General features: G+C 35.6%; 5 protein-coding genes across 7 annotated transcripts in view; 1 reads left to right on the forward strand and 4 right to left on the reverse strand.

The window, feature by feature from the left end:
• Positions 1-388, reverse strand: part of LOC147406536 (putative 12-oxophytodienoate reductase 11) — a 6,056-nt gene extending 5,668 nt beyond the window's left edge. Inside the window, exon 1 of one of the 2 annotated variants that reach the window (XM_086434613.1) lies at positions 91-388. In XM_086434613.1, coding sequence (XP_086290739.1) covers positions 91-179 — 89 coding nt within the window. In that variant the 5' untranslated portion in view covers positions 180-388. The remainder of the gene's footprint in view (positions 1-90) is intronic. The other variant, XM_086434611.1, reaches the window with a different exon arrangement.
• A 3,964-nt stretch (positions 389-4,352) lies between these two features.
• Positions 4,353-9,162, reverse strand: LOC147406537 (putative 12-oxophytodienoate reductase 11). Its single transcript, XM_086434610.1, has 5 exons — positions 8,848-9,162; positions 7,679-7,819; positions 7,463-7,593; positions 6,474-6,650; positions 4,353-5,233 (listed from the first exon to the last, which is right to left on the reverse strand). The coding sequence occupies exons 1-5, from the start codon at positions 8,934-8,936 to the stop codon at positions 4,605-4,607; spliced, it is 1,167 nt and encodes a 388-aa protein (XP_086290736.1). The 5' UTR covers positions 8,937-9,162; the 3' UTR covers positions 4,353-4,604.
• Positions 9,163-10,892: 1,730 nt separating this feature from the next.
• LOC147406538 (putative 12-oxophytodienoate reductase 11) lies at positions 10,893-19,668 on the reverse strand. Of its 2 annotated transcripts, none has more exons than XM_086434614.1 (5): positions 19,506-19,668; positions 16,857-16,997; positions 16,210-16,340; positions 12,815-12,970; positions 10,893-11,710 (listed from the first exon to the last, which is right to left on the reverse strand). In XM_086434614.1, the coding sequence occupies exons 1-5, from the start codon at positions 19,568-19,570 to the stop codon at positions 11,112-11,114; spliced, it is 1,092 nt and encodes a 363-aa protein (XP_086290740.1). In that variant the 5' UTR covers positions 19,571-19,668; the 3' UTR covers positions 10,893-11,111. The 2 variants fall into 2 exon arrangements, with proteins under 2 accessions (XP_086290740.1, XP_086290741.1); XM_086434615.1 differs by having other exon boundaries at positions 16,857-16,992; positions 19,506-19,661.
• Positions 19,669-23,792: 4,124 nt separating this feature from the next.
• Positions 23,793-42,094, reverse strand: LOC147406539 (uncharacterized protein At4g06598-like). Its single transcript, XM_086434616.1, has 5 exons — positions 41,938-42,094; positions 37,799-38,539; positions 26,298-26,377; positions 26,064-26,186; positions 23,793-24,390 (listed from the first exon to the last, which is right to left on the reverse strand). The coding sequence occupies exons 2-5, from the start codon at positions 38,518-38,520 to the stop codon at positions 24,194-24,196; spliced, it is 1,122 nt and encodes a 373-aa protein (XP_086290742.1). The 5' UTR covers positions 38,521-38,539; positions 41,938-42,094; the 3' UTR covers positions 23,793-24,193.
• Positions 42,095-57,047: 14,953 nt separating this feature from the next.
• Positions 57,048-69,223, forward strand: LOC147406540 (phospholipase D delta-like). Its single transcript, XM_086434617.1, has 11 exons — positions 57,048-57,393; positions 57,989-59,296; positions 59,590-59,706; positions 59,833-60,027; positions 61,697-61,963; positions 62,081-62,149; positions 62,304-62,451; positions 64,736-64,884; positions 65,558-65,725; positions 67,351-67,548; positions 68,662-69,223. The coding sequence occupies exons 2-11, from the start codon at positions 58,346-58,348 to the stop codon at positions 68,953-68,955; spliced, it is 2,556 nt and encodes an 851-aa protein (XP_086290743.1). The 5' UTR covers positions 57,048-57,393; positions 57,989-58,345; the 3' UTR covers positions 68,956-69,223.
• Positions 69,224-72,089: the final 2,866 nt, after the last annotated feature.

Below are 72,089 nucleotides of genomic sequence, written 5' to 3' on the forward strand. Positions count from 1 at the left end.
ATTTAAAGAAAATCCAATCTTATACGTGCTTTTTTTTTTTTTTTTTTGCAAGAAAAAAATTGAGGAATAAATGTAAGAAATGTTGCAAACCTGTGAGAAAGATTGAACTTCCCCATTCTGTATGGAGTCAAGAGAGGGATTTCTTCAGTGCTCATGGAATCTCCTGATTTCACCTCCATTTTTTGCTCCTCTCTCCCTCTCTCTCGATTTAATGAATCCTACAAACTACAAAGTAAAATGATAGTTAAAAGACAATATGTCACTGCAAACGTCATCATATCATTCATTCTTGCATTTGTGTCCAAAGTCTAAACTTCAAACTTATGGAAAACATTTCTAAGGTCACTGATACGGTGACACGAAGGATGAGAAATTAAAGTTTCCTTTATGGGTTTTTGTTAATATGTGCCCTAAGACACACGTTTAGTGCATTAAATACAATTTGGAAATTGAATTTCCTATGAAAATGAGGGGATTCTATTGCCACACCAACTTGTACTAGTGCCACACCAACGCATATGTAAAGCACAAACTAATTACACACATCTTGGGGTGGTGTTAGCAAAAGTTGATGTGGCAGAGTTGAAACTCTTAAAAAATGCACTCAAAAGATTTTTTTACCCTCAAATGTTTATTTCCAAAGTTTATTCAATGCACCTAAACTTATACCATTCCTTTATTTATGGATTTTATTTTTTTTCTAGTCTAACCCAGGTTTGGGACTCCCTCCCCATCAAACCAACATTTTGAGGTAGGAAGAAAAACACATATTTCATAGAGATTAGTACTTGACCTTTCCTTAGTATCTCAACCGTCTGAAGTATCCCTCAATCTCAATTGTAGAAAAAAAAAAAAAATTACTCATAGAAAAGTCAATCCTATGTGACTCATACAAACACATATGTATTGAGAGCATCTCTAATTTATGAGATTACTCTTGTTAGGTTTCATGCAATTGGTAATCCAGGATTTTGTGAAATTCCTTATTGACTTTTCTGTGAGTGAAAATTCTCCCCCAATTTTACATCAAATGTCATTTGAAGCCATTGGCAAGGTTGAAAACATTGAATTGTTTTTTTTTTTTCAATCTCTTGTCCAATTACGTAGAGATGACAAGTACTCGATTGCACTTCAATCCTTAAAAAAGTACATTATTAGTTTTTCTTTTAAGAATTAAATGAAGTAAAATTTCCCAATCCTATGGAATAGAAATGGTGTTACATGGCATGTTTTGGTTGAGTTTAAAAGACATCGGGCTCAATTTTTGTATCTCTTATGTGAATGCAATTATCATGTACTAATTACATATGAGGGTGTTCTACAAAAAATGACAGTATTTTGAAAAATAATTGTCTCATTTTCATGGGGCAGGATCCGTGGACTCGTGAAAAGTGAACTAGTATGTTCACACACAATCCCATTTGTGTATGTGTGAGATTCAACGATTGAGATAAAAGATGTATCCTGAGAATATATTACAAATCTCTAAAATAAATCTCAACCGTTGGATCCCACATGTATACGATCGGGATTATTTGTGAATGATGTATGTTTCATAAAGTATGGTTGTTTAGGTAACAAACTTGATAAAATAACGGAGATTTTTTAATAAAATTGCAACAAATAGGTATGTTTGGTAAATCTCTCTAAATATTTTGAAAAGAAATTTAGAGTTCTAATTTACATTAAAAATCAACTTGATTGTGACATGTAATCATTAGATTTGATAAATTTTCATGATTAATGATTGATTTATAATCATAGATTTAATCATTTTATTTTACTCAATCTTTCATAGTTTTTTTTTTTCTTGATTTAAAAGTTTAAATAGAAATGATTTGAATACCATGGAATTGGTGGGCTCCATTAAGTGAACCTTTTCTAATGTGTGTTTTCTTTAGAACTTCTATTGCCACACCAAGTTTAGCTAATTCCACACCCAAGATGTGTACTAAATTTTTGGTGATCCACATATGAAATGAGGTGGTGTTAGCAAAAGTTGGTGTGGCAATAGAATCTCTCTCTCTCTCTCTCCAAAAACAAGCAAATTCATGCCAATGATGACATGTTGACTTTGCGTGCTTTGCATGATTTTTTTCCCTGATGGGTAAGCTGGACTCGACCCACGGCCTCAAAGTTGTTTTGCAATGCCAAATCAATCCAAACCAAACTAAACTATGGGTCTAAGCTGGCTTTGCTTGGTTTTTCTTATGTGAGGAGTTTGCATAAAACCTGTTCTTTTTTTTTTTTTTAATTATAATGAGAAACCCTTTTCTTACTGAGATAGTGAGGAAAAAGGTCCTACTAAGCCTCATCCACCATCAAAAGACCCTGAGATGCGTAAAATAAGACTTTGAGATTTGTTTTGAATCTCAAGGACTTGTTTTACGAATCCCAAGACCTTTTTGACAGTGGATGAATCTTAATAAGGCTAGTTGGACTCTTTTTGTATTTTGGGTATTAATATTCAATATTTTTACATCATTCCCTCTTTCCCCAAAATAATGACTCATTGCAATCGAAAATATTCAAAGAAAACGTTGTAGCTATCCTATCAGAATGAGTTTGATGCAAGCTCCTCATATTAGCGAAAGTTATACAAAGATTGACAAAATCATCAAATGTGCATATTGATTGTTTTTATAACAAGCATAAACGTTTGACGTTTGTCATCCCACAAAGGTTTTATACACATTTAATTAGGCCCATTAATCCCATAAGTCTCAAATCATCTTTCTTAAAATTTTCATCATCAACAACAATAACAAATAGGCCTTAGCCCAACGATTTGTGGCCAACTAAATGAATTATGTTCTTCCATTCCACTTTAAGCAAAGACAAGTCTTTTCTCTTTCTTTTGGGTCTTCTTTTCACTCTCGTAAGATTCTTTCAACTTGAATAGGTCTGCTAGTTGGGATGGTTACCGACCTTTGTTGAATAGGCCCAAACTACTTCCATCGACTTTGTCTTAATTTATGAATATTGGAGCTACTCCTACATTTTCTCAAATGTATTTATTTTTCTTATCTTTCCAATCATCTCTCTATCATGCTTTGACCACCCAACATTTAGCTCAATAATGTATAGTTGGTCGATCTTATAAAATTTGTCTTCTAGTTTGATACGAGTCTGTCACGTAGTACTCCAAAAGCACACCTCTACTCTAACCATCCAACTTTGGTTTTATGGGTAACATTTTTGTCATTCTATCCATCCTTATGCATGATAACAATGAGATATGGTGCTCTAAGAGGCTAGTTGCCTTGCCATGCTAGTCAGGCCTATGGGTTCGGACACTCCATCATCATAAAATAAAATAAAATTAAAAATAATGATAAAGAAATTGGACACTCTGAGGTAACCCTAAATCATCAACGTCTTTATTGAGAGTATATTTTCCTCCATTCTAAGCCAGGGGTGGAGTCAAGATTTTCTTGTAGTGGGGGCAAACTGTGGTTAGTTGTATTGTTGAAGAACTTGAAGATGAATGGTTTTAGGGAGAAATTCAGATATTTTTTTATTAGAAGTTGAAGAAAATGATATTTAAGTCATTTCCAATTAGTATATGAGAATGCCCAGTCAAGAGGCAATATCATCAACAAAAAATTAAAAGGGGGGGGGGGGGGGGGGGGCAAAATTGGAGGGAGGCGAGGGTGTGGGGGCAAATGGGGAGAGAGGTGAGGGAGTGGGGACAAATGGGGCATGTAATTAATTGAAAATATAGGGATGTCTTAAAGTTTTTTGGGGACAATTGCCCCTACCAGCTCCTTACTAGCTCCGCCTCTGCTCTCAAGTGTGTCATACCCTAGTTAAGCCTCGTGATTTTCTTATATTCATAGTTTTCACCCTCTCCAACAGACCAATCTTTTAGAGTAGTTTGTTGGTTAACATGGTATCAGAGCACTAGGTTTATATAGGCCACGTTCGATTCTTTCCACCCTTATGGGTTAGGGGAAGTATTGAGTATATATTTTCCTCCACTCTTAGGTTTGTCATACCTTAGTTAAGCTTCATGACCCTCTTATATTCATAGTTCTTGCCCTCTCTGACAGATCAGTCTTTTGGAGTAGTTGGTTAGTTAACAGTCTTGTACCAAAGACTTGGGGTCCACCAAATGAATTATATTCCACTAATAATTTAATTTTGCCGAACGTCATTCTATCTAGAGCCACATCTTCTATTGTTGAAAATTTGTTCATGTCTTCTTTTACCATCCCAATCTTTATTCTTTGGCATCTTCCTCTTTACTTTTAACACCTTCAACTTGCATATTTATTCTAGCAAAAGCAATAATCAAACCACATCAAATAGGTAAAAAAGACTTCATTAAAGGAGAAAGGAGCCCCTACAAGTCATCTTGAATTAACAAATTACATAACTTATAGACTTACTCCAATACTAGACTCACACTGTTCAAATTATGGGCTCATTCTATCAAACTCTACTAAAGCATGTCCTGATGCCACTTTTTATACTACCTAAAGCCCTTTTCAATCAAGAAGAATAGTAATGCAAATCCCCCTCATTGTGCTCTTACATGTTCAACTACGAATGTCGATCATCTATAAATTCAATAAATGGGTACAGATGATGACACATAAAACTCATTTTTCCAATTCTCTAGCATTTCCAATCAGAATCTGAGAATCAGATTCAAGAAATGGGTAATCAATATAACCTACAACAGGTTCAGGGCTATAAAAGGTGCTTCTATCATACTTGTTAAGAGGAGCGTCAAGCTCGAATCTCCTTGGCAAATCAGGATTAGCTAAGAACCACCTACCATATGCAACAAGATCTGCATAATTATCAGCTATAGCTTTGTTACCATCTTCTCTATTATAACCCCCAGCAACCATGAAAGTCCCCTTGAAAGCCTTTCTCATCAGTAAAAGACTATGAGGAGTTTCGGACTTCTCTCCGACCGTTTTCATCCTTGGCTCAACCATGTGACAATATAGAATCCCATATTTGTTAAGGGATTCAACCATGTAAAGGCCAAGAGCTTCCGGGTTTGAGTCCCCTGACTCTTTATAGCCAGCGAAGGGAGAGAGTCTGATTCCTACTCTGTCAGCTCCAATCTCGTCAACAATGGCTTCCACTACTTCTAGAGGGAAGCGACAACGATTTTCTAGGTTCCCACCATATTTATCTGTTCGATCATTTACTTGATCTTTCATAAACTGTTCAAGAAGGTAGCCATGAAGCCCGTGGATCTCAATTCCATCAAAACCTGCATATCAAAGAAAATTGTTATGTAATGAAATACATAGTCCACATGAGAATCAAGCTGGATTCACCAACCATAGTTAAATCTCCATGATATCAAGGCAAGGATACAACATTTGTAACTCAAGTTCACACTCTTGAGTAGGGAGGGAATAACATCTTAAACACGGAATTTCGGGCCTTAAGTTTAAAGTCTCATGTCAATTTGCAATTAATTAATTTTCAGATTCTTGACCCGCATTCTCCAACAGTTTCTACAAAATTAGGTAACAAAAACTCCCAAGTGATTTTTTTTTTCTGGAAACACACAATATCAAGGAGTGACCTATCGAATTAAACGTCTCCAATAATTCTTATGTAGGTTAGATGTAAAACATGGCCTCAAGGGTAAAAAAGCTTTGGTTCCTTCAAGGATACACAAGTCAAATCCCTTATTTATATTTGCTTAATTCAGTTTGTGATAAATTGGTTATCTTTTTATCTTATATTTATTTAATTTCCTCTATTGAGAGGAGTGGATTATGTAAGGAGGGAACGTCTAATTGATGATGCTGTTTGATATTCCCTCATTTAAACAAATGAAAATGAATTCAGATGTTGTAAGACTTACTTAGGAACCTAAGAAATTTTAGTTTATCCCGAAGAAACAACTATCTTCCCTCCATAATAAGTTATCAAGAAGTTTATGAAGGTAATTTGAAATTCAAGCACATATAGATACACAAGATATAAAAGTGGAGGTAGTTGTTACTGTGTGTAATCAACTGAGATTTTGGAAGATTTTCTTAAGGAGCTCAAGAACGTTTGAGACCAGTATATTTATGCCATTTGCATTACATACTCATGAAATAGATGAGCTTTTCAAACGGAGGCAAGGAAAAAAGAAATATAATAGATTTCATAAAACCATAGAAATTAAATAAAGTAATAATAAACTAACAAGAAAATACAAATTAATTAACAAACTAATAAGAACTCTAAGGGAATCCAGAAAGGAATGGGAATCCATTTCACTATTTCAAAGATACAAGAGTAATATGTTCAGTTTCCATTTCTAAATACAGTCAAATATTTATTTTACTTAAAAATTTTGATGCTATGTGTCAGTATTCAAGAAACAAAACATAGTAGGATCTTCAATAGAAAGTTATATTTTACTCAATGAAATCTTACTGTACTTTTCAACAAAAATTAACCACCCTTTTGCAGATAGTGATCATTCTAAAAATTCAAAAATAATTTACCAGCTTCCATAGCATTCCTTGCAGCGATTCTAAAATCATTGACAATTTGGGGAATTTCATCGATCCTTAACCGACGTGGAGGCGAAAAATCTTTTACATCAATGCCATTGTCTTGAATTTGGGGTGACAATGGCTTGTCAGTAGAAGAGATTGGAGCTTGCGCATTTGGTTGAAAATCTGTGAAGAAGAATTAGGTAAGAAGGTCAGAGAATAATTACAGTTAATCAAGGGTACAAAATATAAATAAAGACTCATTGTTTCCAAAATCCAAAAGCAATGTACCCAGTAGATTTTAGTAGTTTTTAAAGAAATAAAAAGTGCAAGATCATTAGGTGTGGGTCTATAATATGAAATTCTTCATAAGAGTGATGATTTTCTCGCGGTTGGGAAGTTATGCCTCTTACATTCAAGTCACATATTCTAGCTTTTATAACTATGGGCCACAATTGTTTGTTTTCTTATCGATGATACATAAACATTGAATTTTCCTAGAAGGTCTGGAAATTAAATAAATTTAGACTTCACAAGAGGCCAATATTGTAGGCCTAGTGAAATCTCTCGAATCATCTTCGCCCGTGAATGTGGTTTCTAAAATAACGAACCAAGTAAAACTTTGATTCTTTGTGTTCTTTTTTCCTTTGTTTCCGTGTTGCCATCAACTGTGTCAATTTATTTTGCACAGAAACCATGTAGGGCTTCTAGATTAATGATGTCATTATTATCATCATAATTAGCTAAAAGAAGATAATAATAAAAAAGAAGGTTTTTGCTCGCAGAAAAGTCAATATGGGATTTCAGAGATCCCCAATCAACCAATCACACAACGCCTAACATGGGTAGTTTTGTAAAATGGGGATGCCCTCAATACAAGCAGCTTCGTGTGATTGGTTGATCTAGAATTCTGTGGAATCCCAAATTGACTTTTTTGTAAGCAAAATTTTTTTCTAACTTTACCAATCAGACAAAAATAATAATAACATTGGACATACCATAATTGGATACCCGTCCCACATGCCAAATCTGGCAAAAGAATATACCACCCTTGGCATGAACAGCGTCCACAATAGGTTTCCAGGCTTCCACCTGCTCCTTTGTCCAAATACCAGGTGTATTTTCATACCTACACATGAGAATAAAAGAAGAGACACAAAGACATTAAGGAAATTAATAAACACACACGCGAGCATGCACACACACAGTTTTACCCTTGAGCAGTGTCAGAAACTCCAGTGGCTTCAGCTATGAGGAGTCCTCCTTTGCTGGTTCGCTGAGAATAATACAAGATAGAGTGTGGTTGCATCACATTCTTGTAAGATCTTTGTCTAGTCAGTGGTGCCAAAACTATTCTACAAAATATAGAACACAAAGTTTTTTAGTCAAAATTTCTCAATCAAACAAATGTAATTAACAGGGGATTTGGTAGTTGGCGCATAAGATTCTTATAAAAAGGAAGGTTGATTGACCCCATTTTTATTTCCCTATAGCTTTCACACAACAATGGAAGTGTAAAACTTAAATAATCTAAGAACAAAAAGGAACTCAATTACTCAAAGTTTGACATGAGATTCAAATAGAACAACATCACATTTTAACAATGAATGATAACCGAATGTGAGGCTTCGGACTCTTCAATAAATAATAGCAATGTTGAAGTCGATGAAAGAAAAGTTCAAGAGTAGGAATTAAGTGTTGGAAACTATGAAGAAATTTGAATGTCTAATAGAGCTTCAATGCCAACACTCTTGATTCTTGATGCACATTGATGAATTCGAGGTGGGATTTTTGAACCGATGTATGCGGTTATTTGCAGACTTTACCAACTTAAAAGGGCGACGCCTCCAAATGTGTTTGCAATTTCACCATTTTAAGCTCATTTTTTTGAGAGGGGATTAACCCAACTCCAAGTGATACTATAAATGCACATCCTTTAGGATAAAGAGTGGAAGTAGGAGTTTGAACCCATGTTTGTGGTATCAAAACTCATTAAGAATCAGCAAGATTGGTGATCTCTTGACATTAGATTTGAGAAAATTCATTTACTATGGGGTTTACAAATAGTGACAGAGTGGGCTCCAACTCTGCAGAAAAAACGCTTGAATCTAATGGCTAGAATTTACCAAAGAGAGTGATTTTGGTGTGATGGGCATTTAAAAAAAAAAGAAGAAGAGCAAGATCACTCAAACAACAGACACAAATAATCATAGAACATACAAAAACAAAATTGATAATAATCAAAGCTTGGTTGGATTTTAAAAAAAAAAAGTATGGGCAAGTGTCAAATGATACTAAATTTAAAGAAAATCCAATCTTATATGTGCTTTTTTTTTTTTGGCAAGAAAAAAATTGAGGAGCAAATGTAAGAAATGGTGCAAACCTGTGAGAAAGATTGAACTTCCCCATTTTGTATGGAGTCAAGAGAGGGATTTCTTCAGTGCTCATGGAATCTCCTGATGTCACCTCCATTTTTTTGCTCCTCTCTCCCTCTCTCTCGATTTAATGAATCCTACAAACTGACATATTTGTTGTACAAACTACTAAGTAAAATGATCGGTAAAAGACAATATGTCACTGCAAACGTCATCATATCATTCATTCATTCATTTGTGTCCAAAGTCTATGGGAAACATTTCTAAGATCACTGATATGGTGACACGAAGGATGTGAAATGAAGGTTTCGTTTATGGGTTTTGTTACTATGTGCCCTTGGACACACGTTTAGTTCATTAAATACGTTCAAACACAACCGTCTGAAATATCCTTCAATCTCAACCGTAGAAAAAAAAATTGCTCATAGAGAAGTCAATCCTAGACAAATCATTCAAACACACATGTATTGAAAGCATCCCCAATTTATGAGATTATTCTTATTAGGCTTCATGCAATTGGTCATGCGGGATTCTATGAAATTCTTAATTGATTTTTCTGTGAGTGAAAATTCTCTCAAATATAATTTAAAGCCATTAGCAAGGTTGAAAACATTGAATTGCTTTTTTTCAATCTACTATTGATTACTTGGAGATGAAGTAAGATGTCCCAATCCTATGGAATAGAAACGTTGTTACGTGGCATGCTTTGGTTGGAGTTTAAAAAACATCGGACTCAATTTTTGGATATCTTATGTGAATGCAATTATCATGTATTAATTATATATAAAGGTGCTCTACAAAAAATGACAGTATTTTGAAGAAAAATTGTCTCATTTTTACGGGGGTAGGATCAGTGGACTTGTGAAAATTGAACTCATATGTTTACACACAATCCTGTTCGTGTATGTGTGAGATTCAACGATTAAGATAAAAGATGTATCCCAAGAATATATTACGGATCTCTAAAATAAATCTCAACCGTTGGATCCCACATATATACGTCGGTCGGGGATTATTTATTATTTGTGAACATTTGAGTTCACCTTTCATGAATTTACTATACTTATTTACCCTTGATGTGTGAATGTACATTCAACTCAAAAGGCATAAAAATAAATTCATCAAATTGTTTATACAACAACTATTTTCCTAAGTGTCAAATACACATTGCTTAATAATTTTGACAAAAAACAAAATTGTTTTAGTAATTTAGTGGTTTCTTGTGAGGGTTCGACCCCATGAACCACTCTTTAATCATGTTTTTTCATGATTTATAGTTTTGTTTTGCAGCGATGAGTGGGACCTGTTAGACTCCACTTTTCAATGGATTGTACATCCCTCTTCTTCAATCAAAGGGATGATTCAAATCTATGCAACATGGTCTTGAGATCATATATCCCCATTGTTTGATAAACTACTCCAATGGAAAATTTTGTGTTATTTTCTCATGTTTTGTTTAGTCTCAACCAAGTATAAAGCAAAGGTCAGGTTTATACTCTATAATAAAAGGCGCTTGCAACTGATGAACAATGTTCTTTGTTTTGCTGTCTGTTTTTTTGCCACATGTCAGGATTGTAAGAATAAACGGTTGCAGCGTAAAGATTAATATTTAAATGGGTGATTTAGACATGCCCCCTGTTGTGGTTTGTGGAACTTGATAGTACTACTCAATAAGAAAGTACAGTTAATCAAGAGTATTGTCATAATTTTACTAATATTATGCAAAATCCTAGATATGTTTGCAAGGGTATATATATTTCTTGTTTTTGGTGAAAGAGTGTAATCTGTAACTTCAAGTTTTCTCTTTATAGTGAAAACGATGTGATCAGTGGACGTCCCTCAATCTTGAGGGAAGCGGTAAAATCTTTATGTGATTGTATCCTATTTTTCTTTCTTCCGATTCGTTTTCTTGAAAAAGTTGGACAGATTTTTTTTATTTTTTATTTTGTCATTATCTTTATCCTCCCTTAACTAATAACATTTATATTACAAAAGGATCCTTAGTGGTTTACAAATTTCCCTTACCTCTATCGAAGGTAGAGCAAGAAGTATAGAATTTCAAAACTATGAGTACAAAGATTTCATTAAAAGAGAGAGGAGCAAACAATTACAAGACATCTCCAAATATCAAATTACATCTCTTATTATTGTTTAATTTATGGCGTTTAATCTAAATCTAGTACTAAATCAAGTCCTGAAGCCCCTTTATTCAACAATAATTAATAGTAATGCAACTCCCCATAAGCACTCTTACATTAATTTTCATTAAGAATCAATTATGAGAACCAGATTCAAGAAATGGGTAATCAACATAACCGACAACAGGATCAGGGATATAGAAAGTATCTCTATTGTACTTGTTAAGAGGTGCATCGAGTTCGAACCTCCTCGGCAAATCAGGATTGGCTAAGAACAACCTACCATATGCAACAAGATCTGCATAATTATCAGCTATAGCTTTGTCACCATCTTCTCTATTATAACCCCCAGCAACCATGAAAGTCCCCTTGAAAGCCTTTCTCATCGGTAGAAGACTATGCGGAGTTTCAAACTTCTCTCCCACCGTCTTCATCCTTGGCTCGACCATATGACAATATAGAATCCCATATTTGTTCAGGGATTCAACCATGTAGAGCCCAAGAGATTCCGGGTTTGAGTCCCCCGACTCCATATAGTTAGCGAAGGGAGAGAGTCGGATCCCTACTCTATCAGCTCCAATCTCATCGACAATGGCTTCTACTATTTCTAGAGGGAAGCGGACACGATTTTCTAGAGTCCCACCGTATTCATCTGTTCGGTCATTTACGTGATCTTTCATGAACTGGTCAAGGAGGTAGCCGTGAGCCCCGTGGATCTCAATTCCATCAAAACCTGCACATCAAAGAACATTAATTGTGCAAGAGTTGGAACTGAAGTTGTAATTCGCTCTTTGAAATTCTTTTATGGTCGAGGCCTATGCCATCTATTATAATTAATTGTTATAGCGAGATGTACTACAGGACCTAAATCTTACAATAAGATGTATAATAGAAGAAATAGAAACATTGGTCTAAGGCATAGTTACATACATGAATTACTCAATGATGCAACAAATGGGAGAAACTTTATTGGGCCTGTGATAACATAGCCAATCTATTAATCAAAGATCCTCTGCAAACTTAGTAAAGAAGACATCTAAGGGAAGAGGACTAAAAGGCAGAAAGCTTTTTAGCTCCTTTTAGGATACATGAGTCAAATCCCTCATTTGTTTGTTTAATTTGGTTTGTGCTTAGTTCGTTAAGTTAAGTCTGTGAGTGTTGATACCACGACCTGGGTTCATGACCTGCCTTCACCTGTTAATAATTAACTAAGAATCTCACTTGTCTGGCAAACAAAAGGATTAATTGGTAAAATATATTTTTATATTTTATTTCTTTAATTTCTTATATTAAGATGAAATTTCTTTTTATATTGAAGAAAAACCTATCTTCCATCTGTATGTGATAAATTGTCGAAAAGTATATGGCAGGTAAGTTGAAATTCAAGCATTGATACAACATATATAAAGTGTAGGTAGCAAAGAACATATGAAACCATGACATTTCAAGAAAAAGAAATACAATAATTTCATAAAACAAAAGAAATTAAAATAAACGAATTTCGATTAACAAACTAATAAGAATTCTAATAGAATCCAGAAATGTATAGAAATTAATCCATTTCTCTATTCAAATTCAAAGATACAAGAGCAACATGTTAATTAGTTTCCATTTATATTTATAATATAATGTCTGTTTTACTGAATTAAGTTGGTGCTGTGTCCATTAATTTTGAAAAAGTATTCAAGAAATAAAAAATGGCAAGCTTTTCTAAGTAAAGTTCTCTTTTAATTTCCTCATTGATATCTTATACTTCTTTTCATGTAAAACCTACATCTAGTCATCATGCTTAACCTTTAAAAACATTTTTTCAGCAAAAAAAATCAGACAGATATACCAGCTTCTATAGCATTCCTTGCAGCAATTCTAAAATCATTGACAATTTGGGGAATTTCATCTGTCCTTAATCGGCGTGGAGGCGAGAAATCTGCTCCAGCTGCTTGCAATGGCTTGTCCGTAGGAGAGATTGGAGCTTGCCCATTTGGTTGAAAACCTGCGAGAAGAATCAGGTAAGAAGATTTGGGTGTCAAAGAAATAATAACACTTGAAAAAACAAGTTATATTTTTTAATCAAATGATTCATCGGATTAGAGAAGGGTATTTTAGCCATTTTATACCTTTTTGCCTCGATCTTTATCCCAATAAAGAGCGGTTGGGATTTAATATCTCTACGAATCTCAAGGACAACTTTTGACGTTATTGCCTTTGGTCTTCTCCCGTTTTCAAGAATATCCTTCCTCTTTTATTATCTTTCCTCTCATCCCCTTCTTCCAATAATACCCCTCCAACTTTATTGTCTTTTCTCTTCTATCTCTTAACCCCAAAGAAGATGACCGTGCCGACAACAAAGTAAAGGAGGAGCTCATGTTTTAACCACAACAACACTTTTTCCCATACATGTGCTGTGTGTGTCATGGGACCTCTCCTCCTCCTAGGTGGGTTTATCTAACAAAAATTTTCATAAGAGTGACAATTTTCTATAATGAAACCTCTCAGATCATCTTTGCCCATGAATGTGGTTACTAACATGGTGAACTGCGGAAAAATTCTTTGTATTCTTTTCTCTATGTTTCAGTGTTGCCATCGATTATGTTGAATTTTTTGCACATAAACTGTGTAGGGTTGGTGATGGTTGAAGGTTTTAGAAACAAAATTTAAGGTAGAGGGAGAATGGTTTTAGCTTATAACAAGTCAATGTTTGAGACTTGATGATTAATGTTTTCAAATGACTTGAAAGAGAATGGCTAGAAGTTTGGAGATGTGAGAATATTTACATTTGAGTATTTTGAGGATTAGGCTTTTACTTGAGTACTCAGTGCAGAGAATAAGGTTAAGGGGTGTGTTATATTAAATCTGACATTGTACTTCATAGATAATGAAAGCACTATTATAATCATAATTGAAAGAAGATAATAAATTTACCTATAAACAAAAGATAATAACTTCGGATCATGCCATAGTTGGATACCCGTCCCGCATGCCAAATTTAGCAAAAGAAATATACCACCCTTTTCATGAACGAAAAGAGATTTGCAGTTAAAAAAAATTGTGCTAAGCTGATGAACCAATGGCATGATGCCACATGTATTGAAAAAAAGGGTAAAATTGAACCATTTAAAATGCCAATAATATTTTCTCTCCTCTAACCAATCACTGTTTCCATTTTCAATACACGTGGCATCATGCCATTGGTTCATCAGCTTAGTGAAGAATTTTTATAACAAATCTTTTTGTAGGCAAAGACTTAAAGAAAGTCCTATGGGTAGGAATATTCCTTTAGTAATCTTAACCAATTTCTTGCCTAGAACTACAATTTTTTTTATGGGAGGTAACTGGCCTCTTAGAGAACACCATATCTCACCCAAATCCCCAAGGTATTGTCTAGAACTACATGAATGCATGGAATGCATCATATGTCTAAGTGAGTGTTTGTAAGTGTATGATTGCAAAATGCTCCGAAAAGCTTATTTTGGCCTCCTCGTGGTGGGGATCACCTCATGAAGAGGGTATACTCCCTAACCATACTTTGCCATCTTGATGTCCAAACCAGTATAAATGATGTCAATGTAATGATTATATTTACATAGATTAAGAAATTACAATGCTTCTAATTATGAATGCAATTGCTCCCATGGAGCTTGCCATGGAATTAATGAGAGTGAGGATCATCGCATGAAGGGAGTGTACTCTCTCATCTCATCTTTCCATTAATGAAACTACACTACATGAACATGGATGCCCTTTATCATATGAATGTCATGGTTTACACAACATGCTTGGGTTCTAAAAAATTCCTAGAGGGTCCTATTCACCCTTCCTTCTAATTCCCAATCCAACTTTGAATTTCCGGATGGGTTTACCAGTTTACTAGGTGAGATAGGGGTTGAGTAGCTAGGCTCTAATGTAAAGGAGAAAATAGAGTGAGGGAAGTAGAAGTGGGAAGGGGTAAATGAAAGTAAACAAAAAGTACTCCTCCCTTAGTCTTCTTCTTCTTTTGAGAAGAAAATTGGACAAAATTTTGGGAGGAAAGAACTCGGTTCTCAAGACCTTTGGGTATAAAATGGTCCAAAGATAACAAGTCCAGGTTAATTGTATAGAATTTTAAAGGTTGGACCTTGATTGCCCTTCATCAAAGAGGTCTTGATGACCATTCACACCTTAATGAGCCTTACCAATCAAGATGACCAAGGTTAGGAGTATAAATTTTTCTCAAGGTCGTTAGAGAATTCTTTGAGGGATAGAATTGTTCAAAGCATCGAGAAGGAAGATAAATTCATTAAAAACCTTGGCAATGGCATGCAATTATTCAAGCTTAGAAGGTCTTAGGGGTCAAGTACCCTCTCATACACTTTAACAACTTCAGGTTAGGAGAGTAATTCTCCACTAAGAGCTCTAAGAATTCTTTGGTGGGCATCAATTTTCATTGAAACCATGAAGAAGGGTATGTAGATATCCACAAGGAAGGGGTCTTAATGGTCAATTATCTTTCCTTGAGTCTCAAAAAATTGGGGTTAGGAAGGTAGTTGACCCTCGAGATTTTCTAGAAAGGCCTTAATAGAACAAGGATCACAAACCTTAAGTGGTGGGTAAAGAAGGAAGTTCACATTAAGCCAAGACAAAGGGGATAATCTTTGTGATTAAGGAGGGTTAAGGTGTAAAAAAACCTTAAAATCTCTTGTGAGAGATCCTTTGAGCCTAATGGGTAGCTAAGTGGCAAAGGGGGGCCCAAAATTGTAACAGAATTCAAACTGGTCCTTGCCTAGGGAACACACTAGGAAAAATAAACCCTGTCCATACCCTAGAGCGACCAGGATTTTTCTAGCCTGGTTCTTGCCTTAGGTTGGACCTTTAATTTGGGTGTCCTTACCTCTGGGCTTTTCTCAGATTGGACCTACTTTTGGGCTTCGACGGGTTTTGGGACCAAGCCCTACCTTGCAAGCTTTCGGGTGCTCTCAGAGTTGGGCGGGATAATTTGGGTTGTCTACAACTATAATTTTAGAGAAATTTTTTGCTCACAAAAGAGTCAATACAAGCTTCAAAAATTCCCAATCAACCAATCGCACAATGCCTAACATGAGTACTCTTGTAAATTGGGGATGTCCTCAATACATGAGTCTTCGTATGATTGGTCGATCCAAAATTTTGTGAAATATCACAGATTGACTTTCTAGTCAGCAATTTTTTTTAATGACATTAACTATAAAAAAAAAAGGATAATAACTTTGGACATACCATAATTGGATACCCGTCCGACATGCCAAATCTGGCAAAAGAATATACCCCCCTTTGCATGAACAGCTTCCACAATAGGTTTCCAGGCTTCCACCTGCTCCTTCGACCAAATACCAGGTGTCTCTGGGTACCTGCAGATGAGGATAAAAGAAGAGAAAGAAAAACATTAAGGAAATTAATATATGTATATATATAGACACACACATAGGGTCAGATTCCTGTGACTCATGGAAAAAACACATGATCCCAATGTTTAAATACAAATCCAACGATTAAGATTTATCTTCGAGATGAGTATCCTTGAGATTGTTTTCTAAATCCCAACCATTGGATTTGACATTTACACAATCGGGACCATGTTTTTTTCTCACGAGTCATTCTTCATGAGAGATCGGAACCCGACCCATATATGGTTCCAATGACTCATGGAAAACAACACATTATCTGTAAACACTAAGTCCAACGGTTGGATCTATCACCAGGATAAGTATTATCGAGTTGTGTGTTATCAAGATATGAATAAATCTTGACCATTGAATTCTGTGTTTACATGGTTGAGAACATGTGTTTTCTCATGAGCCATTGGAACCCAACTATATACATGAAGAAGTAAAAAAGTTAAAATTTTGCTAACACTGCATTTTTACCCTTGAGCAGTGTCAGAAACCCCAGTGGCTTCAGCTATGAGGAATCCTCCTTTGGTGGTTCGCTGAGAGTAATACAAGATAGCGTGTGGTTGCGGCATATTGTTGAAAGATCTTTGTCTAGTCAGTGGTGCCAAAACTATTCTACAAAATAAAAAACACAAATAAAGGCTTTCTTAAATATCAAGTGTCAAAATTTCTCAATCAAACAAATGAAACTAACAGGGGTTAGTTGGTAGTTGGCCTATAAGATGCTTATAAAAAGGAAGGTTGTTTGACCCTATTTTTATTTTGTAACAGCTTTCACACTCCAATGGAAGTGTAAAAATTAAATAATTTAAATAAAAAGTAACTCAAAGTTTGAAATGAGATTCAAATAGAACAATATCACTTTTTAATAATGAATAATAACCAAATGTGATGCCTTCACTCTTCAATAAATAACAGCAACAGTAACAACTGTATTAGTATCTTTAACTTCTTAACCATAGAGGAAGAGTTATAGTGGATTGTGGCATTGGGTATCATGAGACAAATTGGGGGTCATGTAAATGTCCATGGTTAGAACACAAAGTGTAATTTGACCTCTTTAAAGCACCAACCCTAATTCATAAGTGTTATATTAATGTTCTTTGCAAGTCTGATCAAGTACTGGATTCCTCTGTTTGTTAGAGAAAGCTTTTATGGTGGTGTTCTATATCTCTGTTAGGGTTGACAATGGGTCGGGTTGTGTTCGTGTCCTGTTGAGATAAGGGTATTCTAAAAAAATTTCCAACCCAAAACCAACCCATTAATAATCGTGTCAAAAACTTAAATCCGAACCTGACAAATTTATTAAATAGGTAACCTGACCCGACCTGACCATGTAACCTGTTCAATAAAATTCTAATCTCAAGTGGAAAAATAATTTCCACCACCAAAAATAAAATACCATTAATAAAAAATAAAGACGCACAATCATAAACCAATATTCATCAACATAAACAAAGTTTCACTACCAAAAAATGCACCACAACCAATTAAAGGGATGGGAAAAGAAGAAAAAGAAAAATGTGTCCATAACCTTATACACAAACTACATATCTCCACCCATGACAAAAAAATAATAAAAAAAAACATTCTTCTATAATCTATCTCCATCCTTGTCACCGTCATTCCTCTAAACTCATGCCTATAAAATAGAAATAATCAATAAAAAAATAACTAGAGCAAAAAAGAAATGGAAACATAAAAGGGTCAAAACAGGTTGAGCGGGTTGTTGTCCCTTACCCAATCACAACCCATTTAAAATATAGGTTAGACATGTCGACACTATTATGACCCAAATACAATTGAGCTTAACCCAAACCCACTAACTTGTGTCGTTTTCGAGTCGTGTTCGCGGGTCGTGTTAAGATTTCCACTCCTAATCTTTGTTGAGTATGGGCTTTGGTATGATTTTCGCAGGTTGGTAAAGAAACGTTAATGACCCATGGGTTACCGATCGGGTAAATTCAGTTCTAGATTGTAAGGAAAGTTGCAGATCCAAATGCTCTTGAATGAATGAACATTCCTTTGTATGATGTAACGATGGAGCCTATATATTTTTTTTTGAAAAGTATAATATATTGATAAAGGAAAAAAACAAATACAAGGAGGCTGAGGAAGCCTCACAAAGAACAAGAAGGAAAATAAAGCATCAATGATTACAAAGATCATTCCATCTAAAGACAAAATCTTCGAAGGAAAATCCTGCAAACTCTTTAGACTGTATTTACTTATTGAACATGTAAGATTGATAGAGTTCTACAAAACCATCAACAATTTCAAGTTTCCAATGTATTAGAAGCTCTTTTTTCCTTTTCTAATCACCAGCCTTTTGGAGCACTCCCACTTATAATTCCTCCTTCAAACTTGCATCTATCAAGGTCAAAAATTGTTCTTGATGTCATTGAAGCTTGGATCTTGGGTTTTAAGGGGAATCAAATTAATATAGTAATCGGTGAAAGAAAAGCTAAAGAGTTGGAGCATTAATGCTGTTTTCAAGACTACGAAGAAATTTGAATATGTGTAATAGAGCTTTCATGTGGTACTCTTGAATCATGATGCGCAGCGATGAATTCGAGAAGGGATTTTTGAACCCATACATGTGGTAATCACCATTTGCAAACTTCACCAACTTAATAAGCTTGCACCTCTAAATTTTTGGCAATTCCGCCATTTTAAGCCCATTTTTTATTTGAGATGGGATTAACCCAACTCCAAGTGACACACCAAATGCACCTACTTTTGGATAAAATAGTGAAAGCAGGACTTTGAACCCATGTTTGTGGTATCAACACTCATTAAGAATCAGCAAGATTGGGATTTGAGAAATTTATTTACAATGGGGTTTAAAAAGAGTGAGAGAGTAGGCTCTAATGGCTACAATTTACCAAACAGGCTGATTTTGGCGTAGAGGCACCCCCCAAAAAAAGCAAGATCACTCAAACAACAGCCACAAATAATCATATAATATACTAAAAGAAAATTGATAATAATCAAAGCTTGCTTAGATTAATAAATAAAAAAAGTATGGGAAAATGTCAAAATGATACTAAATTTAAAGAAAATAGAATTTGATGCGTACTTGCAAGACAAAATTAAGAAGGAAATGTAAGAAAGTTTACAAACCTGTGAGAAAGATTGAACTTCCCCATCTTGTATGGAGTCAAGAGAGGGATTACTTTAGTGCTCATGGAATCTCCTGATTTCACCTCCTCTCTCTCTCTCTCTCTCTCTCTTACTCTCTCGATTTAATAAGACCTACCAAAGCACATATTTGTTGTCCTGCAAAGTGAAATGAGAGGTTAAAGGCAATGTCTAACCTATTGTAGTTGTGCGACGTAGGATGATACAAACGTCACCTTATCATTCACCCATTTGTGTCCATACTCCAAACTCATGGGAAAGAAAAAAAAAAAACACTTCCTTTACTAACGTAGTAAGGTTTTAAGTCTTACTAAGGGTCGTTTTCCTAAAATAATTTACTACAGTGACATTCCAACACCACGGCCTTCTAGATTTCATGGAAAAACTCGGATGAAAAAAAAAGAATTAGACTTCATCTAAGATTTTGAAAAAGGATGGTTATCGAACTTTCACGAACTCTCAAATTTAAAATAAAAAATCAATGATAAAATTAACTTTTTTTTTTAATTTTTATTTCAAAGTTAATAGAAAAGTTTCCTCTACAACTCTGGCATCGGATCATGTCACAACCCTCAGTAAGAGTTGAAATCTTATAAGTTAGTAGACTCTATGGGAAACATTTCTTGTTGAGTCTAACTAACCTTACAAAGTTAGTAAGGATTTCATCATCACTAAGGGTTCTTGGCTCAACTTGTGGCATCTAAAATCATGATCTGATGCTACAGGGTTGTAGAGGGCAAAATTCTATAAACTATGGAAGAATACATTCTAAAAATAAATAAATAAATTATTTTTCATTATTAAATTTTAATTTTAAAGTTGGGAGTTATGTGGAAGTTCGGTAGCCATCTAATTTCAAAACCTTGGATCAAACCTAAAGAAAATTGTTTTTAGAAAATATTTTATTTTATTCTTGAATTTGAATTTTTCCACGAAATTTAAAGGGTTGTTTTAAATTTGGGGGTTATGTAAAAGTTCCGTAGCCATACATTTTCAAAATCTTAGATCATGTTCAAAGGAAATTGTTTTTTATTTTATTTTTTTATCTGAGTTTTTTCATGAAATCTTGAGTGATGTGGTGTGGGATTACCAATGTGGTAATCCATTTGAGCAAAACCAACCTTAATTAGTAAGGCTTAAAATCTTTACTAAATTAGTAAAGAAAATGTTTCTCTTTCTAGTTGCACTGACATGTTGACAGGTAGGAGTCGATTGACATCGTAAGTAATAGAGAGAAAATTTCTATCTCCTGCCCGCACATCTTCTACCTACGAATCTTAATTTTAAGATTTCAAATTTTGAAAAAAGTCATGGGACTACATGGATTATCATATTGGAAATCGAACACCACAACTTTCTTGATTTCATTAAAAATTCATATTAAGAAAAAAAAAACAAAGTTTTTTTAACTTGATCAAAGGTGTTGAAAATGAATGGCTACCAAACACCCAAATTTAAAATTAAAATTTAACGGTGAAAAATAACTATTATTTTAACTGTTTTTCTACAATTCATGGAATTCCGTCCTCTACAACAATGTGGTATTGGATCATGTTTTTGAATGTCACAAGAAGATCTAATCAGAAATTTCATTTTTTCATAATATACTGGAGAGAAATTTTCTCTCTTATTAATTACGCCGAAATTCTATTGACACCTCAACTTTTCTTATTACACTTCATTTATTTATCACAATTAACTAAAAATTTAACACGCGCCATTTAAAATAGGAATTAACATTTTTACATCAAAATTTTCTTCATAATAGTTGCACAAGATTAAAAAAAAAACACGAATTACCACTATCAACAATAACCCATAAAAAAAAATAAAACAGTTGACATTAACGACAATCGTCTATTCCAACCTCTTGATGTTGATCTCGTGCTACTTGCTCTTAGATAACACTGCCCCAAAGAGAAGAAAATATACAAACTAACATTCTTTCCCAAAGTGAGAGGATGATATATTAACATTCTCATCTTATTAATTTTTGACTTTTTAAATTTAATTAGGGTGTAATAAATAAAAGTTCCTCCATCCATTGCACTTGCACCCAACTTCAATGACACACACTCTCTCCTTTTTTTGTTGCAACAATACCAAAGAAAATATTTTTTTCCGAAGGAGTGCAATTTATTGTAAAAGAGATTTTTTAAGTGATAAAGTGCATTTGGTACTAGGTGATCTCCAATTATCAATCTCATTTTTTCCTTGTGTCGTATAGAGCATATTTTTAAAACTTTTGGAGTCGACTCAGCTCTATTGGATTTTTTTTATTTTTGATGGTTTTAATGGGTAAACGCAACTTGAATCCATGACCTCAAAGTTGTTTTGTAATGTGTCAACCCAACTGAGTTATGGGTCTAAGCCCCAACTCTATTGGATTTGAGATGATTAGACCACAAAACTCAATAAAACCCATTCGTCAAGTCAAGTCAACTCAAAAAATTTGGAGTCAAGTTATAAACTCGAAAATGACCCAAATGCACAGGATCAGACATTGAAACTCATCTTATTTTGGTTTTGAGAAGAAACTATATTAACATAGTGGTAACAAACAATAATAATTTTGTTTTAAAATATAATTACTAATAGCTGCCAAATTGTATATTGAAGTGTGAATGGTCGTTTTATGTTTTATTTAGTAGCCTTGATCCTAAACACTGACGTGTAGTGGCCAGGACTTCCCTAGAAAAAGGGAGAGGTCTTGAGCTCAAACCCTTTCATTGGCTACACATGGGGATTTATCTCAATTTACTTAGCATGTGTGATTTGTGAGATACTACATGTACCCAAGGGATTTGGGCGAGATATGGTGTTCTAAGAGGCCAATTGCCTCACTCCTACTAGTCGGCCTGCAGGTCAGGTCCAAACACCTATGTCATAAAAATCCTTAGCATCGATCCCAAATCTAGGGATTGATCAAAGATTGCAATAATGACTTGTACTATTATATTAGTAATTTTATATTTTTACTCCGAGTCATTTTGGTATCTTTGATGAGCGAGACGATACCCAATGGTCCATATTCCCCTTCTTTTTCTTCTTCATTTGTGTTTAAGGAAAAAAAAAACTAGTCTTGTTCAAAGTAACAAGATGGCTCCTCCGAATTATCTCAATATCATTGCTAGATAAGACCACAAGACGAGAAATCGAGATAGAAACACTCCATTTTGTGGGTTAAAAATAAAATGAAGTTAGCATAGCTGTGCCAAAGCTGTTTTATGTTCTTCAACGGTCTTAATCATTTATAATATGGACTCTTCAAGTTGATTAAAGAAATTGCAATTATGATGTAGGTCATTTTACCCACTTTTAGAAAGTTTTACATTCATAATTTTTAAATATATATTATAATTATCATTATTTAAAGATAGGATGTAAATTATTTTTAGGCGGCATAAGCAATATGTGCATGTTATCTTAATTACTAGGGTTCGCAACAAAAATCATATTTCACATTTGGATTTATATTATTTTATGACCATTAACCTTGAACAATGGTCCTCCTCATTTGGGATTGTAATGCAAGCCTAGCGTTGCTTCTGAAAAAGTTGCATAAATTTACAAAACTCTCTTGCCAACTTATTATTGCAGTTTTTTGATAGCTTTGACAAAGATGTAAAGTTATAGAAAAGTGCAGCCAATTCTTCTATAAGGTAGGGTCTCTTTGGAATAAAAACGATCAAGATTAGGGCACTATAATTCACTAATTTGTGAGCAAAATCCACCACTTAAATAAAAGGGTCGACCTTCAAAACTTGGACATCTCCATCCCACCCAAGCAAAACAAGTAAAATTTTCTTTATCAACCCTACCCCCAAATAACAAATTACATTATAATATATAGACTTCTCTAACAGGAAGTTTCCTAATTTTAATCAATTAACATTTAAAAGCTTGCAAATAAGTGCATGGGATCCCATGCAAAGATATATTAAGCTTACTAATAATTGCATGGAATCCAATTTACACTTCTGTCGTCAAATGCACCGCAAAAATGAGAGATTCCTAAGAAAATGAATCCCTAAAAAAATCAATATTAATCCCCAAAATATCTACATTTTTGGTCCCACCTCAACAGTATGTCTGGTGATCTGCCTCAAACGCCATTTTGAGGCTACAAAAGTATTCCTTTCTTTCTTATGGAGATTAAAAGAAACGGCTTTTTATTGTGGATGCATGATAGGATCTTCATAAACATAATATCATCATACAATGACAATAAAACCCTCGTTTTAACTCTAGAAGATAAAAAAGAAAAGCTTTTAAAGACTTTTATGGAAATAAAAAGAAAACATAGAAAGTTGTTAAACATTCAAGCACCTTATGATGTACTTCCAAAGTAAACTTACTTAGAAGAGTCAAGTAATACGAACATGGGGAAAAAAGAGCGAAAATATAAATTTATAGAGTAGAATTACAGAAAAATAAAAACATCAAAATGATTGAGTAGTAGTCACCTCCGATGAGTTGTTGACCAGAAAAGCAAATCAAATTTTCCAGTAATGACCACCAGGTGCATGTGATGAGGGGGACCAACAAGTTATTCATCTCAGCTGAGGAACGCTAAGAATCCGAGGACTTTGCTTGGTCCCATTAGGTTAAACCATGCTTCTACAAACCAATTTGGTTGGATAATGGAGTGAAATATGGCACAAGTGTCGCTATCGAGATTCAAATGTGGAATAAGCGGCCAATCTCTCACGGCCAGAATTGGCCTCATGCTTCAAAGAGAGATTGGCAAATTGAGAATCCAAGTCCCTGCTGTTACTACGGCGATGAGTAGAAGGGGGTGGTTGTTGCTGCTGCTGATACAAAGCTTTAAGCCTCACAATTTCTCTCTCCAATATCTCTTGCTCCACTGAATCACCAACACAAAAGATTTCAGTCTCACTTCAAAAATGAAGAAATGCCCACAGAAACATGGGTCATTTGGCAACCTAAAATAATCAAGTGATTTTAGTGTATTTGGCAACAATATACAGAATTAATTATTTGATCATGACAACACACATGCACGCACACAAAATGTTTACTGAATAATAAACGAATTTTCTCTCTCCATCTTTCACCAACTTTCTTCCCAACACCCCAAGATTGAAACCCTGTCTTCATTAATGTTTGAATCTCGTCAAACATATAGATTTGTAATGCTGGAATCCATCTAGTAACCATTGGAGATGAGTTTGTCCCTTTCACTCTCTCTCCTTCAAAAACCAACATTACACCTCTCTCACTCTTTCTTCCAACCACCCCCATCATCACTCTTCCACCTCACCAAACCACCCCTTCTGTCAAATTAGCCCTCTTCTGAGATCCCCAAACACCACCATCTCACCTCCTCCCTTCCCACACCAAAGACCCACATTCCTCCCTTTCTCAACAGCTAAAGACATTATCCGACCTCTCTCTCAAGGTGTTGAGGGGAGTGGGTGGTTAGTACAGATATCACACATAGTGAAAGAAGATCGGCGTTGCTATCTCCAATGCCTTGGATCTGTGAAGATGTGAACGACGGCAGAGAGAGAGAGGACCCTAAAACGTCCGTAATAGGTTTAGTAACATGCCAACTTTTTTACTAAAACTTTTGAACGTATATGCCTTGAGACTGATGCACAATAAAATAGATGGTATAAGATAAAGAGAGAAATTTAACTATCCTAGAGAAGATACCTCTAAAAAAAGACTCTCACATGAACACATCAAAATATCTACCAGGAAGCAGTCTGGTGAATGTGCATTGCAGTATTTCATTAATTTTTCTATATGACAAGAACAGGCCATTTTGCGAAAATCTTGTGTGGAACATGCTGCCACTCTTTTTCAATTAAATCTTATTTTATTCAAATATTTTGTTTTTTTTTTGTTTCTATTTAAAAATTTATACGATCAAATTAAATAACATCTAACAAGTTACTCTATATTGTATACTAAACAATAACTCAAGTATATATATATATATATAATTTATTTTTTTGCTTATCGTGGGTATCCCCACCCTTCGGGTGAAACTAATCCCACGGTCACATGCACTGCCCCCCGGAAAGCCCTACATGCAACTGGTTTGAGTCGATGGTCAACCGGACCCTGGAGGGTGGCCCCAAGGAATTCATAGCTTCGTGGGGTTTCAAACACTTGACCTACCCTTCCTGAGGAGCTTATCTAGGCTCAGCTTGGGGTTATTTCAAATATATATATGGGTGGCGTTCGGAGGCCCTAAAGAGAGCCAAGCATTGTGCCAAACATTTTTCAATGTATGAGGTTTTAGAATGGGCTGATTTTTTGTGAGAATGATCGCTATGATGAGGAGATCATCCTCACCAAAAATCAGCCCATTCTTAAACCTCTAAATGTCCCTATATATATATACAAACACACCCATCCCTCAATAGGGTAAATACAATGTGAAAACATACTGGAAATGAAGATTTCATGCTCTTAAAATAAAGTAGCTGTTGAGCCACATAAGAAACCAATATAAAGGAGAAGCACGTGGCATAGGATAAAAATTTTAACAACGTTGGAGGTACTCACTGAACTTAATGAGTTGTTCTTGGGCTAAACTGTCCAACCGTTGCTTCAGGGCTTTGTTCTCCATGCTCAGTATAAGATTCTGCCGGTCGAGAAATTCAACCTCAGCTGAAACTGCAGATCCTTCTGCCTATTAAGTCACATATAGAAAAGAAATAGTATTGTTCAAACACAGATGAGTCAACCAAATGATTCCTTTCCATTAATACAACAATTTTTAACGTTATCCCAGCGAACTTGCCTGTAAAGCTTGGACGTTCCTTTCCAGTTCAGCTATATACTGAAGTTTCCTAACCCGCGAACGCTGTGCAAATTGCCTGCATCAAACGGCACCTCAGACTACAAATACATAAATGATTTCACAACAAATAACTTTTTTCCAAGTATTTAGACAATGACATGTTTGTCAGTAGCTCACACACATGATGTCTGAAATGCATACACATCCATACATAGGCATGAGGATGGAATATACTTGGTACTTTCAAATCAGTTTTCTAAAATAATTTTTTTATATAGGTATAAGGGTGAAGGTGGGATTTGATCCCAGGTCTGTGTTTTAAAATAAGTTCTTTGACAAGACTTCATTGAACTTATAGAGGCAACCAACCCAAATGGTACAAAGAAAACAAGCTAAAGGATAAAAACTTCAGAAAGGGCCCTAAAGAACACAGTTATCCCCTTTCTGTGTCCTCATAAACAAAAGATTCCCAATATGAAGAAAAACAGACCAACAGACCTTTTAATTTATTTTATTTTTATAAGAAAAAGTTAAATTAATAAAACCAGGAGGGTGGTTGAGAGGACTAGCCCTCAAACAAGAATTACAACTAAGTCAAATTAAACAGACTATCCCAACTAAGAAACCTTCGAAGAACACCCCTTTAAATCCTCTAAACAACTTCACCCAGAAGAACAATAAACCCAAGATTAAAATTATCAAATCCTGCACCGAATACTCCTTATCTTCAAAGATACGGCTGTTTCTATCTTTAAAAAGACAACTTCCTTGAGGAGAACTCTCCTTTTTTGACAGGTATAAATATTCCATCCAATGAGAAGATAAAACATACTAGCTTTAGGTGGCCGAGAAGGCCAACCTGGATAGAATGGCTCCACCAGCTGGACCATAGGAAAACTAAGTGCTTTCATTTATGATAATCTCCTGTACCGAACTCTCCTTCCCATTACAAATTCTCTTTTTTTTCTTTTTTCTAAAGCCCCCCACAGACAGCAAAAGGTATTAGACTCCACAAAGCCTAGTCCATATGCAAAGGTCAATGATTTTCAACTGTAAAATGAGGAATTATTAGAGTACATCCATCCTATCTCAAACATACATAAAAAATGTGATCAGATGTCTAATGCTTACATGGATTAGGAGATGATAAACTGATTTTGCCATTAGGTTTGCATATGGAACAACAATTAACTATGATGATCATGGGGGAGATAAAGTGACCACATGTCCAAATCTTCTCTAAAGCAGCAGTCCACACAAAGGTCATCATAGAAGAGTTTTTATTCCCACAAATTGAAGAGCAAGAGAAGCAGGAGATCTCAAAAAATGAAGCAAATGGAAAATTGATTTACTGTAAAGGAGCCCCTCTCGTTTCTTTTTTCCGTACTCGATTGTCCTCACCCTCGGGGTAAGTGAAGGAATTTTGGAGAATGCTCATAAAACTTCCCAAGGATTCTACTTCCAATAGACAAATTTTGTTCTTAATCCACGATCCCATTAAACTTTGTGTCCCATGCCACAAAATTCTGAATTGATAGATATTACTTGGGTTATGGATTACAAACTAGAGAATTGGGCCATTAGTGAAAATTCTCCACCCCACCAGTCCTCCCAAAATTGTATCCTCTTAGAAGCTCAATCCTTCTTAAAGTTCAATCAAGACTCTTGCATAATTTTCCATACTCCACAGCCATATGGCAAATTAACATCCCCACTCAAATTTTGGGCAAATTTGGCAGCATTCACTCTCCTCCTGATAATATCTAGAGCCAAGCCCTCATTAATTTATGATTTGTGAACCCCCGTCTGCCGCCCTTCTTTGAAGAACAAGCAAATTTCCAGTCTATTAGGTGATTCTTGGATGGTCTTTTGTGTCGTTCCACAAGAACTCACTCACAAATTTATCCATATGCTCTTCTACCCTCTTTCGAAATGGAAAAGAGAGACAAATAATATATTAAAATCCTAAACAGGGAAGTTCTTGATAAGGATAAAGTTACCCCCTTTTGACATGAACCTAGTCTTCCAAGATTTTTCTTCTTCCTACTTCTCAATCACTAGGTCACAAAATGCCCATGACATGGAGCTGGCTCCCAACGAGAAGCCTAAATATTGGAACGAAAAACTACCCATCTTGCACCCCCAAAACCCTCACAAATGTCTTAATATTTTGTAGCTCACTAACTCCAAAAGCCTTGCACTTTGAGAGATCTATAGCAAATAACGCTCTCAAGAACCTTGTCTAATGCAAGGACACATAAACAAATACTGAACAATCACATACAAATTTTTAGGTGGGACACTCCCTTTATTACAAATCCTTTCAAAACCACTCTATTGATTGCTCTTGAATAAAGTCACCACAATGTCAAGTGGGAAAGGTGATAGAGAGTCAACTTGTCTTAGTCCTTTAGAGTTTCTAAAATAGCATGTTGGACTTCCAAACTCCAAATAAAGAAAGATGTTGATATTACGAGTTTCATTATTGACTTCCTCCAATCACTATCAAATTCCATTCTCTCCATCATGTAGTTTAGGAAATTCTTATTTACATGAACATAAATGTTACAAACCATGCCTAGTCTTTTTTTATATAAGACAGGGTATCCCCCCACCCCTTCTGGAAGTGGGACTAATCCTTGAAAGTAGGCCCTGCCACCACAAACAGGCGTATCAGGTAAAGTCACGGGTGGAAAGACTCTATCTCACAACTCTGGGGAGCACATCCGGTCATTGAACCACTGCTCCACCTCTCGAGTGGTACTACCTAGTCTTCTTGAGTTGAATTTAGAATCAATACTCTTATTATTTATTAGCACCCCCTCCAAGATTTGTCTACCATTCACAAAAGCTACTTATTCAAGGGCAATCCCAACTATAATCTGAAATATCACATTGTTTCATCAGTTGATACGTACTATTATTCGAACATTCTAATACAAAACACACTTGGAATCAAAAAGATTCAACGAATATTTCAATTGTGTTAATTTTTCTCAAAATGTTTCGGTAAATTTTGGTTTGTCTCGGAATGTTTCGAACAAACTGGCCACTTGAGTGGAGGAATTGTGGTTTAACAACCTAGGTGTGCTCCCCAAGGTCGTGAGATCGAGTCTTCTCACCCCACGGCTTAAACCCGATATTTTTTCGTTTGTGGTAACTGTATTTATCCGCATGGATTAGTTCCACTTCCAATGGGGTGGGGACACCTTGTCGCATAAAAAAAATGTTTCGAACGAATTGGATCATGATGAATCCTAATCAAGAAAAAAAATAACAAGTTAAAAGCAATGACTATTTCTAGTGGAACAATCGAATAACTCCCTCCACTTTTGATGCATACCTAACGTACCTTTCAAACTGATGACATACACCTTGACCTTCTCTAAGAAACATCAAAATGACTTAAACCTGATATGTTGTAATAATTTAATGTTATACCCACAAGACTAATTAGTCTCAACCCTACTGTAGTTTCCACTCCATACTTTTTTGGGGCAAGAATGATTGTACTTTTTGAGCACTTGTCTAATAAGCACCCTTATTGAAAATCATTCACCACTTGTATAAAACTATTTCTTATAACTTTCCAACATAATTTAAATAACACTAGGTGAAACAATCTGACCTTGAAGTTTTATCATTGTCCATCTCTCTAATTATGTCTCATTACTCTATCTCAAAAGGTCTTTGAATCCATGCACTCTACTCATGACTAACACTAGGGTTTAAGATCTTGTCTTTAGACAAGTCGACGGTCACGAGAAAAACCGAGACTATCTCGACCAAAAGTCCAAAACCACAGTTCAAAATAATCCCAAAATATTGAATGTTTAGGTGTTAATGTTTTGTTTCAATATTGCATTCTGACAAAATTCAAAACTTTAAATTATGAGTAATGTTATCAAACCGAGTCCATCTAAAAAGGGACCATCAAAATATTGTTCTAGGTACAGACTTTCATAATACTCCACCACACCTTATATAATACAATCTCCCCATCAAACTCCTTAACCCTAATGAAAAGTTTAAAAAAAATGGATGGTCCTTCCATGAGTAATAGTTGGGTGCAATGGAAAACTCGATATTATTGCCCTTCGTTGAGTCATCTCACCCTTGTTTTTGTATCAAACTTATTTATGTTAGCTTTACTATATTTTGGAACTCTCTCTTCATTCTCTCTTCTAGAGAAAATGCCATTCCTTCCTCTTTTCTATTCAACCGTGTTGACTCCTCCAATGCTTCCAAAATCAATCCCTTTTATTCTTCCAAACTGATGATCCATAAATACCTGAGAGGTGTCATTTAGAGATGTTTTTAAGTTACATGTGCATTATATTGATGTGTGCATGTTGGGACTCCCTTGTGATGGGGTGTGGGACTCCATTGTTTACAAATATCATTGGTCAAACTAGTCCACAAAGTGGTCTTGAGACTCATAATGAAAGTTGTTAATAGGCATTTTATTACATATCCCGAGGATGTCATCTGAGACATATGGACGCCAGCAGGGCCGCATGTCGAGTTGTTGGCATGGGGACATAACAACTCTACAATCGTCATCAGCATCAATGCAATGGTAGGCACCATGGGCGACGTCTCGCAAAACGACATGTACACGGCATAACCCGTACACCATCGAAATAAGGGGGAGGCTTCTAAGGTCAAGGTTTGGTGGTCGTAGGATGAGAAGCATGCCAAGGTTGCCAGGGTCAGAGGATGACAACACCCAAGGATTGTTGTCCTGAGGAAAGTGTTAGCTCTGCTAACACCCCTTTTTATCAATCCCTTGGGAAACTTGTTGTCTCAAAGGGAACGTGCCAGCCTTGCCGACACACCTTTTTAGTCAATCCTAAGGAAAGTTTGTTGTCCAAGGTTGACCTGTGCTGACACTGACAGAGGGGAAGTCAACCTTCAACAACGACCTTTCCTACCTACCATTGAGATCTAGGCGGGCATATGTTGCCTAGGCAAGCAGGAAAAGGGGGCCTCTATTTAAAGCAGGGTGGTCCCATTGATGCAACAATGATTCTAGACCTCAAGGGCTGAAACTCTATCTGGGTATCTTCTAGTCCCCACTCTCTAGTTGCCATTCTCGTCCCTCCCTCACCACCACCTAACATCACTTATCCCGTTGTAATGAACCAACATGTATGTCTTTGTCTTCTTCTCAATACGTAGTGGTCCTTTTGGCATTAGAGCCTAGTCAAATCCCTAAATTTAGCCATGTAATCTAAGTCCTCATCCCGGGCGATTCTTCAATTGAACAAAAGTTAAATCATATAATTTATTCTAAATAAAATATTATTGTCTTAAATGATTTATTTAAACATCATTTTATTTAGTTCATTTTGAATAATCACTCATTACTCAAGAAAAGCAACATGATAAAGTTTAAAAGAAATAACTCCTCTAACTTTAGGAAAAGTTATGGTAGGACAAGAGTCGTGCTAACCACACATGCATGAACATGTATGTCACATCACATCGATCCAGGCTTGAACTCAAATCATGGGACTTAGGCGAGAACCATGGACCCACATGTAAACTTTGTCCAATGATCGAGGTTTATTTGAAAAAAAAAATTATCTATCTTTCTAAGAGATTCATTTTATGTCTATCTATTAAAGTTTCAATATATGCCTACATGTTTTTTACCAAGTTACCTTTAAAATAAAATCATTTTTGTCTATTCAAACATTTTGATTTCTAAAAATATTATGTGGTGACACACACAATCTCTCTATATTAAGCCCTCGTTGTTCAAAAAAGAAATTTATTCCCTGATTGGCAAAAATGGAAAATGAAAATTGAAATAGAAAAAAAATTTCAATTTTTTATTTCATTCGGCTCTTCTCTTGTTACTATTTGTTGTGTTTCTTTTCCTAATTATTTCTTCTTAAGTGAAACATTATTAACAAGTTCGACAGTATCCTCTTCTGATAGTGACAGTCAACAAGAGTAGATTGTTGAATCTTAAGAGATAATTGACACGATCCTAATAGCATCAACTCTCTGAATAATGGAGAGTAGAGACCATTATCACCATTAGAATACCAAACCAAAGCTCATGCTCTATCCACCACCTCCATACAAAGTCCAAATTCGGGTCTAACGAAACATGGACAACATTGAGACATGCAGTTCAACTAGATTGAATGTGCCTATATTAAGTTACTATATAATCACCTCAATCATAGTAATTTAGAAGGCAGTGGTAGATCATGAATTCTATAACTCAAAATTGAAGGAAATGGTAGAACTTAGCGATTAAAAAGATGTTGGGTCAAGGTATAAGCTTCGCTTGTTGTAATTACTTAGAAAGTTGATGTTTGTTAGGATCGCGATGACCACCTCCCAAGATTCAACAATCCACTCTTAACCAACATTATCAATAAAGGAGCCTGTAGAACTCATTCGAGGTGTGCACTCCAAGAATAAAGAATCATGAAAAGAAACATGATGGGGATAGACAAGAAAAGAACCGAACAGGATATATTGAAAATATTTTTTCTATGTGAAATTTCTTTTTTATTCTTACTAGATTTTTAGAAAACTAGGGAAGAAATTTCTTTCACAAACATTGAGGGTCAAGGCCCACTCAATATATAGAGAACATGTGGGACACGTCACCACATAGTTCACCTAGCAATCAAAACATTCTAACGAGCAAAAAAAGAATCTATTTCAAAGGTAAAATCGGTAAAAATCACAAAAGCACATGTTGAAACTTTAAGTGATGGACACAAACGAAAATTCTTAATAAGATAGTTGAAATTTTGACCAAAAAAGAACATTGATCATTAAACAAGGTCCACATGTGGGTCCACAGCCCGCACCTGCATCCCATGATTTAATCCCGAGTTTGACCCGACATGGTACATGTACATGTGCAAGTGTGGTTACCATGGCCCTTGTCCCACCTTAACTTTACCTAAGGCCAGAGGAGTTACATTTTGTAATCTCATGACTTCGCATTTCTTTGGTAATGTAGGACTATTCAAAATGAAAAAATACATGTTCAAGTTAACCACTAAAGACAAGTATTTCATTTAAAATAAGTTACATAGCTCAACTTTCATCATAAGCATCAAGACTACTTTGAGAACTAGATCAATGGGGTTATCCACAATGGTGATCCCACACCCCATCAATAGTAAGTCCCAACATCCCACATGAATACTAAAATCCCAAGAAATTAGTAATACTAATTCCTTCAAGTAATGTGCCTCAAAATTTTGGTCTCAAATCATGTTTATTTGTAAAAAATAAACCAAATAGAAACCTAGATCTTTGATATTTTCTATCAATCATTGTGAGACATTCAGACTCGAAAATTCATTGTATCCTTTCATAGACCTACCCAATCTCATCCCCATCTAGCACTTACATAATAAACTTTTTGTGCCCCTTATTCCAGTACGGAATCTCTTCACACATGACTGAACCAATTGCATACCCCCTACCCACAAGAAACTATTATATTGGTCAGAAACACTCAGCTTCTGGCATCCCTTAATCGAATCACTCACATAACCTACATTAGGCCTGTCAACGGATAGATATCCGATCGGATAGTGCAATATCTGAATTCGAATCCGAAATTTTTTAGTGATATCCGAATTCGAATTCGAATCCGATCGGATACCACTAACCAATATTCGAATTCGTATCCGAATAAATTATCGGATATCCGATATTATCCGATTCGAATCCGAAAGTTACTATCCGAAATCATTATTCGAAATTATCTGAAATTTATTCGAAAAAAAAAAAACCAAACCTTAACCTGACGATGTCGCCATGTCGGTGAGCTTTTGAGAGAGAGGGAGAAAGAGATTCAGACGCCGATTCGGCCTATCCATGGACGCTGATGCCCAAGGTGAGCCGCTGAGAGAGATTCCAACGGTAACCGCGAAGGGTTGAGATCGTGAAAGACGATGAGGGCTGTCGGCTATTGGGCTAAAGTCTGTAAAAAGCTTTTGAGAGAGAGAGAGAGACAAACAGAGACTAACGCCGATTCGACTTGTCAATGGACGCTGATGCAGAAGGTGAGCCGTTGAGAGAGATTCCGACAAGGTTGAACCATTGAAGACGATGGTTGTCGATGAGGGTTGAAAAGTGAAGACGACGATGGCTGCCGATGAGGGTTGAAGACGACAATGGCTGTCGAGGAGGCCTGTCGAAGAGGGTAGAAGACGATGAAGGCAGAGCCGCAGAGGGCAGAGGCTGTTGTCGCCTGTCGGGCTGAGTTCTGTTCGACAGAACCAGAGTTCGAAACTTAAATATAAAAAAATATTTTAAAAAAAATATTATTTTCGAATCGGATATTATCGAATTCGAATTCACCTATATCCGAATTCGTATCCGAAATGCTATCGGATATTGAAAACTATCCGAATCCGAATTCGATATCCGAAAATTTCGGATAATATCCGATTTTTCGAATTCGAATTCGGATTTCGGCTATCCATTGACAGGCCTAACCTACATAACATTTCTCAAAAAATAAAACCTTTCAACCATTTGTCCCCAGTGAGAATCAGACCACATATAGTATTCAAGGATCTCACCTCAACAACCTATAGCATATCTATGGTTTTATAAAACGTCTGAGACCGAGGTGACTTAGGAGAGTCGTCTCAGTGTCCTTTGTGAACAAGACAAGATCTCCTTCTCCGTCTTCTGCTTCTGATGCTTCAGTTCTTCATCATCTTTCAAATCCACAAATCTGTGAAAAAAATATCGTCTCGTCTGAGATAACGACACGAGATGAAAATCCGAGCTTGAAAACCACAAGCACATCATCAACATGCCAGCTTGAATTGTGTAGATGAGATTAATGCAGCGGATAAGGCAATCAATTTTGGTGGGGCAACAATAAAAATGGAAAACATTCAATATACTCGCGAGTTGGAATCATTTGCTCCCAAATTACTTGGGAGTTCTTGCGATAAGGTGTTTCTATAATCATAACAAATCCCCAATGGCTAAGATATGGTTGAAATTATTGAACAAATCAGACTTTCAGCTGACTAGGGCACATAGAAATATTTCCAAGAAAGTAGAAACTCATTCTTTGATGCTAAGGTGTTTCTATAATCATAATAAATCTCCGGTAGCTAAGATCTGTTGGAAATTATTAAACAAATCTGACTTCCTGGTGACTAGGGCACATAGAAATATTTTCCAAGAAAGTAGAATCTCATTCTTTGATGCTACATATCTGAGATAAGCAAACTGGATCTGTAAGGGCATCCAAAGTCAAGAAAGTAAAAGTCGGTTCAATTGGTCTGTAGGGAATGGATCTATGGTGGATATCTGGAAGACCCCAAAATACTAAATATGCCAAACCATTACATACCTATCAGAAAACTACAAGCTTTTCAATTTCAACGCGTAAAGGCCTTTATAGACCAAATTAATTGATGCTTGAACAAGGACAATTTATAGATCAGGTATTCCCATCACTATCAGAAGTTGTATCGAAAATTGTCAGTACTCTTGTTAAGCAAAACCTCTACTAATGACAAGATTCTTTGGATAGATGAACTTATATGTAAATTCTACTTAAAGGGTGTGTACAAATTAATTCTACTTGTATTTGTCGTATTTCTGGAGCAAAATCTTCAAGGAACTTAGAGGGGTTTTCTTTGAAGATTTTATGTTTAAGTGGGACGTTGTTTGTAATTTGGTGTTGGATACTTAGGTGTTTTTGGTCAGTTTTCGGACAGGTATGCCTCTTCTTCCTTATACTCTTTTGCCAGTTATCTCAACCGGCTCTTTTATATTATTTCTTTCTTTTGCCTAGCAAAAAAAAATTCTACTTCGTGCTTCCATGTTAGTTCCTTCAACTCTGCCAGGTATCTTGGTGTTTCCATGTTTGGTCCTTCAGTTGTTCCAAATGTGGTAGATTCAAGCCTTTTTAACACACAAAGGATATTGTGGTCTTTAGCTCCATTTGTGGTGTGTTAGGGCATCTGGAGGGAAAGGATAGCATTGTGTTTGAGGGGAAGAAACACTCAGTTCAAGAAGCGATTATTTCCATACTAGGATTGTTATATTTTTGGTGTAATCTTTATAGAGAGTTTAAAGGGGCTTTTAGGATTTTCTATTTATTTAGATGGGCCGCATTATATGGTTTCATAGAGTAGGTCAAGTGTTCAAACCCCATGAACTGGGGCCACTCTCCAGGGTCTGGTTGAACCTCGGCTCAACCTGTTGCAGGTAGCACTTTCCGAGGGAGCAGTGTGTGTGACCATGGGATTAGTCTCACCCAAAGGGTGGGGATACTCATGATAAGCTAAAATAATATGGCTTCACAGAGGTGAAGGGCCACTTTGTACTGTCTTGTATTAGGATGGCCATCTCAGCCTCCTTTCTCTAACTTCTTTAATAAATTTCATTTATCCATCAAAGAAAAAGAAAAAAGAAAAAAAAAGGTGGTTCTCACTCTTATGCTAAACAACCAACGTCTAAATCAACACAATATGAGAAATTCCATAGAGAAATCTTATTTGGACAAAAAAAAAAAGGAAAAGGAAATGTGTGACTACAAACATACTATGAAGCCACCAAAGGATAACAGATTTGGACGTCTTTCAACAGTCCTCGTGGTATTATGAATAAGCTATGACATAGCAAGCATCAAAACGTGATTACTCTGAACATCTATAAATGGAGCAGCACACAAAACATAAGTTAATCCATACCCCCCCCCCCCCCAAAAAAAAATAATAATAATAATAATAATAATATCAAATCTATCATAGTAGAAGGCCCCATATTTTAAGTTTTTAGTTCTTAACGCCATAAATTATGTAAAGACAGCAACAATTTACAAGTTTAATTATTGATGAAGATATCTTGAAATATATATATGAGTTGGGTTCAAGAGCCAATAACATAGCCAACATGTTTTGTCCCATTTTACAAGTTGAAGAATTGTGGATCATCAATTTTTACAAGGTGAGGAGATCATCCTCACAAAAAATCAGCTCATTCCAAAACTTCTAGCCCATATAGGTCAAAACACGTTGACTATGTTATTGGCTCTTGATCCTGACCCTATATATATGGGTTGGGATCTGTTGACTCCTAAGAATGACTCATGAAAAGACACATGATCCCAACCCTTCAAACACAAAATCCAATGGTTGAGATTTATGAGTATCTTGATAACACAAATCTCGGAGATACTTATCCTGAGGATAAATCACAACCATTTGATTTTACATTTAAAGGGTTGGGATCATGTGCTTTTTTTCATGAGTCATTCTTAGGAGTCAAGGGATCCTCACCCTATATATATATATTATGAATGCAATATAGAAAATATATTATGCATATCATGCATCAAAAGCAACATTTTGTAATGATAAATAGTAAGACAGCATTTGTAAAGACTGGTAAATTACAATTTAGCACATCAAATATTTTAAGGTAATGTTCAGAAGAAAAACATTGATACTGAAAAAATGGTGAACAGAGAGCCTACTGTTTAGCACGTTTTGGATCTGTCTCAGATGCAGAAAGGTTGGTAGAAGAGCAATCCCTTCTGTCAGAACAACCTTTCGGATCATGTAAACCAGATTCCTCTTGACCTTGCTTTTCAGTGGCTGTAGGTGGCATCCCATCTGGTTCCTGTGGAGCACATGACGATCCCGAGCTTTGAAGTACGATAGTATCCGTTGCAGGTGGAAGGCCAAGTGGGTAGTCCACAGAATTCAAGGATGATTCCCATGCCCTATTCTGCTGTCTTCCTATAGAAATTGGCTCTGAATAGAAAGAAGCATGCCGCACATCTTTATTATAATCGAAGTCTTGAGATCCCCATGAAGGTACAGAGGTCATATTTTTAAACTTGTACTCCTGAGCTACATTATCCATACTAGAAGAGTTAGCTGCTTCCAAGTACGCAAAAGAGTCACTCGATGAGCGACGATGGCCTCCCCTTCGTACAGGTGTCTCTGGCTCATTAAGGAGGTCATCAAGCCAAGAAGGCTGCTCCTCTATGAGAAAGCTCTCAGATGAAGTCCGTTGGTGTTGCCTATGTCCCTCTCTTGGCTTTGGAATACCTTTCGGTCCTATTGCAGGACTAGATCCATAATCAGCATAGGGTTGGGATATGCTTGGAAAGGGACTTTTGGGAGGACGTAGTGACTGTTTTCCTGGGAAGGGCAAAGTTCTAAAATTCGACGATGCTTTGGAGTTTGCCATAGCGTCAATACAACCCTACCTGTACAAAATAGTGACAAATGACTAACATCAGGAAACATTAAACAAAGGTACCAAATAAGCAAATACAATAGTACCAGGAATGTCCTAATAAAGCACACTCCATGAAGATCTGAAGATTGTTATTCGACAAAGAAACTCAAATTAACCAAAACACAAAATATTAAGGGTTGAAAATCCACAAGCTTGTTAACAAAAACAAAAAAACAGAAGGAAAAAAAAAAGCTTGTGCTGAAAAGACAAGAATGGAAGGTGACAAACCATAAGAAGTAATCACATTGTTGTTCCACCATTCATTCTTGCTACCTATTTGCTATCAATAACACTTCTCAAACAAACTGCTGATCTCCAATTCATACCTCAGCAAACATTTACTTACAAAGGGCTTTGTTGAATTGTCTAAAACCAAGCACACTCCCCATTTTCAACATACAAACCTTCTTCCAGTCAACTAGATGATACTTCTAGGCATCTTCCATTCCTTTCCATAAGAAATCTCTAAACAACTTCAAAATTTATTGGCTACACTCACTGAATAGCAAAAAAAGAGATAGAAGTGAATGGGAAGACTAGAAAGAGCGCTCCTGATGAGAGTGACCTTAATATCCTATCTGAGATACCCATTTTCTATGAGGCAAGCCTTCATTCAGATCTCTAAATAGCTGAATTCCAGCGGATTTCAATCTATAACTTGCCCCAAGAGGAACACCAAGGCACAATGTAGGGAGCCAACTCATGCTACAGCCCATGCTATAGGCTAGGTGCCCCTTACTACTGTGTTGGAGTTATCCTCCCCAATAAATGAAAGAGAAGAGCAAGAAGGGGGTGAGAATTCGAATTGGTTTCATTATTAAGAACTTACCAAAGTTTTCTTTTGATTTAGAGCTTAGAAGGTTTATGTTTCAAGCTAATTTAGAGCACTGGGAAGATTTTAGATGGCTTGTAAAGGCAAACGAACATCAATACAAAAGGATGTAGTGGAGGTGCTTACATATACAAATTTGAGAAACAAATTGTTTGCTTGAAGCTATGAATGCTCCAATGGTGGCGTTGACTCATCCTCAACTTCTTCCACAACTAGAGTTTTTGAAAGCCCTAGCTTGATCATCCCCCTCAACTCCATCCCTATCTCAGTGTTGTTGATTCCTTTACTAGCATGTTCAGCCCTCTCGATCATGGATGCCTTGATCCATGAAGAAAAGATAAGGGGAATAAGTAGGAACATAGACTATGAAGCTTGCACCCAAACTTCGTTACACACTCTTGAACCTATTTCGTTTCATAAATCTGCCTATGAGACAATCCCAAGCCCCAACTAAGTCTCAAGAAATTTAATTCCAACTTCCACACCATTTAGACCAAGTGTGTAACAGAGTTTAGACCAAAGTTGTACCCCATCCCCCCCTTCTCTCAGGTCAATACACCATTTCATTAAGGTTGGGATCTATAGACTTATGAAAAGGGACTCATAAACAAACATGAAATCCCACCCGTGTAAACACAAAATCCAATAAACTATATCTTAGTGCTACATGATAAATCTTCAAAATCCAATTAACCAGAACCTTGTGCAAAGGATGTACTCCATGCTTGAGTTCAATTCCAAGAAGTGCTACCGAGCATAATACTATCAATCTTTGCCGACTAAATGTTGTTCCTCCATCTCTAGAAGTCAACCCTTGTTCTTCTCCCTACATGACTCTTATGGTCAATTTCATTACATTTTTCCATGACCACAGCGGAACAACCAAGATAACCATCTAAAATCTAGATGAAGATCATGCATATAGCATTAAATTTTGACATATTTATATGAAAATTTTTCATTTCCCCAAGGCTTGACATTAAATATATAGTTCATTTTGTATATATGTATGTGGAAATAACTATTCATTTAACATAGCAATTCAACATACAGTAAATTCGACCCACATCAAATTTTAACTATAAAAATGCAAGATTTAGGGTGAAAATATTTCAATAAATAGAGTTCAACCCAAATATTCTTTTCGAAAAAATTTATTCTAAAAGAACCGATAAACATTATAAAAATAACATAAGTATAAATTACATGCAAAAAATATTTTTAAATTGTACATAATATTCATTCATTTATATAAAAAAAAATTATGGATATTTTTTTTTGATGAATATATAAAAAAATTTATGGATAGTTAGGTATCAACATATCATCTTATTGCTTTAGGGCATGACTAGATGACCTTAAGGACTAAGGGCCATGGAACGTGACCCAATCCCACGCCCACACATTTGAGTGTAGAAGACCGATGCCACTATAGCAAAAAAAAAATCAGTTTAGAACAGTTGAGAGCTAATAATGGGTTTTCATCGTAATTACAAAATAGACAATCATTAGGGGTAGTTTACAATGACGAAGTAATGATTGGTTTTCTACTAAAGAGTCAACATTAGTTGAGAAAGGGGATTATTCACTTTCCCATTGAATTAACCCAAAAACTCCCATTGTGGATGTAATTTGGACAGAGCTTGTCTCTCTTTCCGAACTTTGATAACATGGGTATGTTATACTAAATTTCTTCCTCTTTGCTGCAATTGTCAATATTATTTTTGTGGTTCGTATTAAAAGTTAGCATTTAAAATGAATCATGATTAATGATTATCAATGTTTGGAATTCAATTGCATATCAAACTTGCTTCTTTTTTCCTCTTCTGTTTTATCTGATATACATTGTGGACCTATTTTTTGTCATTTGGACAATGAGCATGAGAAGGGACCAACTTCCCAAGTTGATTAAAGTTCGTGAATTTTAATACCTCGACCTGCAGCAAAAACCCACATTCACCTACTAATTACTAACCACTAATCTCGTTCACCTAGCAAAAAAAAATATGAGAATAGACATTATTTCATCTAATTGAGCACAACAAACATTGATTATCAAATTCAAAACACACATTTCAAAATATGTAATGGTCAAATTCACAGCACACCGGTCGTTAATTTCTACTACAACTTTCTTCATGCATCATCTGATAACTCTAGTAAAAGTTGGAAAAAAAATCAAACAGTATAAATTTCAATTCAAAGTCATCATTTTCAAAATTTTACAATTTTATTCGGTTTCAACAACATTGCACACCATCCTAATTTTACTTGGAAAGTTTTTACGAATCTCAAAAATTAAAAACGATCTGGCGTCAACAGAACCTTGTTTAGATGAATCCATAGATTTGGGGGTAAAAAAGTGAATAAAATAAAATAAAAAATCACATTTGAATCTTTAATTTCTATGGAAAAAAAAATCAAAAAATCAAAAAAACCTTCATTTAGAAGAAAAAAAAAATTAAGAAGAAGCACTAAAAATCACTTAAAATGTTTGGATTCAAAGAGAGACAGAGATGGAGAATGTGATTTACCCTCGATCGAAGCTGCAACTACGTCTTCGTGAATGATCTTCTCCACTTTGGTCTGAGAAATAATAGAACAAATGCGTAGAAAAGTGGTTTTTAGGGTTCTGCACTCTGCAGAGAAAGATGGGGTGGAAAGTGTAAACCAACTGTCCTAATATTCTTTTTTTAATTTTTTTTTTTTTTTTTTTTTTTTTTAAGTTTTTGGTTTGTTTCTGCCAACGATAATTTGATAATGGTCAATGCTGTCGTGACTCAATGACAGTAGCCCCACCACACCAGAAAAAAGCACGTTGTTCACTATTTCGGGTCCACTTAATGAATGTTTGGCGCATCTTTAGGTGTGCGATACACACCAACATTAATTTTTTATTTCTCACAGCTGGAAATTTTAGGTTTTCTTTTTCTTTTTTTTTCTTAAGATTTGGATGCAAAATCTTTTTCTTTTTCTTTTTCTCTTTTTTTTAGAAAATAATTTTTCCACATTTTTGTTCTGGAGTAGTCATGACAGGAAGATCCTAATATTACACTCTTACCCCACGCTCAATATTTCAAAATCCAACCAACTTTCTAACATTTTTCTAAGCTGCGTTGGTAACAACTTTTGATAGGGAAAAAACATTTTCCTATGATCATTTTGTCAAAAAATGGATTTTCTCAATAAGGTATTTCTTTCACAATCATATACAAGTTTAATAGATTTTATATATATATTGGATCCTTGAGGGAAAGTTTGATTGGAGGGAAGCATATATTGTTTCGACAAGCAATTGCAATGGAAAATCTAGTGAAAAAGCATTTTCGATGCTCTATCTTCACCTATTGTTAGGCAGAAGTGCATCACCTTAAACCAAAAATATATATTATAATAATAATAAAATCACTTATTTGTCCCTCGATTTTCAATAGTTGCACCTACCATTTCCAACTAACAATTTTCAATCTCAAAGTCCTAACTCCCGTTGTGCTTTTCATGTTGATCAATGCTAGAGCTCTAAAGCCCTTAAAATTCATATTTCGATAGATTACATGAATGGAGGGTAGGGTTCTACTGAAAACGTCGGTAGTTTTGTGTTTCTTATGGATTCACTTCATCAATTGAATTCACAAGGAATGAATTCCAAAAACTCAATATAAAAAGGGGAAAGAACTTTCCATGAAATCCATCTTATTTGTTTTGTATTTAATCTTCTTCTTCTCCTTTTCCTTCTCGTTCTCGTTCTTATTCTTGTTGCTCTTTTTCTCATTCTTCTTGATTCTCTTATTGTTGAACTTCTTCTTCTTTAATCACTTTAGGAATAGCCTCTTGTTGTTTATTACGTCACCTTCTTTCTTAAGATGTTGGAAGAACCCTTTGGGATCATAAAGATGACAAACCATTACCAATAGAGAGTGTCTTTTGAACCCATTGAGACAACCTACGCTTTTTTGAACCTTAAAAAATGACAAATAAGATTAAGAAAATGAAACAAATAAGAATCAGTGTGACGTTATCTTAAAAAAAAATAAAAACTATTTTTTTCTACTCATGTCAATAATCTCTTATCGACAAGAGTTGACCAATGCCGACAAAAATACATTGAAATGGCCTCATTCATGGGTTGAGCCATGCATTAGGTCATGTAGATTACCTCCTGTCAACATGGATCAATAAAATGTTGACCCTAGACTAGACAAGGACAACCCTAAAAATCAATTTTTTTTAAACACAATATAACCGATCTCTATTATCCCATGACTCAATATTTATGTGCTCTTCAAATTTTGTACTATCAACTGATGCATATTGCACTTTTATCGAAAACCAAATTAATTTTTAACATTTATCCGTAAATTTCTAATGTATTTTACCCTTTTTTTGTGTGATTTACCAGTACAACACACAATAAAAAGTAAAGAAGAACATGAATCAAAAAGGGAAAAAGTGACACTTGATTATTTGTTGCAAATAACGGAATATATCATGAATGATGGTTTATTTGCAACAAGTGAGACCAAACAATGGAAAAAAGATAAAGTCGTGAAAACAAGGATGTGAGTGCACTTAATGAAGAGATGTGTTTACTGAAGTGTTACAATTTTGCCTCTGTGAGCGAAGACACAGATGATGAGATAAGTTGGTGGTGGAAGATTTAAACCATAAAATGAAGCAAATACAAGTCAAAATCCTATAATAAAATAAACGAATAAAGAAACTAGCAAGGGTTTCAAAAGGTTTAAAGCTTACTAGGGTCCAAGAATCTTCAAGTAAATACTACGGTTGTCAAATTTCTTAATCTTTTTCAAGGATTTTGATGGAGTAAATTATTTCATTGATAAAAAACCAATGTGATTTAGTGATTTTTTTACTATTCTGATCGAAAATCTTTTGATTCCTGAAATCAATCTAATCGAGAGATTTGAGAACTATTGAATCGAGGAAGAAAGAGAGAGAGAGAGAGAGTTGGAGGGGGGATTTCTAGGGTTTAAGAAAGATGATGAGAGAAGGAGAGAATAAAGGTTTCGATAGGTTATATCATGAAGAGTATATCGCATTTATAATAAAAAAAATTGAGGACTTTAGACATCGATATAGCCAAAACGAATGTCCAATGAGAATAGATAACGGTTCTTCCTAAATTGATGCCTATAATCTTTATACAACGGTTGGATTCTAAATAGATAATGGTATTTAGCTAAATCGACATCTAAAGTCCTGCAATTCTTATTTTTTTTCTTCTAAAAATTCTACACGCGAAAATCTAACTTTAAATATCATGTTTTAAAAATTTGTGTCCAATTTTTTTTAAAGAAGTGATGTCTATTGTCTTTTGTGTAGTAGTGAAATGGTAAGTGCAAATAGAGCAACCCCAAGGCATTTTTGTTGTTGTTTGATTCCCATGAAAAACCTAGAGGAAAATCATTTTTAGTCTTTGACACTACAAAAAAAAAAAAAGAGCAACTAAACATTTGGCTAAATCAATAAAAGCCCATATGCTAACATAGTTGAAAAATTATAGGCATATAAGACATCCAAACAACAACAAATGTAAAGAACTCATCCATCTCATAAAGTTTATTAATCCACTAAGAAAGGGGTTGAGATGTCATGCTTCTTGTCTCTATTATTTGAATCTTAAAATATGATTGTACACCCAAATTGCCCAAATTCTGAGGATCGTGACCAAAAAAATCAAAATCAAATCAAAGATCATTCATGGCTAGGGCCCCAAAAGAAATCAATCATTGAGTTTAGGTCCTATATGGGATATCGGAACTAGTCCAATGTGGTATATCGGACCTAGTCCAATTTATAGTATCGAACCCCTCAAGAGTTTATTACAAAATTGGTCCTCCCAAAAGCCACATGTCACACCAAATTAGAGTTTGTTACACTCTTGGATACTTGGCATAATTTTAGACCCCCTTATTTTCCCAAATCAAATATTTTAGGGGTCTAGCTACAACTTTAACCCCTTGCTAGTTTTATTCCTAAAATGCCAAGACACAGAGGTTAGTAAATTACCCATCCCCCATTAATACAATTGAAGTATGTTCAAAGGTTTATTGTGCAAATATATTGAACTTTAGAAGTGTGAATTTCTTTATGCCCCTAAATATTCTCAAATAATGAGTTTTGATAGTAAATTAACTCATTTACCTCCTTGGTATCCCTAATTACCTAGACACATGGATTGTAAATTACCATTTTGACCCCATTATTAAAAAAATAAGCAACACATCCTGTTACATGCAACTAAATTGTAAAAGAGATGTGTAGACCATTATATCCCCCAAAAAATTATAAGTAGAGGGCCCTCAAGGCTTTGATTATTAAATTTTAGGCATAGAAATTGTGGCGCCCCACCAAACGCTAACACAAATCCCCATGTCAGATCTCGAGGTATTATGTAGCACCTCGAAATTTTGACATGGTTTCATCTGTTTATGTTAGCATTCCAAGACGTTCAACCTGCACCTGATAAACGACATACAATCCTGCATTTACATACATAATGTAATAACGAGCGGAAGCCTATATACATCTAATATCGTACGATAAATCAAAGTGCGGAAGAAGAAAATTTATATACAGGATTATACATAGATTTTCTCACTCTAACAAAAGTCCTAACGCTCAGAACAACATCTATAATACTACCTAGACAAACTAACACCATTAGAGGGGTGTAGCCCCAATACTCACCAAGTGACAAAGTCTGGCTATCTATTTGACCACCAGATGATTCTTACTCGTGCTCTATACTTGTCTCGCCAAGCTTTAGATCTGAAACTAAAAAAATAGAGAAGGAAAGGGTGAGTAACAAGGGTTACCCAGTAAGGAAGCAACAATTTCTGCCAATAATCTCTCCTAACATGAACGAATAAACATACTGAATCATTTTAAAATAAACAAAATTTTACAGAAGAAAACTACGATTAACTGGTACATATAGCCAGGGATGAGCAACTAAACATTTTAAAACTCACATTACATCGATCAGCAGTACTCACTATAATATTCTCTTTTTATACAAATCTAATTGATCAAATGGAAACAATAAACATGCATTTCATCTTATATATCAAAATAAGCAACAGATACATAATACACAATGGTGGAGTATTGGAATTAGAGAGTTGGGATTCACGACTGGATCGCTCCCAGTCGGGACATGATGTTACAATTCTTCTCGGACTTTTAGTTCCTGATTTTGTGGCTGGTCGCTGTTTACCACGCTTGGTTGACCATTTATCCGGCTCAGGCTGACCGTTTGACGTGACCGTAAGCAATGGGTCTCTTTTCGATGTGTCAGAACGTTCGACTACTATAGATTGTTAGTGATCACTGACTAATCATCTTCGTCTATGCCTATCAGGCGTACATGTGATTCCCAAAGATACAAACCATTCGTATACGACCACCTTTACATTACAAGTTCACTGGTAAAGATAGAGAGGAATAAACCCGGATTCCAGTTGTAACTCCACTCTCATACGCGTCCCATACCACATATGAGTTTGGTGGTCCCTACCGTACATCTCAGGATAGTACACCACTCCGGATGATATGATGCACTATCCCTTCAGGCATTCACAAACTCTTTAACAGCTCACAAAATAGCTACTTATATATATTATTTTCATTTGAAAACAAAAGAGAAATTAACAATACAAGGTTGAGAATAGATATCCAGTTTCCTACCATGCAAGTGTGGCCACCCGGCCTAAAATAAATAACATAACAGAGCGCCTCGCGCTAACAGAAAGTAAATAAACATGCAACCAGTAACATTATCCCTGGATATCCATTCACCAATCTGCATACAACACAACAACGTAAAATGCAGACATCACCCCTCGGGTGTGACTCTGACATTTTACCGTTTCATACCCTTTTTCCCTTTTTTCGACTTTTACAGTTTTCAATCTCTTCATAAAATATCTATTTTCTAATATTCATCAACTCAATATGAGTTCATTGAATATTAAATCACATTTTTCAACTATAGAATTTATTTCTATCAATAATATTGAAAAAAATACAAATTTCATATCAAAACGGGGTCCGAGCAATGCACAAGACCCAATTTATGGCAATAACCCGTTAAAATACCCTACCCACGTATAATTTATTAAAAATACAATTAAACATATCAAACATGCAATTTCTGGTGTGAATTTTTGAAATAACAAAATAATTCTATATTTTAAAAATACATCCAAATTTTTCGATAAAATCCTAAATGCAATTTTCACAATCTAGATTATTAATAGAAATTGAGAGTTCCTTACAATGTCTAGGCAAAATGATCAAAGCGTGTGCGCGAAAATCGAGGCGATCGGCACGAAAATCGAGATGGATCGAACTTCGAAGCGGCTGATTTTCGAAACTGACCCGGTGGTTTCGAAGATCTCGATGTGCTTGTCTCTTCTCCCTTCTACGGCGAAAGACAATTTGACCCCGAAATCGATAAAAATCGAGGTCGAAGTTACGAAAATCTCCGTATAAAAATACGGCTGATTTTTTATTATACGGGGTGAAAAAGACGAGAAAACGGAAGGAATTTAATTGGGTTATGTAGAGAATGAGGCTGCGGACGTTTCTTCCTTCTACGTCGGAAGACGATTTGACCCCGAAACGGACGAAATCCAAGGTCAAAATTTCGAAGTTTCCGTATCCAAATACGACTGATTTTTGACGATATTGGATGAAATAGAAAGTGAAATGAAGAAAGGTTTGGTGGGTTTTGTAGATGTTGAGGCTGCGGATCTTTTTTCCTTCTGCGGCGATCGTCGACGGAGAGTCGTTTGCACGAGATCTGAGGTGGAAGTTTGAAGAAAAAAAATAAATTTTTCGTTGTATATCTCGCGGCTGAAATGACGAGTTGGGGAAGATGAGATTAAAAAAAATTAAAAATATTATTTAAATAAAATGTGGGACGAATTCGGTATTTTATCAATTGTTTCGATCGATGATAACTTGATCATTCGAACTCCAAAACTAACAAATGAATACTTTATTTTGTCTAATTTTTCGTTCTGAATCTAATGGTGTAGTCAATTTCTATAAATTATATCTCCATCAAAAAGTTACATTTTTGGCCTGAGGTGACCCCTAAACTTGATGTCGTTCTCGTTTTTGACGATAATCCGACTTCCTGGTCTCCAAAAATGACAAATAAATAGTCCATATTCAATAATTTTTCGTTATGAACCCAATGGTATAATCGAATTTTAAAAATTATTTCTCTAACACAAAATCACTGTTTTAGCCTGGTCCGACCCGGTAATCGAGGATCTTGCAACTTTTATATTTGGACTCACATTTGAGCGTGCTTACAGGCTAAACTATGTTTTTCGATCATTTTGAATCTAATGGTGAAGTCAGATTCCATTAAAAATGATCAGAAATATCTTAAAATTTTACCCCTAAGTCCCACTTTCAAGATTTTATTAAAATTTCACTATTTATTTTTTCTCGAGATACGAATTAAAAATTCGGGATTTTACAGAAATTTTGCCAAAATCCCACCTCAGGCTTACTATATTCAAATTTTATCTTTTTCAAGCTTAAAAATTAAGAACAAAAATGCCTTAAGCCTTTACGAAGAACCAAGGTAGGACATAGAAACCATTTGATTAGATTTCCATCCCTTAACCTTATTATTTTTTTCTTCTTTGTAACATAGAAGCCTTTTATGCAAACCACAGCCATAATTCCATTCATATCCATTGGTAAAACTTTTTTGGGGAGTGTCTCCAAATAAAGACTCGAAAAAGGATTGAAGGAAGGGTTGCTTAAATCTAAAATCCTCTTCACTACCATATGTAAATAATAATGGTAAGATGAACATTTTGGAGATCTCTTCCTAATTATAAACACCATTATCCTTCCTTAAATCAAAATCTCACACTTAAAAAAAAAAAAATGTGTGTAGTATAGTTCAATAAGGAGTCCTGGGTAAAAAATAAATAAAAATTTTACTCTACTCTTCTATCTTAAAACTCCATTACTTCAACATTTAATTTGTGTGGTTGGGGCATGCAACCGTGGACTAATCCCATCCCAAAGTGTGTGAGGTCACCTTACAATAAAAAAATAAACAAAGAAAACTTCAAAACAATGCTTATGGTCATCTTCAACCTTAAGATTCTATCCCCTTAAATCTTTAATCCTCAATAAGATTAAAAATAATTTGAAGAACTTAAAGATGATTGGTTTTGGAGAGAAGGTTTTGATTAGGGTTTTTAATTTTTCATTAGTCTATTGGAAAAGTTTCGAGGTTAAGAGGCATGTCATCAGTTTGAAAACACAATGAGGGGTATCTCAAACATTGACAAAACATAGAAGGATATGTCCAAATTCGTTTTATTTTTATTTTTTGCGTGGGGGTGCATTTATAAAACACCAATCAGTCAATTTCTTTTGTGTGTGCATGGTGATGATACCATGTGTCCTTTACACCAAATGATGGTGATGTTAGAGTAAGGGCTATCCTACGGAAAAGGACAATCCCATTGTGTCTACACCATGAAAATTCATGCACGATGTTGGAAATAATTTTTAGGGATATTTCATAGATGGAACCCTTTGTTAAGATTTCTACGCATCAGAGTCGAAATTTCCTTGGGCTTTTATTATCATGTACACATAAAACAAAGAGAAGCATGTCAGGCGCTACACCACACATAGAAGATAGAGGAGAGAAGTTGAGACAAAATAATAAAATAATATAAAACTTTATTATTTCTAAAGCAAAATTCAACACACATTAACTCATGGCTATGGGTATCTTTATATAGAAAATAAATTAAACTCCTAACTCAACTAGAATTCTTAAAATAATCTAACTCTATTAAAAACAATACTAATCTAACACAAATAGAATCCTAATCTAACTCTATTTACTTAAAAACAATCCTAATCTAATACAAATAGAATCTCAATCTAACTCTATTTACTTAAAAATAATCTAACACAAATAGAATCTTAATCTAACTTAAAGTTTAATCTAATCTAGGAGTCATTCCATCGATCCAATAGTTGTAAATTGGTGATGATTCTAATACTCCCTCTCAGCATCAACTATTTACTCACAAAGCCAAGTTGCCATCGAAATTTAGAAAACTTCGGAAAAGACAATTCCTTTGTGAAAATGTCTACCGTCTATTTTTTTGTATTAACTAGGACAAGACTGTTATCACCTTTCAGTGCCTTCTCTCTGATGAAGTGATGATGCACTTCAATGTGTTTCGTATGAGCGTGAAACACTAGATTTTTTACCAATCGAATTGCGTTTTCATTGTCACACTATAGTCCAACGAAATAGTTACTATGTTGCTTGATGTCTAACATCAATTGCATAAGCCATTCACATTATTGTGCTGCCATAGATGTTGTTCTGTATTCTGTTTCGGTCATTGAAAGTGATATTATTGGTTCTCTTGCTATACCAAGATACTACTTTTGAACCTAAGTTGGATACGTATTCAATAGTTGATATGTGTACTGATAAGTAACCTGCACAATACCCAACTACTTCACATGAGACTCCCTTTTCATAAAGGACCCCAAAATCAACTGTGCCTTTTACATATCGTAAGATGCGTCGAACTGTTTCCAAATGTGGCTTCCTCGGATTTACATGAATTTGCTTACCACTCCAACTGCATAAGCAATATCTAGTCGTGTTAGCATTAAGTAAATTAAACTTCTGACTAATTGTCAATTCATAGTTCCATTTTTCAGTAGCTCTCCCACATCATTCTCAACTTGCCATTTATTTATGTTGGGGTTGAGATTGAGTTGCAGTTCATCATCCCAAAGTTGCCTAGCAAGTTTGTAGAATACTTCTTTTAGCATAAGAACACTCCATTATCACATCAATCTACTTCTAAACCAAAGAAGTGTTTGAGCTTCCCGAGCTCCTTCATTTCAAAGTTAACTGAAAGACTATCACGAATTAATGTAACTTCTCCCGTGCCATCTCCAATAATGATGAGATCATCCACGTAGATTAACACAACAGTAATCAACTCATTTTGTTGCTTGACAAATAGGCTTGAATTTGTTGGTGCCATTACATAACCATTAAAAACTAAAAATTCTACAATCTTGTCATACCACATGGTTGTTCCATAAATATCTCTTTATCAATATCTCCGTGTAAAAATGCATTCTTGACATCCAATTGTCAAAGCTTCCATCTTTTACTAGTTGCAATTACAATCAACACATGTATAGAAGTGATCTTTACAACTGGACTGAATGTTTCGTCAAATTCAATTCCATATTGCTGACTAAATTGTGTGCCATCAAACGCGCCTTGTAACAATCTATTGTTCCATCTAACAGTATCTTCACCTTGTTTATTCCTTGAGGACATGAGACTAATTCCCATATTTCATTCTTGATTTAGGCTGTGAACTCTTCGCCCATTGCGATTTTTCACTCCTTAACTCTTTGTGTTGTTTCAAAAGAAGTCAATTCCTCTATGTTGTGGGCTTTCAAATTGTTGCAAGAAATTTTCTCTCCCATAATGATTTCTGCAAAAGCACTATCTACGTATTTGAAGTTAGGTCTTCTTATACGTGAAGACCTCTAAGGCTTTAGTTATGCATCTTCCTCCATGGTCTCAAGCTGTGAATGACGTTTTTCTTCTGATCTCATATTCTTTGGTGAATTGATTCCAAAGGTCATTATGACTTCTTTGAGATCTTTCAGGCTCAATAGCACTACCAACCTTGGTCACTTGAGTGTCTGATCCAAATCTGAACTAATCAACCTCCCCCTACTTCGATTCATCTTTATTGAGATAAATTTCAACTTCATCTTCAAACTCTAATGAATCTGGTAATAAAACATTGTTGTTTGACGACCACGATGATGCTTCATCGAAGATTACATCTAGTGAGACATAGATCTTCACTGTCGATGAATCACAACACCTCCAACCTTTTTTCTTGGAATCGTAATCCACAAAGATGTACCTCAATGCCATTTTATCAAATTTTGTTCGTAAATTTTTTGTGAAAAAATCATAACAAACACACCCAAAAACACGAAGATGTTTACTATTGGCTAATATTCAAGTAGTTTATTGTGCAGAGAAATAAACCCGAGTCGAGATTGCAGTAGTCGGTTGATCACATATGTTGATGTCGCCATTGACTCAGCCCAAAATTGTGGTCGCACATTTTTATAGTGCAACATACATCAACACGTGTTACCTAAATGTCAACTCTTTTGTTCAACTACTTCGTTATTTTGTGGCGTATTTGCACAAGTGAGTTGCCTTCTAATTTTATATTGTTTTAGGTACTCGTTGAACTCCTCTAATTTTATCCACTAGTGTCGAATCGTATACAATGGATGTTATGCTTGACCAATGTATATGCCTCTAAACAAAATTCCTTGAACTCTCGAATGCTTTAGATTTTTCTTTCAAGAAATATGCCCAAACATACCTTGAGAAGTCGTCGATGAAAGTGATCATGTAGTGCTTACCACTTATTGAGGAGTACTTCACCTTAGCAAACATATTAGTGTGCACTAGCTCCAGCGGTTCTTTCGACTGAAACTTTGATTCTTCAAAAGGTAGTCGATGCACTTTGCTGAACTGACATCTTGCACATAATGTGTCTGAACAAAAATCAAGCTTTGAAAGTCCACTAACAAGTTCACGTTTCACTATCTCATAAAGCTTTTTGTATCCTGCGAATCCTAACTGTGTATGCCAAAGGTTCAATGTTTTGTTCTTTCTAGTCTTTTCTATGTACACCTCTTATGTCGACATTACATACATAGACTTTACTCGCATTCCTTTCATCATAAGTATGTCATCTATTTTAACATTCGCAAAGATCTTCACATCTTAGGGTCCGAATAAGACGTACCGTCCTGTCCCAGTTAGCTATGGAACATATAATAGATTTTTCACCATGCCAAGAACATGATAGACTCCTCGTAGTAATCGGTCCTCGCCAATTTTGCAGCGATTTCTGCATCACCTATATGCTTTATTGGATGTTGTGAGTTGTTGTCTGTCACAACCACTCAATTTCCATCATATGGATGCATGGTTCTGAACATCTTTTCATCACCTATTATGTGGTTTGAACAACCGGAGTCTATGATCCAATCTTTCGCATAGTCAATTATTGCATTCTGTTTAGATGTGCAATTCACCGAGGTTAGATTAGCTTCATCATGTCGATCTTCCATCACAATTGTAAAGGCGTGCTCTTCGATCATCTCGGTAGTGATTGTTGCGGATAAACCTTGAGTTTCAGTAGTTGATGCATAGTTTATTTGTGGATCCCAATCTTCCCCATCATTTGCTCCCCTTTTCTTACAAGCTTTTGCATGTCAGGATCTTCAATGACTGCATTAACTTCTGCATGAATCAACTTCACTTTGCAATCACGTGCAAAGTGCCTTGGTTTTCCACAATGATAACATGACTTTTTAGTCTATTTATCTTGTGCCTTTTTGTCATTCTTTTTGTTGATGTGGTATCTTTCCCATTCTTTGATTCGTCTTTGTTGCAATTCAATTTAAATTTGCCTCGCTACTTACTTTTGGAGTCTTTAGAAAACATGACTTCTTCTTTGTCTTCAATCTTCAAGGTACTGATTTTTGACAAGCACCAACTGGTGACTAATGAGCAAATTTCTAACTCATCCACAGAAGGTTGTGTCACCTACCTGGCAATAGTCACCATGTATGTTGTGTACTCTGATCGTAGATTGTTGATCAAGAGTTTCCTTATCTTGGCATTCAAGATTTTATTCTTTGGATCCAATAGGGACAACTCCGTGCACATAGTTGTCATGCGAAGGAAATACTCTACCATAGAGAGTTTTCTTTATTCTAGACTTTCAATCTCCTTTTCTAATAGTTGAAAATGACGTATGTTTTTCTTTGAGAATAGACCTGCAAAAATATTTCATGCCTCTTTTGGTATTTTCGCATCTAAAATACGAATTAACATGTCGTCATCCACGGATTACTTCAGTGCATAGAGAGCTCTATCAACCTTGGCGTTCCACTTTGTCTTCGATGTAGGGTCTTATGGTGGTACTATGTTGCCTCCACACATCACGTCCTAGAGCTCGTGACCCATCATGTATGACTCCATACATGATTTCCATAAATCATAGTTGAAGTTGTTGAGCTTTTGCGAAAACGAGAAACCTGAATCACTGGTCATCTTCTTCTTCAATAAAATCATTGCATAGCTGTGCCGAAAATTTTCTCTCAATGAATTGTTCCTCTTTGATACCAATTATTAAAATTTCTACGTAGCGGAGTCAAAATTTTCTTGAGTTTTTATTATTACGGACACATAAAACAAGGAGAAACACGTCACATGCTACACCACACGTAGAAGATGAAGGAGAGAAGTTGAGAGAGAACAATAAAATAATATAAAACTTTACTATCTTTAAAGCAAAATTCAGCACACATTAACTCATGGCTAACTGAACTAGAATTCTTAAAATAATCTAACTCTATTAAAAACAATCCTAATCTAACACAAAGAGAATCATAGTCTAACTATATTTAATTAAAAGCAATCATAATCTAATACAAATAAAATCCTAATCTAACTTAAAGTTTAATTTAATCTAGGAATCATTCTACCGATCCAATAGTTGTAGGTCGATGATGACTCCAGCACCCCTTTGAAATAATAGTCTTATGTTAAACTAATGCATGTGTGTGTGTGTGTGCATCTCATGGTAAAAGAGTGTTGGCAAGAGACTTTAGTAGATCATTTCCATTGAGAGGAAGGCATATGGTAGAACTTTTGTCATGATTCAAGAAGTGAGAATGTTGGCTTAGATGACATGGGAATCATCTCATCAAGGGAGAGACCCATGTCATTTCATCAATATAAAATGCATTCATAGACATGACTATAAACTTGGTGGTTTACCCCATAAAGGGGAACTCCTTTTATCATCATTGCCATGAATAGTGAGTATGCACAAAGTGCATAAATATGATGAAGATGATGGGATGACAAGGGTACAAAAAACTTCGACCCTCACCCTTTCGATCAAATTGCTTTGCACATTTCATGCACAAGATTTAAGTTTGACCTACTGGGGATGAATGAGGATTTTCCATTATATCTTAAGATTGTCTAAGATAATAAAAAAAATTGGACTAATGGGATAGAAGACGGATAGGGGGATGCAATGCTTGAAAATAAACCGATTATAACCCACCTTATTGTTTTCTTGCATTCTTCTTCTTGTTCTTCCTTCCATGCCTTCAATGGACATGAAAGAAGAAAAAAAAACAGAGATTGGGTTGAGAGAGAAAAAGATTTTGTGGAAAATGGGGGGAGAGTTAGAAGGATTTGAGCATGGGCTAGAAGTAAGAGAACAAAAGTTGTCTCAACTTAGAGGGAAGGGTCCCTTCTATAGAGTTTTGGGCTACTTTTGAGGCTAGGATGGTCCAACCCTAAGAAGATTGGAAATTGACATGGATTTTGCAAATGCTAAACTTTAATTTCAAACTTAATTGAGGAACAAAGAGGAAAATATCATGAGCCTCTAAATTTAAGTCATTTGGCCAAGTCCATGTAGATTATGCCAAATGACAAGATTTTTGTGGTGATAAAAAAGTAAGTAGAAAGTTAAAAAATGGTCATGGGAGCATAGATGGAGGAGAAACATGTGGACATGTAATATTTGATTTGTGTAAATATCTTAAAAGACATGGGCAAATGAATATTTTCAAAAGTAAGCCCACTTAGAATGTGACATGTGGCAAGAAAGACCAAGTACATATACTTTGATTTTTTTAAGGGTAAAATGGTTTATTCCCATAATTTTCAACTCATTTATATGGGTCTCAAGTTTTTGTCACTTTAATTTTATTTTCCAATGAAGGGCATTGTAGGGATATTTCTCACCAAATGGTTGACCTACCAATGGATTTTGAGTAGTGGTCCACAAAAGATATGTTTCCTTAGACATTGGGGCCATGAGACTTTGCCAAGTAGCATAGCTTACAAAAGATATGTTTCCTTAGACATTGGGGCCATGAGACTTTGCCAAGTAGCATAGCTTTTAAAAGCTCAACTGAGAGGGTGTCGCGTGTCCTCTTGGAAGAAGACAAATGGCGATCAAGTGGATTTGATTAGGACTTTGAATTAAATTTTGAGTTTTAACATGGGCTTTTGTTAAATACTTATCAACACTTGTCCTTGAGTCTTGCAGCACCTAGACAATGGGCCCTATCCAAACTTCCCAAACCCTTTTCTGGATCGGACTCGTATAATTTGAGGTGTCTACATGGTCGACACAGATGAAAATCTCCTCCCCCCCCCCCCCCCCTCTCTTCCTTCACATTGGAAGCTTTAAAGGTGGAACCGATATCAGAATGTAAATTATTCTCTTCATCTTCTACACGCCATGTGAACGAAGGTTAGGATTTTCTTTTTGAGAGTGATAGGTGCACATATTGAAAATCGAGGGACATAGAAGTAATTTTATTTTATTTTACTTGTTTTAAAGTGGGGGCATTGGCGTCAAATGGTAGGTCCAAGTAAAGAATAAGATGTCTTTATCGAAGTCCAACGCCAACACCCTCAAATATGCGGCATTCACGCGCCGAGTTAAGAATAAAGATGCTTTAACCGAAGTAACCGTTCTGTTCACTCTTGCCAACAGCCACTCAATCCTTCCTAACTCCCAACATTTTCGCTCTCTCTATCTCTCTCTCTGACCTCATCTCTCCTCTACTGCCCCTCTAACAAAAAACAGTAAAAAAAAATTATTTGTTTTTTGTTAAATCGCAATTTCTGATGTTAGTTTCCCTCGTTCGTCATCAAATTTGAATGTTTACAAGTGATTTGGTACCTGGTCGTAAGGATGAGATCATAATTCTCATTATCAACTACCTTTGGATGTCTCAATGGCTTTTATGTTCCTGAATCTAAGAACTTTTTGTTTCAGAGAAAATGGGTATGTAAATCTGTGATCTGGGTCGTTTTAGAAATCTCATTTTGGTATATTTTTTTGGACCATCTCTCTATTTTCAATTGCTTCAATGGATGAATTTTGATTCCTATACCCCCAAATTCGAGGTCTTGAATTGATTTAGACTTTAATCAGTTTTTTTAGTATTTAATCTGTCACTTTCTTTGGCATGGTTCCATTTCAAGCTTGCATTTCAATGGAATCGATATGTGCGCATGCATGCATGTCTCTTTATACTATATGTACATATCGATATAGCGCCCGCATTATATAACCCGTAACATCATAAAAAGGATTGACTTTGAGAGTGGGATATGGTTTCCCTGGTTGTTAGTGAACTACTCTAACTGGTTCGGCGGTGTGTGGGATTGATTCTGTGTCATTTAATGTATGATGAGATGGGGTCTCAACAAAAAGACCCATTTATAGGTGTTATAGATGATGATTATAATACATGTACATAGACATCAACATATGCCAAAACACTCCCCTCACCAATGAATTTATGTATATTTGTATGCATTCATGTTCTTGAAGGATAAAGTTTTAATCTGACTCTTTTCCATTTCTGGTATTTCAGGAGAGGAATTTTGGTCTATTAAATTCGAAGATTGGGACCTACGAGATATGGTTTTTCATGGGTTTAGTGGGAAAGTGGGTTTCTTGTAAGCCGAATTTGTTTAGTTGAGGCTCTGAAGAGAATTGTACTATAAGGATTTTGCCTTCCATTAGTATAGTTATCAAGATTTGAGGATGAGTCATTGGATGTTATGGCACTTCTCAGCATGTAAATCTTTCTTGCCGGAAGTAAGAAGAGTTATTACTTTCTTAAGTGGTTGAATTGTTCTTTTGGGTGTGCACAATAGATATACTAACAGAAAGACCACGAGTTTTATGAATTTTGTGTTTGTGTAGTCTCTGTTTTTAGCTGTTCTCAATGGATAATGCCTTGAACCATGGAAAGGAAAATGTAGAGAAGGGGAATGATGTTACCGAGAGAGTCATGTTCTTGCACGGAGATTTAGATTTATCGATTTTGGAAGCAAGATATCTTCCAAATATGGATTTAATTTCCGAGAGGATGAGAAGATGTTTTACAATGTTTGGTGCTTGTACATCTCCCTTCAGGAGAAAAGGTAAGCAAAAGGGTGGGCATAACATTATTACTAGTGACCCTTATGTGTCGGTGTGCTTAGCCGGGGCAACGGTAGCTCGAACCAGAGTAATTACCAACTGTGAGAACCCCTCATGGGATGAACATTTCTATGTACCAGTGGCTCACCCTATTGTAACATTGGAGTTTCAAGTGAAGGATAATGATATTCTCGGGGCCCAACTTATCGGTGTTGTGGGGATACCCGTAGAGAAAATCCTATCTGGAAACAAAATAGATGGTTGGTTCCCCATTGTCGGTCCTTATAGTAATCCATTGAAACCATATCCCGAATTACATATTTCCTTGAAATTTAGACCAGTTCAAGACAACCCTGTTTATAAAGATGGTGTGGGTGCCGGTCCGGATTACTCGGGAGTTTCTAACACATACTTTCCACTTCACAAAGGAGGGAATGTGACCCTATATCAAGATGCTCATGTACCAGAAGGAATGCTACCTGAGATACCGTTAGATGGGGGGAAGGTTTTTCAGCAAGGCAAATGTTGGGAGGACATCTGCCATGCCATATTGGAAGCTCACCATTTGATATATATAATTGGGTGGTCAATATACCACCCTGTGAAGCTTGTAAGAGAGCCGACAAAGCCGTTGCCATCTGGAGGAGAGCTATCCCTTGGTGAGTTGTTGAAATACAAGTCGCAAGAAGGAGTCCGTGTGATGATGCTGATTTGGGACGATAAAACCTCACACGACAAATTTCTTTTGAAAACAGTTAGTATCTATCACATCTCGTTGAGCATTGCTTTGAGTTTAATAAATATTGCTTGATGAAATGTTCCCAAAACCATTCATATTGAATCTTTACTTGTTCATTTAGTTGGCGTATAGTTTCATTGTTTCCCTTTTCATCAGTAGAAAATTTCATGCAAATATGGTTGATTTTGCATTGAAAATGAAGCCCAATATGTTGATGATAAGTTGATACAAGGAACAATTTTGAGCACTTTATCTTAATTATTTGATAGAGAATTATGTGATTGAATTAAACGTAGGGTTGAATGCAGGAAGGTGTTATGCAAACTCATGATGAAGAAACTCGGAAGTTTTTCAAACACTCTAGTGTCTATTGTGTGTTGTCTCCTCGTTATGCCAGCAACAAACTTAGTATATTTAAGCAACAGGTATCAAAATGCTTTATGGGTTGAGGAATAAAGAATTATCAAATAATGTATAAGACTTCGGTGTGTCTGATTTATGTCAAAGTGCGTTCATACTGATTTTTATTTGAGTGAATTTTTCTAATTCAGGTTGTTGGAACACTCTTTACGCACCATCAGAAGTGTGTTCTTCTTGATACCCAAGCTTCTGGGAATAACCGAAAAATAACTGCTTTCATTGGTGGCCTTGATCTGTGTGATGGCCGATATGACACCCCTGAGCACCGACTCTTTCAAGATCTTGATAGTGTCTTTGGAAATGATTTCCACAATCCCACATTTACTGTAAGTGCTTATTCAACACCTGTTGTTATTCTTTCTCAAAACATATCTTACACTATTGCACGGACCAGTTGTACTTGATGCCAATATTCGCCATCATCCGTGATATCTCTAATAAAGCTGCTCTATGCTTTAACCTATTTATTGGATAAGTTGTAGAGAACCTGTAAATTCATGGTTGTGATGTGGCAGATCAATCAATTAAATTAAGAGACTTAAGCCCCAAAACACTTGAATTATTCCCCACTCTAATGGAGGCTTATTCGGCACCTATTAATGCAATATAACAATATGCAGTATGATGTGCAGTTTTGAAAATGTTTACTGGTTTCCTGCTTTGATAAGTTTGTCTTCATTCAATCTGTATGACCTAGTTGTATAAGCCACCCACTGAAAAGAAAACCGTAGTTTGTGTAATCTTCTTGTCTCACATGATTTTGTAGATTTTGGGAGATTAAGTACTAAATTTATGGATGTTATGAGATTAACCACGACCACTGAGAAAGGTATTCCGACCAACAACCAAATGCCTCCCAAGTTCTTGAGCAAGTATGCCGAGATTTGACATTCCAGAAGTTATGGTGTTAGGTACTTGTGCATAGGGACCTCAAACTATAGATTATTGGGCTGAGATAGAAATCTCCAAGCAGTCCAAACCAGGAGAACTTGATTCTCATAAGTTTTGATTCTAATCCCTCGGACATCGCATTTTTCCTAATCTCCAATGAATGTAGTTTGCATAATTGATATTGGACGTGAAGAATCCGAGCGTGCATTTATAGAAGGTAAGCAACTGCAACATATTTGAAGAGAACTTTCCTACTTTCAAACGAAATTCACTCTGCCACCCATTAACCTGTGTTGTACTTATCCATCAAATCTTGAAAGGTTCCTCTGTCGACCTACCCAGGGATGAGGTGGAAACCAAGATGTTTAACTTATTGTGGTTCATAAGGGATACCCGATATCGAACGTCATCCTCCTAAAATGATATTGATGTGTATTATTGCCAGAGAGGATAGTGGATTTAGAGAAAATAATGCACCAACCATATCTAGCACATAATCCACTTAACACAGATTTGATGTTAGCTTGATTGTAAAGGATATAATCCTCTACCAAAAGAATTGCACCCACCTTTGGCAATTGTCAGCGTTCAGAGTTTCATGATTAAATTTGCCTTCAATAATGTAGGAAAGGGTATCCAAAATAATGATGAACATGAAATGTGAGAGCGGACCTTGTCGAAGAGCACTTTGATACCATGTTAACCAACCAACTACTCCAAAAGACCAATCTGTTCGAGAGAGGGAGAACTATGGGGCTTAACCAGGGTATGACACACCCAAGAGTGGAGGAAAATATACACTCAACACAAATCTATGATAGTTTTCTCATGAGAGGAGGAGATCAGTCCCCTAAAGTAATCATAAAAAAGTTAGGTGATATCTTTGTGATCATAAGAATAGGTTCCTGGAGGGAATACGTTTAAACACTATTGAACCAGCTGTTTATTGTGTATCTGGCATGTGATCACCTTTGTGTTGATTAATTTCTCTTGTATATCATATACTCTTCAAAAACAGATACATTTACATTGCCCTTCTGAATACTATTACTTGTCTTCTTCAAGATATATTTTTGTGACAGTTCTATTCCTTATAATATGTAGTCCCGGGCCCGAGGCCCAAGACAACCATGGCATGATTTACACTGCAAAATTGAGGGGCCTGCCGCATATGACATAATGAAAAATTTTGAACAAAGATGGAGAAAAGCTACAAAATGGAGAGATTTCAGGCTCAAGAAAGTAACACACTGGCATGATGATGCCTTGATAAAGCTAGACCGAATTTCATGGATCCTTACTCCTGCTCCCAATGATGATCAAAATGTACATGTTTCCAAAGAAGAAGATCCTGAGAATTGGCATGTGCAGGTAAGATTTTATTTTTTTTTATTTTTTTTTTAAACACCACTCCACTGTTTTACACTTATTTTTCTTACCTTAAAAATCTATGGTTAATGTACCTTGGTGGTTATTCTCATATGCTAGGTATTTCGATCGATTGATTCAGGATCAGTGAAGGGATTTCCCAAAGTTATGAAGGAAGCCGAGGCACAGGTTTGGATGCTGTACCCTTGAACATGGTTTATACAACCCAGTTTAATTAATTCAGTTAATGCACTTTTGTGTATTTCTAATTACTCATTATTAAATGTGAAACCATCCCGAGCCGATAGCCATAGTAAATTTATGTATTCTCTTCTTTTGGCAGAATCTCATCTGTGGAAAGAACTTGAAGATAGACAAGAGCATACATGTTGCATATGTGAAAGCAATAAGATCGGCCCAACACTTTATATATATTGAGAACCAGTATTTCCTCGGATCTTCTTTTTACTGGCCATCATACAAAAATGCAGGTTTATACATATATGTCAAGCATTCATGTTTGTTTGGCATTTTGAATGAGATGTTTTCACTCATTTGTAGTCAATTATCAGCATTCCAATATAATCTCTGCTTTTATGGCTCTTGCATAAATCACTACTTTGATCATCTTGGACTATTTGTTCTGATGAAGCAGTGTATTTTTCTTCACTTTTTTTTTTGTACATTTTAAACTTAATCTATGCTTTATAACTTTGACAATGTCTAGAGACTAAAGTGACATCGATTACATATCAGTATCTGCAGTACAAGCCAAAACTCTCGCTGCATGCCTTGAATGTGAATTATTTTTAATTATTTATCGCTGCATTTAATTGTGATATCACATCTATATGTTTGTAGTCTTGAAATCCCTTAAAAGGTTTTTATGGGAACTTACATAGAGAAATTGTCAACCTTGCACATGCCTATTAATCTGAAAGTATGTTACTCGGATACTTCAAAATTGACGTTGGCAGTTCAGAATATGAACTTTAACTACAAGCCATATCCTTGGCATATCTAATTAACAGAGTTAGGAAGACTGAATTCTCATAATATTAAATTTTGACATATTTCCATGAAATATACTGAATTCTCATTTCCATAAGGATCATGGAATAAATCAAGAGTTTCTTTATATTTATGGGTCAGGATGGGGGGACAACTTTTTGTTACAATGATTTTTACAACACCGTCCAGATGTCATCCATTTTTTCATTGTTTTTTACTGCACTGTCGGATCTTGCAAAATGGATGACATCTGGGCGTTGTAAAAATAGAACTCATTATTCATTTCTCTAAATATTTTAGCGAACAGAAAATATCGACTAAAAGAATCAAATTTCAGGTATAGAAATGCAAGTTTGGTCTTCTTGCTATCTTACAAAAATTTCCCTTCAGTTTGATTGTTATTCGTCAATTACATAATACTTTAGAAGTGGTCCTCCACTTTATCTACCCAACTCTAGTTCTATAGGCCACATCCTCACTAATCTCTCCATCTTTCTAGATAATTAAACCTAACTAGCGGGGTACTCTCTTTAGGGTATATTTGATCCATTAATCCTTCTTTTTTTCTCCCCTTCCTGATGGGTAAGTTGGACTTGAACAAATGACCTCAAAGTTGCATTGTAGTATGTCAATCAACTGATCTATGGGTCCAATCTTGGTTCTATGTATTTTAAAACCGTTGGCTTCTGAGGTATGCCTCCATAGTTCTATATTTGAATTAAACCCTCTCTAGTTTCGATCAACCAACACTGTATCATTTGCAAATAGCGTACACCAAGAGACCTCTCCTTTTATGAGAATTTAATCCCACCCATAACTAGTGCATTAAGTTATGACCTTAGAGCATCTCCAACAATGCATATTTTGTCAAAATCTGACAAATGTTATTTTAGCTTGCCTAAAATTTGTTTGAGTGCTCCAACAGACTCAACAAATCTTTCATTTGTTAAAAATTAACTCAAATCTTAATAAGATCAGTGACCTCACATTCTGGAATCCAAAAACATGATCCGATGCCACAGACTTCTAGAGAACAAAAATTCTATGAACTTTGAAAAAAAAACATTAATTTTCACCTTTGATTTATGATTTTAAGCTTAGGGAAGCTCAAAAAGTTGTTTTTTTTTTTTTTTGTGTGTGTAAATATGAGTTTTTCCATAAAATCTAGAAGAATGTTGTGGTCGATTGTCAATGTGATAATCCATATGGGCCCAATGACCCTTAGTAAGATTTGAAATCTTACTGAGTTAGTAAGGAAAGTATTTGTTTTATGTTTTTATATTATATTTTTAATAGTAACGAGTCAAGCCCTCTCGCTGCATGTGAAGAGTCTTGGTCTCGATTTTTTAGTGTTAGTCACTTCAACTTTAAGAAGTAGAGAGTCTGTTGGACCCTTATTTTTGCATTTGAATCTTTATAATAAAGAGCATCTGACATCTAACGAGTCTGTTGGAGTTGCTCTTACGGATTTATTTTCATTTTGTTAGTTTCCTTTGCAAGCTTTTCAAGGCTACGATCCGTTCTAGCAATAGTTGCTGCCAATGGATATGCTAGTTGAGATTGCTTAGACAATCTTTGATTTTGACACCTATAAATTGATGTTCACATGACTTCATGTTTGCTAACTTTTTTATCTTTCTTGAGATCTAAACATGCTAAGTTCAAACATTTAATGAAGAATTCATATTTCAATCTCTTAAAATGATGAAATATCCATTACATGTAAGGTCGTGCTTTAATGTTTCGGTGGTACTTTGTAAGCAGGTGCGGATAATTTAGTACCAATGGAATTGGCCTTGAAAATTGCCAGCAAAATCAGGGCAAATGAACGTTTCGCAGTGTATATAGTAATCCCAATGTGGCCCGAAGGTGTCCCGACTAGCAATGCTGTGCAGGAAATTCTTTTTTGGCAGGTTAAACTATTATTTTCCTCTCTTTTGTGATTGTTTAGTATTAGATTCTAATACTAAACACTGGTTCTCTTTTTATGGACCACTGGTTCTCTTCTCAGCTTCATGGTTCTAATATATCACTTAGAATTCGATAACTATTATGGAAGGGAAATATGATGATTGGGGTGGTTGTATTAGATCAAATGAATCTCATCCCAAAGATATGGTGGATACCTATATTTTTCGTATGAGTAATGATTTTCTAACGCCCCCTCTGACACACGCCCCCTGGTGTGGCATGTGCTATAGAACCATAGATTCTTTTCCTTGGGAGACACAACTACACATTTATGGGGAAGCACAGTTGTGTATCCCGATGGAAAAGAGTCTATGGTTCTAGCATATGCCACATCAGGGTGTATGGGGGTGTGTGTCAGAGGGGGCCTCAGAAAATCACGACTCTTTTCGTATCCATCGTCTTGATTAATTCTCTAATTTTACAAATGCTTGACAACAACAAACAAAAAAATAGTTCAAATAATCTTCTCACGAATATTGCATTTTCTTTTGAAATATCCGAACTATTTCCTTTTTCGAGTAATACAATTCGACAAGGACTTCAAATATGATATTTCATTATAACAATCAGCCACCATTTAACTCCCACAGCTAAAATAAATGGCAATGCCTACAGGGGCAAACAATGGATATGATGTACAAGATTGTTGCACAAGCAATTGAGGAGGCAGGTCTTTCTAATGAAAGCCATCCACAGGATTACTTGAATTTTTATTGTCTAGGTAAGCGTGAAGATGGTCCCGAGGAAGAATCATCACAAACAAATCAGCCATCTGATGCATTGGTATGGGCTTTTTCTACTTTAGAAACTCTTTTGAGTCGCTCCTACACTTTGATATTATAATATCTAATGATAATTATTATTACATAAGGTAAGCCTTTTCTTCTTACTAAATTGGATATAGGTGGTAGTCAACTGAAGACCTTTACTAAGAAGTAGAAACATATATATATAGGGGAATGCTAATGTCCAAGACCTCATGGGGACATTAGCATTGTCCAACACTTATTTTTTCCAACAATACCCCTCATTGTTTTGTCTTTTAGTGAAAAAGACAAGGGCATGTTAGTCTTTTACATAATAATACATTTATTATGCTATTAATAAATGCATTTATTATGTTGGCATTAATTGTCAACACATTTACTACAAAAAAACAATATTTAATTCAAAATACTTAAATGCTCATAACATTTATTATGTAAGCAAGCATTTATTGTGTAAAAGACCAATACACCCTTGTCTTTTTCACTAAAAGACAAAACAAGGAGGGGTATTATTGGAAAAAAAGTGTTGGACAATGCTTACGTCCTCATGAAGTATTGGACGTTAGCATTCTCCATATACATATATACATATATATATATATATATATATTAATTTTGTAGTATGAGATGTGATTATGTCACTAACATAAGTACTTGACTTTTGAATTGAAATATTTCTTATCAGAGTTTGACTAGGGTTTGGGATACATAACTACTATGTTCTATGGATTACAAACATAACACCACCTATCAACTCAGTCTCGGGAAAAGCCAAGCCTAGGGATGGCAATAATCCGAAATATACCTGATGGCCGAACCGATCTGATCCGAAAAACATGAAAAATTAGATTTTCGGATCGGATTGAAATCTTAGATCCGATACAATTTCGGATCGGATGTACCCAATCCGCTCCGAAAAAAATCCGAGCCGAACATATTTAATAAATGTTTTATTATTTTTAGTTTCATATAAATACATATAGATAAAATGTTTTAGTCTTTTTGGTTCCCTCTATATTTGTAGTTGAAAAGTGGATTTTTTTTTAAATTTTATATGATTTTATATTTTTTTAACATTGATAATTTGAAAATAAGGCATGTGTTCGGATCAAATCGGTTTCAGATTAAGGATGAAATGAAATGGATCGGATTCGGTTCACATATTCATTAATCGGATAGGATCGGATCGGGTACATGTTCAAAAAGTTTTGGATCGGTATTGGAGTGTTACTGATCCGGTATCGAAACGATTTGTTGCCAGCCCTAGCCAAGCCATCTTTTCAGGTTAATATTGAGTCAAGCCACTTGATTAATGTTGTTGTAAGAAAATATGACCAAAAAATTGGGAAATATAGAACAGGCATTGAACTTCATAAAGAAAAAAAAATACCAAAACATTTTGGTTCACATCAAGAGTGGAGGAAAATATACTCTCAACACTCCCCCTCACCCATAAGAGTGCAAAGAATCGAACCCGTGACCTATACATCCTGACTGAACCACGTATATCTTGATTTTATATTTCAATCTGTGGTTTTGCTCTAACAGATATGATACAGAGATTTCAAATGTACTAGCAATGTTTTCGCATTCAAATTTATTAAGTTACTAAGTGGCTCACACGTAAATCTTTTGGCATAGGCACTAGTACAAAAATTTCGTAGATTTATGATTTATGTCCACGCCAAAGGGATGATAGTAGATGATGAATATGTAATCATGGGATCTGCAAACATCAACCAAAGATCATTGGATGGTTCAAGGGACACAGAAATTGCTATGGGTGCTTATCAACCAAATTACACATGGGCAGGAAAGAAGAATCACCCACATGGACAGGTTTGGAAATTTTAGTTTTCCCGATATTTAAATACTTCATTAGTAATAGAACAGTAATTAATGAAAGAAATTGATTGATTATATGTTTAGATTACACGACCCATTTTGTTACAAATTTCAATCTTAATATATAAGCTTCTTTTTTTTTCCCATTCTCTTTAGCTTTTAACCTAATTCCATATAATCCATATCATATTAATAGGATGAACGATGCCTTCAATAATTCTACTCGTGAGGCATACCCATCTGGATTTTGGTAAAAAATTGACATATTCATATTTTTTTTAATGATGATATACACCATTTGAGTACCATTTTCACTTAGAGACTAATAGAAACTGACCCAACCGTCCTCATCTTCAAGCTTTACCCAAAACCCTTGATTTTTCTCCCCAAATCCCATTTTCATCCTCTTTGGTAAACAATTTTACCAACCTCAAGATTCTATCTCCTACACCGTTTAAACATCAAGAACAATATAGGATTTGGGGAGAAGCTGAAAACCCTGAGTTGCCTTGACATGTGGGACAAGTGCTAAGTGATAAGGTGTCCAACATGTCAACCTTAAAAAATTCTAATACAGGGCATGGCTGTACAAATATTAACTGGTGGTATAACATATCCTCTTGTTGGTGATTGACCACATCTAGGAAACTTTGAGTTGGATAGCTACCTAAGTAACTAGAGTACATAGTCCGCATTCTAATCCCAAGGGGTTGACTTAGTGGCAAGCTGAGCCTTGATAAGCTCCTCAGGAAGGGTAGGTCAAGTGTTCAAAACTCCATGAAGCAATGAATTCCTTGGGGCCACCCTCCAGGGTCCGGTTGACCCTCGACTCAACCAGTTACACGTAGGACTTTCCAAGGGAGTGGTGCGTGTGACTGTGGGATTAGTCTCATCCGAAGGGTGGGGATACCCACGATAAGCAAAAAAAACATAGTCCACATTCGTATTGTTAATTCATTTGAGGGAAAAATGGGGAAGTTTGGTTCTACTATATGTATGGAAAAGTGCCTAGAAGTTGGCCCATCGGATGTCTTACTCTTTGGTATAGCAGGTGCTCTTAATGTTGATCATTTTTACTCACCAAGTCAAAATGTTTGGTGGTTACAGGTATATGGATATCGGATGTCTCTTTGGGCTGAGCACCTCGGCACCCTTGAGGATTCTTTTCATGAACCACACACAATTGACTGTGTTAGGCACGTTAATGAGCTCGCTACACATAATTGGCAGTCTTACGTGTCCGAGAAGAACAACAAGATGAAGGGACACTTAATGAGATACCCAGTAAATGTGGACAGAAGTGGGAATGTCGGGTCGTTGCCTGGATATGAATGCTTTCCCGATGTGGGTGGTAAGATTCTTGGAGCACCCACCACTCTCCCTGATGCTCTAACCACATAATATAGTTCGATCGACGCTCCAAAGCTGAAAGTAAAAGTAAAAGATATTTATAGCTTGCAAGAAGGTCAGATACAACAAAACCATCCGTGGAAAAACAGACATAAACTGAAACGATGTTGTCTGATCATTGATGTTTGAGAATGTGTATTATTTCATATATGGAAATTACTGGATTTGACCTCGATAATTCTTTAGTATGGACTGTAATCGATGTTGCTTATTTCATTTGGTAATAATAAATTTTACAAAAAATTATATTTTTCTTAAATTCCAGAGATCAGTAATACAGAGAATTCAGTAAGGAAGAAACATCATCTGATGAAAAGAAAATCCCATTAATATCTTTAATCTTGCCCTTGTACATTTGCAGTGTAATCTAATTCCTCATTTCATTGGTGATTACACCCAAAGCCTGAACTAATCCAATCCACATAGAGGCTCAGGGGCTAGTCATTTACACCCCTAGGCCTAGATATCACAGGAGTTGCAGGCCAATGAGCCAACCTCAAACATCTCAATTTGTAGAAAAAGTTACGTGTCAAAATTATGATTTATATCGATGAGCCCAATCTTTCGTAATCATCCCACAAGGCAAACATGATGTACATGATACCATGGTTGGATGGGAATATAAGGACATTTCTTTTGGTAATCGAGGTGTCCAGGCTTCTTATAGCACTCCAACTAATCCTTGAACGTGAAGGAGGATTTGAACTCAAGACCCCACTCCTTGAGGAGTGATTCTGGCCATCTCGTCAACCCTTTGGGGTTAGAATATGAGAAAATGGTGAGATTATCAACCTCTCAATAACATAACTCGAATATCTTGATCGTACCAGAAAATACAGTAATAACATTCTAAGTACCATGTACCATTCATCAAATGGCTTGACTGTAATGAGATTTATCACTGTGGGAAGGATAGGATGTTGAAAGATCTTTCAATAGCACAAGCATTCATCGTATGAAAATCCTGTTTTACAAATGAGTGAAACCATGTATTTCAATTGGTGACTTTCATATTTTTCCAAGCATTAGAAGAGGTCGGTTGTTTTTCATTTTTCTCGAGAATTTAGTGCATTATAAATTTTGTTTCTTGAGCAAACGAATTTACTAAAAGAAAAGGCTTCTCTTTTTTTTTTTTGCAAACAAAGACACATGAAGCAACTTTGACAAAATGTGTTTTTAAAATTTTTTTCTTGAAAAGTATTCTATATTTTATCTTTCGGTGATGTGCAGGTGTTGCACGTGCCCCGGGACTAGTCCTTGGACAAGACCATGGTTTATGGATTGGGCAAAGTCCAGATACAAGACCACTCCACTGTCTACAGGGATGCCTGGTTATCCAAATATATATATATATATATATATATTATCACTAAGTTTGGATAGAGCTTCTTGACTACTTCTGCTCTTGCGGGGAACTAGCAAACGTTTGGATAGACTTTTACTTTTGCGCGGAGAGATTTTTACTTTTGCGGGAAGAGATTTTTTGCTCTTTGTTGAGAAACTCCAAGGACCTGCTCTTCTACGGAGAGATTTTTTGCTCTTGCGGGAAGTAATTGAGCTTTTGCTCTTGCCCAAAGAGGTGTATCCACACAGGCCCTATATCTTTCGGTGCAAACATATTCTCTCTCTTTCTCTTCACACACACAAGCACGACAAAGATAAAAAAGAAGTCCATTTTTCCATTTTATTTATAGTTATGAAGGGGAAATAAGGTAGACGCAGCCGTACACATTCTCACTCTTCTTACACTCAAAACATTTTATTTATATTTAATTCTATAAAGAACATAAGTACTTTTACAAGGGAAATGAGAGAGAAAGTGGCCAAAAGATTTCCAAGCCATTGATTAATCAAATGCTCAGATCAGAGCATAAATTAATGTTGTACCATTCGTCAGCAATCAAGAACGGAATTTAACGAGGACACAGTTAACATAATTTATAGATAAATATATATTTTCCATTGATTCCAAATATCCATTGTAATGTAATTTGAGAGAGCGAGAGATACATATATCTTAAACCTGCACTTACAGTGGCAAGGATCTGATCTTCCACAACCCTGAATAATCCTGGCAGCGCGATCGCTACCAGCTGTGCTGCAGTTACTTGATTAGCAAGTTAAGAGTTTGATTTTGTCTTCTAGTCATGAAGATGGAACATATCCAAACATCGATCAAGGTTAAATTCAGGTAGCAAGTAATCACGTCGTTTGTGTTGTCTCAACTTTAGGATGTACCAACATAGTATGTAAATAGCACACAATAGTCAAAGTGAACTTCACACGAGCATTAAACTACTTAGCGGAGTTTAACAGGACCGTGAGAGTTAGTAGCAATAATCTTGATTAGGCTAATGAAAACTATCTACAGCCCATGGAAAATTCTAACTTTTAAGCAACCCAACATCCTAAACTCTTTACTCCATTGAAGATAATGCCTCAATTCTGAGCATCTAAGTCAATAATAATAATAACAATAATAATAAAATCATGATTCTGACAATGAAATTTCCCAGGAAAATCTTAAAACAATTACCTCACTAAAGGTGTGCTTCGCAGCTGAACGTCTACCTCCTTCAGTAAGTAATTACACAGACGAAATGGACTAAACCGTTGTGAAACCTGATACACCTTCACACATCTGAATCTGATGGCTAAAACTGTAAGAAAAATGTTAAGTGCATGTTTCAAACCTACAGTTGGTTGGAGTTGGAGTTGCAACTCCAGGACACTTTTGTCGGTCAAAAGGCTCCCAACTCCAGGTTTGGGTAGTGGCAACTGATAGGCTTATAGGGTCAGAATTGGAACTCCGCCTGTTTTATATATAAAATTGGATGGTATAAAAAAGAACTGAAAATCCGTCACTTTATATATAAAATTTCTATGGGAGTGGTGGATAACTCCGATGGAATTCACGTGTACAACCAAATGCTAGAGTTCATTTTGGAAGTTGCAGCCACTGCTCAAAGCCCCAACTCTGACCAATTTCCATTTCCAAATAAGCCTTAACAGCAAACTCTTTTCAATTGAACAACACAACCAATAGAAAATGTTATACAAAATCATAATAAACCTAGAACTTCACTTCTATGTGTATAGAGCTTTGTTTTCTTATGTAGGTGTTC

The sequence above is a fragment of the Akebia trifoliata genome, chromosome 3 (genome assembly GCF_017979445.1).
Source record: "Akebia trifoliata isolate Shusen 1 chromosome 3, ASM1797944v1, whole genome shotgun sequence".
Lineage (NCBI taxonomy): Eukaryota > Viridiplantae > Streptophyta > Magnoliopsida > Ranunculales > Lardizabalaceae > Akebia > Akebia trifoliata.

What these genes read in the sequence shown, in the direction of transcription:
- LOC147406537 (XM_086434610.1), bottom strand. Translation starts at nt 8,936, where the DNA reads ATGGAGGTGACATCAGGAGATTCCATGAGCACTGAAGAAATCCCTCTC. An exon ending in AAGTTCAATCTTTCTCACAG is followed by an intron (nt 7,820 to 8,847) that starts GTTTGCACCATT and finishes TATATTTTGTAG; the next exon opens with AATAGTTTTGGCACCACTGA. An exon ending in GTTTCTGACACTGCTCAAGG is followed by an intron (nt 7,594 to 7,678) that starts GTAAAACTGTGT and finishes TCTCATGTGTAG; the next exon opens with GTATGAAAATACACCTGGTA.
- LOC147406538 (XM_086434614.1), bottom strand. Translation starts at nt 19,570, where the DNA reads ATGAGCACTAAAGTAATCCCTCTCTTGACTCCATACAAGATGGGGAAG. An exon ending in CGGACGGGTATCCAATTATG is followed by an intron (nt 12,971 to 16,209) that starts GTATGTCCAAAG and finishes TTCTTCTCGCAG; the next exon opens with GTTTTCAACCAAATGGGCAA. An exon ending in AAGGAATGCTATAGAAGCTG is followed by an intron (nt 11,711 to 12,814) that starts GTATATCTGTCT and finishes TTTGATGTGCAG; the next exon opens with GTTTTGATGGAATTGAGATC.
- LOC147406539 (XM_086434616.1), bottom strand. Translation starts at nt 38,520, where the DNA reads ATGGCAAACTCCAAAGCATCGTCGAATTTTAGAACTTTGCCCTTCCCA. An exon ending in CGTCCAAGCTTTACAGGCAA is followed by an intron (nt 26,187 to 26,297) that starts GTTCGCTGGGAT and finishes CTTAATAGGCAG; the next exon opens with AAGGATCTGCAGTTTCAGCT. An exon ending in AGAACAACTCATTAAGTTCA is followed by an intron (nt 24,391 to 26,063) that starts GTGAGTACCTCC and finishes TTGGTGATTCAG; the next exon opens with TGGAGCAAGAGATATTGGAG.
- LOC147406540 (XM_086434617.1), top strand. Translation starts at nt 58,346, where the DNA reads ATGGATAATGCCTTGAACCATGGAAAGGAAAATGTAGAGAAGGGGAAT. An exon ending in CTGAGAATTGGCATGTGCAG is followed by an intron (nt 61,964 to 62,080) that starts GTAAGATTTTAT and finishes CTCATATGCTAG; the next exon opens with GTATTTCGATCGATTGATTC. An exon ending in ATCAGCCATCTGATGCATTG is followed by an intron (nt 65,726 to 67,350) that starts GTATGGGCTTTT and finishes CTTTTGGCATAG; the next exon opens with GCACTAGTACAAAAATTTCG.